Source organism: Diadema setosum, chromosome 3 (genome assembly GCF_964275005.1).
Source record: "Diadema setosum chromosome 3, eeDiaSeto1, whole genome shotgun sequence".
Lineage (NCBI taxonomy): Eukaryota > Metazoa > Echinodermata > Echinoidea > Diadematoida > Diadematidae > Diadema > Diadema setosum.
In genome coordinates, this window is record NC_092687.1 from 9299664 (window position 1) to 9368884 (window position 69221).

Consider the following 69221-nt stretch of genomic DNA (forward strand, 5'->3'; position numbering starts at 1 on the left):
AAAGAATAACATTTGATAACATTTGTCAGAAGTCAATTACAAGGTGAGGCGTATTTCATACAAACATATTTATATATTTTGCGAAAAAAGTGGAGGTACGCACTCAAAAGACTGTGCTTATGTGGGCACCTCACAGGGAGAAAAGAAAAAAAAAAGGTGAAAACTTATCACTACAAGTGTGCGGGAAATGAGAAAATAAGGGGAAAGGTGGAGAGGGAGGAAACAGAAATAGAAGGAAAGAGACGAGACAACTAAAAATAACAGTGCATAATGCAATTTCACACTGTACACTGAGCTGTCCATGCATGCAATAATGGACAAACAAGAGGTATATTGTGGGATTCCATGATATGTTTGGCTTCAATTAGTCAAGCACTGTGTGTGCGAGGGGGGGGGGGGGTAAAAATTATATCGTGGGAGTTTTTGTCTATGGGAGAAGAGAACGGGGTATATTCTCACAAGGGCCTGCTGCTCTTTTTTGTGAGCTAAATGAACATTTTCTCAAAATGAGAAAGCAAAAGTCGTCGCGTATTGCAAAATGAGAAAGCAAGAGTCGTCGCGTATTCGATGGTAATCTGAGCAAAATTATAGAAAGAATAGAGTATATGAATATAAGAACGACCCAAGTCCATGGAAGACCATTTCGAGTAAACTAAAACTAAACTAAAAAAAAAAAAAAAAAAAAATCTTTTTTATATGTCCAATAAAATTCTATTTAACTGTGATGGGAAGGCAACATTATATATACAAATTAGAATATTACTATGACAATTAACATTTACATTAATTGTGGAGAGGCCATTTTGTGTGGTGGACTCTGGTCGTTCTTTGATTCATATGGACTTGGGTCGTTCTTTGATTCATATACATGATATTCTGCTACAGAGATGAGAGAAGGATGAGAGAAGGCGCTATTATATGAATGTAAGAATGACCCAAGTCCTTCATTCTTATATTAATATAAGATTTATCTTATTCATTTCAGGCACTTCTGGGGGTAAATAGGATTTATCATTTATACACAAGATGAGTCCATGCATAAGCTAAAATTTCCCATGTCAAACTGAATTTGGCCAAAAATTGGACTTGGGTCGTTCTTATATTCAGGTCTTCATTATAGCTTAAAAAAAAATAATTGAATGTATTCTTTTCGTATGAAATTATCGGATATCTTTACTTCTTCAGACTTTTCAAATTATATCAAAGAGACAAAATTGGTTGATAATAAACTTAATTGTAGGGAGTTTTGCAAAATTATATGGAACTGCCCTCGCATGTTATATACTTTCAATCGGCACGATCTCTGCGAGTATGCGTGTTTGTTCGTTTGTATATCTGTGCGTTTGTCGGATATGGATTAAAATGGGTGTGTCTCGGACCCGTTCCACTCTGCAGGTCAATCGGTATATCGATGAAAGTGGAGAGGCGGATTTCAGCCCCATGCGTCCTACCTGATTGAAATGGATATGGACAACTTAACCTCGGTCAGATTTAAGGACTTTCCTCAGTTAAAGTGAAGTCCATGTCATTTTCTTCAAACTTTCCATACTGTAACTGTGACCCATGGGAAGCCCAAATATGTAAATAAAACCACAAATTCATGTGCTTGTTTTTCTTCTACCGGACTTTGAAGAATATGACAATCTGCCCTCCAGTACCAATATAAAAGCGTTACATGATCAAGGCCATGATTGGCAACAAAATCTGCAATGACAAACTTAAATCCCAATCCCAGGAAAAGTTTTTAAAGTTAGGGTTTAAACCCTCATTCTTGAGCAAGGAGCGCCTCCATGCGGCAGAAAACACCGAAATCTCTCAAATCCTTGTCAGGGACGTTTTCTGTCAGGGGTGAGCTAAAGGACAAGGTTCATAAAACTTATCCTGTACATTCAAAATCTACTCTTAAAAAAAAAATCGAGTGAAAATATTCACTCTTAAAAGAGTGAATTTAGAGTGAAATTGGATTGAATTCTGAGTGGAATTGTTCATTTTCACTCATTTTGGAGTGACCTCAAGGATCACTCGAAGATTTTGGAGTGATCCTTGACCTTGACCCCGTTTACAGTGCGGGGCCGGGCTCGGCCGCGGCTAGGACCCCGTTTACAGTGCGAGGCTCGGCCGCGGCTCGGCCGCGGCCGAGTCCAGCCCCGCTTCAGTGTAAACGCGCAAAAGGCCAAATGCGAGGCCAAAATTGGCCTCGCATTTAACCTCGCTCTGGAGGTGGCCTCGGCCTTTTCTTGGTGTAAACGCAAACTGGGCCAAATGCGCGGCCAAATGCGCGGCCAGTTTTAGTCTGGCTTCCAAACCCTCTGCCGAGCCCAGCAGCGTAAACGGACAAAATTGCGAGGCTCGGCCGCGCAATTGAGGCCGGGCTCGGCCGCGGCCGAGCCGCGGCCGAGCCCCGCAATTTTGTCCGTTTACACTGCTGGGCTCGGCCGCGCTTTTGATTCAAACCTTTCAATATTTGGTCGTAGTGGCGCTCTGCTTGTAAACAAATGCAATTTGGTATTGTCTGGTTTTCAGACCCTTCGCCAAATGAATTCCGTGGCGACGAAGTCGCCGTTCGGGCAAAGGCCTATGCCGAAGGAAAGAATCCTTTGCAGGACAAAACCACCTTAAACTATACTAGTTTTCGACGTTGAGGGGGTTAATATCCTGAATAGCGAAAAATACAGGCAGAGGGTTTGGAAGCCAGACTAAAATTGGCCGCGCAATTGGCCACGCATTTGGCCCAGTTTGCGTTTACACCAAGAAAAGGCCGGGCTCGGCCGCGGCCGAGCCGCGGCCGAGACCACCGAGACCAATTTTGGCCTCGCATTTGGCCTTTTGCGCGTTTACACTGAAGCGAGGCTGGGCACGGCCGCGGCCGAGCCGCGGCCGAGCCTCGCACTGTAAACGGGGTCCTTGACATTACTTTGATATAACAACTGAATTAGGAAAACGGTTGATATGGGACTAAAACAACAAGCATTAAACTTCTTTCTCAACTTACCAACAGATACTGTTTGATAACCCCATTCAAATGTTTATTACTTATAATTTACAAAATATCCAAAAGGGAACACTGCTTGATATTCAAACATAACAGAGTGAAGCCACCTGGGAAAGGAACAGAATAGCGAATGATGTTTCCATTGTAATGTAACATTTAGCAATTTTATCGATTGGTTTGGGTGGGGTTGTGTAATTGAGTAAAACATGCGAACTTGGCACCCGGGACGTTTGAACATGACACATGTATAAGGAATTAAGTGTTCTGTCCGGACCAGGAACAACAGCTGATGCTATAGACGAGGTTACATGACAAAGTTATCAAAATGTTTTTTTTTTTTTTTTTCAATCAATAAACTTTTGCCACCACAAATACATGTTACCACAGGAAAGTAGAGTATCAAGAAATTGTAAGCATATTAAAACATCTACAGCAAATATACCTAATTGTAAATTCACAAGAACCGGAGAGTAGTATGAACATACCAAAATCACTAGTTCATAATGCTATATTGTGTGTCATACTAGTTCGATAATAATTCATCGAAACATTTCCAAAAATGTACACCAGTATAAATTAGTTTGAAGCCATCTAGTACTAGGTACATTTTTTAAAGGTATGTATTCCCAGTGATTGCAGGGATGAAGTTAGTGTACTACACTCCTACCAAGCCGAACATTATCAAGCAGGTTATACGATCGACATTAATCAAACATATTTCTCATTCTCTGCAGTGCTATGAATAAGCATACCAAGGCAATCGGGTTACTTCAATATACTCTTAATCTTCATATCTTGATATACATTTACGTTTTGTTTTTCTTTAGTCCTTTTCGGTAGGCCTATGTCACAATAACTGAGATGCAACATTTCAAAACTCCTCTGTTTCAAAGAATTGACATCAGTGGTTTGATGCACGTCACTGTTTCAACCCAAATTTACAAAAGAGATATAAGCAATTCACAGACAACAAAAAGTTAAACAGATTATACAAAATAAAATGTGGATAAAACAGAGAATGACGAGAGAGAGAGAGAGAGGGAGAGTGAGAGAGAGAGAAAAAGAGAGAGAGAGAGCGACTGATAGAGTTTGGGAGAAATAAAAAGGGAAAAGGAAAGGTTAGTCACGAATCGATTTTGTTTGGTTGATATTCTGTTTGACATGTTTTATTCAAAATCCTGGAAGACCGTCAAGTTCCCCAAGTAGTGGTGTTTTTTTTTCTTTAATCTTATTTTGTGCAAAGCAATAAGTTTAATATGTCCCTACTCATAACAAGATCATCTGTGTTTTCAAATGGAGAATTGTTATGACCTCTGTTCCCTGTCTGATCACCTGGCTGCGTGTTTCCACACACATGGACCAGTGTACGGATACATTATGAATTAGTATCTCATTACTGAGGAAAACTACTGTATTACTGTTCACTCTCATGTTTTATTCCTTTGGGATGTGAATTCTGGGTTCATGAATGCCAATAGTTAAAGTCTGTTATACTTGCATTAATATTGTGATGACGTGTTGAGCAGTAAGCTGGAAGAATAAATTGGCTAATTTACCACAACAATACTACACAGTAATAGATATGCATTTTGCTTGACTCCGACTTATGGTCTTCACTATCATTTTTGGGCTTTTTTCGGTTTTCGGTTTTATAGTCGCACGGTCCATTGAACCTGAAATCAATTGTTAAAGTTTACTTTTCTGTGTGTCATCATATTTTATTTTATGTATTTATTCTTCAGTTCAGTTCAGTTCAGTTTTTATTTCTGCATTTCAAAATCAATACAAATCAACAAGTCAACAAAATACTTATATGGTCATTTACACAGCTAATATTCGTAACGTTTGGATCTTACATACATTTTCTTTCTTTCTTCAAGAACGAATATCATATATGAAAGGAAGGAATAGGAAATGATAAAAATGAAATGCAGGGGACCATCATCATAAGCTAAGCTTGACGAGGAAGATGGCCCCAGGTAAAGAGATACATAAAGAAAATCTTGCCACTCACTGAGTGGGGGATAATTGTGCAAAGGGCACAATAAGAGATACACAAAGAAAATCTTGCCACTCACAGAGTGGGAAGTAATTGTGCGAAGGACGTGCGGTGCAGTGCGGTCTGCATTGTGTTGGGATGAATCTTGGTTTGCACGTTGAGTGTTATTTTGTGTATCAGTGTGATGAGGTGAATGTTACTTCAGTTATGGCCGTGAACTCATTGTTTAGGGTGTTTGTTGACCAGGTGGTATGAATATTTATGTGTCAGAAGTATACTGGATTATGAGGGTGTTTTTAGTTCTCGTTTGAAAATGTTCAACGACGTACATTGTTTTAAATGAGGGGGTAAAGAATTCCAATTATCTGGTCCACTATGTTTTAATGATTTTTGAGCTAAAATGATTCTGGGGTTTTCGAGATGGTAATCGGACGACTGACGTGTTGGATATGAATGAACGGTGAAATTTGGAGTGAAGAAGCCATCAAAAATTTTTGGAAGACAATCAAATGTATATTTATACATAAAAACAGCAGTTTGAAAGGTGTGAAGATCCTCAATTTTCAATGTTTTTAGTTGACGAAATAGGGGATTGGATGGGGATAAGTAACGGGAATTGGTAATCAAACGTACAGCACGTTTTTGGAGGGTAAAAATTGGATTAATTTTAGTTGAGCCACAGTTTCCCCAAACGATATTGCGGTATGTGATATGTGGAAAGATCAATGCATTGTATAGAATAGTCAGGGAATTTTGAGAAATGAAGTTTTTCAGTCGATATAAAATTCCTAAAATTCTTGTTTATTCATTCTTATTATTTTTTTTGTTTATTCATTCTTATTATTTGTTTATTCATTTCTTTATTCATTCTTATTTGTTTATTCATTCTTATTATTTTTTTTTTGGGGGGGGGGTGCTGGGGGATAAAAAGTACGTTAACATTCCAAGGGTTACATTTTTGGTTCACTTATAAAATTAAAGTTCATGTACCAAGTAATCAAACGCATTTTTTTTTCTCACTGCAGAAGTGAAGTGTACAGGTACAAAACTGGCCGAGTAGTGGACGCTCCAAGATGATGTATAGCAAATAGCCCGGTAGCCGTCTCGTCAATGGATCTCTGATGTTCGATGTACGTCTCATGTATCACCTATTTGTTCCTCGCTCGTTTTGTCCTGTGGGCAAGCAGTTCATATTCGTTTTTCATTCGTTTGCGCACGTTTCACCTTCCTGTACACAATCGCCCCAGGTGCGTTTCTTTGTTTGGTTCGACCCTTATACCGTGCACGTACGCTCTTCTAAAACAGAAACTTTGTACTTCGTCCACCGGATTGACGATTTGAACAACGGATGAGCAAAATATCGTATTTTTTGTGCTGTTGACCTATCCGGCGAGGTGTGACCGGGGCTTTACGAGAGGAGCAGTCAAATTTACGAGAGGAGCACGCATTTCAGCAATGAGTATTCAAATTCATGTGTAGCTGGCGACGGAATCTCGTCGGTCATTCAAATTCATGAATAGGCAACCGTATTCAAAATAAGTGCCTTCAATTTAAAAGAAGGCATGAATTTAGTGAGTTTTGGGGCCGCGTATGTGTGTCTGTTTTTTTTTTTTTTCATTCAGCTTTGAATACATTGGGATTAATGATGAATATGATTTATTTTGCAGCAGAGTTCCAAGTGGTCAATAAAAAAAAAAAATTGAAATCGGGCTTCACGAAAAGGAAAATACAGGCACATGTTCCTCAGAGAGGAAATAAAATTGAGGTCCTTGTGTGAGACAGTCACAACTCACGAACGTAAAAGATCCCACTTCATTTATTCATCGCAGAGAGCAGGGTGTTTAACCCGGGGAAATGGTCCTACCTCATACATCCCAGTGGTCTCCACGGAAGACCAGCTATTCAAACTGAATATAGGCTATTCAGCCTTATTCTTAGATGGAAAATGATACAAACAAATATACAAACATAAGGGAACTAAATAGGCCTATAGACGAGCATAATACGGAAGGTTGGTTGACACCTTCGGGGGAAACAGAAACAATTTCGACTACATTGAAACTGATAACATGAACATTGTATACGTCTTGATTGTTGTTTACTGCTATCTTATTGGTTTACTTCTGCGTGACTATCCGAGGTCATTGTGTGTCAATTTGTCCTTAAATTGATGCATTGTCATTATGTGGTTAGTGTTTGGGCGTTGTCAGCAGGCATGGTATCATCAAAATGTATGATTAGATTGTAGTTGTGCTGTTTGGATGCACTGCTGACCTCTTGATTTATTTATTTTTTAGTTGCAAAACAAAGAATACATGAACTGAGAGAACAATGTAGAACCTTTATACAAGCATAATTACACTATATGGAATCCTTCATTGTTTGTGTATGCCATTTGTCCTTTCTTTAAAAAGTCTACTCCATTTTCCTAGGTTAAATAGATTGGACAAAGTTCGAACGTGATCGCCTGAAAATGAAAGTGAACGCTCAAAACAAAATGATCGGGACTATCACATGTCTATGGCGTGAATTTGAATGCAGTAGTAGGAAATGCAATGATCGCAATCTGAAATTGAACGCCCAAGCGTGAATTTGATTTGACGAAAACGAAATAGATCGCCCTTAAATGAACTTGATCGCTCGGATTCTGAATATGAATGCGCGAATATTTTCGCGCGCGAGAGCCGTGTGAATTTGAATGCACATTAAATGAATTTGAATGACAAAAGTATGAAATTGACCAGGAAAACCTATAATAGCGATCATGCATTAGTTGTAAATTACGCGTTACGTACAATATTTAGAAACACACGAGCGTGAAAATTGTTTCTTATGCTTACCAAGTATTCTGCTTTTCCTGGTTCAATACTGCTGATTTAGGTATGTCTCCAGACCGAAGTACAGTCAAGTGTAGACTGAGTGTGGTCTATGACTTTAATGACCCAATCAAAATAAAATCAGGAAAAGTTTGTTGTTTTCGACAGAGAGACGTATTGCGCAGTACTGACAAAATAGCGGCCTAGCTTCCAAAGGAATGTTTGCATTCTTCGTGACCTTTTCGCTTTGACCAATTATATTCATATAAAATGGGTTTTCCCACATCTCACAGACACTATTGTGACTACAAGGAACAAAAATTCAGATTCAATTCAAAGGTTTTATTTTCACTTCTTTCAACAGAATGCACAAAAAAGTATAAATTCGACATGTATTTGAAGAAATGGCAAAGAATAACATTTGTCAGAAGTCAATTACGAGGTGAGGCGTATTTCATACAAACATATTTATATATTTTGCGAAAAAAGTGGAGGTACCCACTCAAAAGACTGTGCTTATGTGGGCACCTCACAGGGAGAAAAGAAAAAAAAAAGGTGAAAACTTATCACTACAAGTGTGCGGGAAATGAGAAAATAAGGGGAAAGGTGGAGAGGGAGGAAACAGAAATAGAAGGAAAGAGACGAGACAACTAAAAATAACAGTGCATAATGCAATTTCACACTGTACACTGAGCTGTTCATGCATGCAATGATGGACAAACAAGAGGTATATTGTGGGATTCCATGATATGTTTGGCCTCAATAAATATTAGTCAAGCACTGTGTGTGCGTGGGGGGGGGGGTAAATCATATTGTGGGAGTATTTGTCTATGGGAGAAGACAACGGGGTATATTTTCACAAGGGCCTACTGCTCTTTTTTGTGAGCTAAATGAACATTTTCTCAAAATGAGAAAGCAAAAGTCGTCGCGTATTCGATGGTAATCTGAGTAAAATTAGAGAGAATAGTTAAGAAATCATTTAATGTATTCTTTTCGTATAACATTATCGGATATCTTTACTTCCTAAGACTTTTCAAATTATATCAAAGAGACAAAATTGGTTGATAATAAACTTTATTGTAGTGAGTTTTGCAAAATCAAATGGAACTGCCCTCGCATGTTATAAACTTTCAATCGGCACGATCTCTGCGTGTATGCGTGTTTGTTCGTTTGTATATCTGTGTGTTTGTCGGATATGGATTAAGATGGTGTATCTCAGACCCCTTCCACTCTGCAGGTCAATCGTTATAGTGATAAAAGTGGAGAGGCGGATTTCAGCCCCATGCGTCCTACCTGATTGAAATGGATATGGACAACTTAACTTCGGTCAGATTTAAGGACGTTCCTCGGTTAAAGTGAAGTCCATGTCATTTTCTTCAAACTTTCCATACTGTAACTTTGACCCATCGGAAGCCCAACATAATATATAAATAAAACCACAAATCCATGTGCTTGTTTTTCTTCTACTGGACTTTGAAGAATATGACAATCTGCCCCCCAGTACCAAAATAAAAGCGTTACAGGATCAAGACCATGATTGGCAACAAAATCTGCAATGACAAACTTAAATCCCGATCCCAGGAAAAGGTTTTGAAGTTAGGGTTTAAACTCTCATTCTTGAGCAAGCAGCGCCCTCATGCGGCAGAAAACACCGAAATCTCTCAAATCCTTGTCAGGGACGTTTTCTGTCAGGGGTGAGCTAAAGGACAAGGTTCATAAAACTTATGCTGTGTCATTTTCACGAAATTTGATCAAATATATTGTAGAAGAAAGCTTACTAATTCCAGAAAAAAAAAAATAAAAAAGTGAGTGTTCATGTGCTCGTTTTCGTGTTAGAAGCACCCCATGCGACATATATTATCATAACCCCCCCCCAATCTGGTCAGGAACTTATACATTACTGTATGCAGGGATGCTCTGACAGGGTGGGTTCATGAATCTCACGCTGTACATTCAAAACCCATGTCATTTTTTCGAAACTTTACCAAATTGTAGTAGAATGATTACTTAATGCAGATCAATTGTAAAAATGGGGGGGGGGGGGTGGGTGGGTTCGTGCGCTCGCTTTTGTGCTAGCAGCGCCTCCTTGCGACAGAAATCATCGTATAAAACCCCCAAATCTGGTCAGGAACCAATGCAGGGATATCCTGATAGGATGCATGAATCTCATGCGGGTCACTACAAAACCACATGTTTTAAAACAACAACAACAAACAAACAAACAAACAAACAAAAACAAAACAAAACAAAACCCTGTCACAATATTATTGTAGTGATAGTGTTGATAAATATCCAGAAAGGAAGGTCCATGTGCGTTTTTATTATAATTTCCCTTGTACAGCCATAATAATATTATGTGGACGCAAGCGTGGAAAACTCCACATTGATATCCTTGTTTGTTTGTTTTCCCACTTGCTGCAACCATGTGCAGAAAGTGATACTGGAGGAAGAAGTAAATATAAGAAAATATTTTTTAGTCTGACTGTCCTCGACAGGAAAAACAAATCTTAATATAATGACGTTTGTTGTGCATTGTTTGTTTGTTTGTTTGATTTATTTTTCTTCTAACACAATTTCATACATAAATCATTGCATTTGTTGGGTAATTGTTTTGGTGGTTGGTAAAGTGCGTGTTTTAAACTATGGAGATGTATATTGAGTAAAAAATTGAGTTTAAAAAATCGTTGATACTCAATCTTTTTTTTTTTTTTTTTTTTTACTCTAGAATTGGTAATCAAAAATTAATATCTTATGATGAAAGTAGTAAATACATGTTTGGTGATACTTTCGTGACCTTGTATTTTGCAACCAAAAATTACAAATATATATATATATATATATATATATATATTGTGTTAGTAATGACAAGTTTAGATCTAACTTAGATTTTAACACGGATACTCAGATTCTTTAAGTTGTAAAACTTAAAGATGAACTGTGTGTCATAGTACGTTTCCTGCCGTTGTTGTTGTTGTTGTTGTTTTTAACACCTATTCTAGTAAACTAGTAGTCCCCGATTAGGGTCTATAGGCCCTAGGTACCATAGCACTCGACCTGACCTTGTTGATGAACAGATGACCTGCACGTCAAAAAACAGATTTATGGATTGAAAATGGAAACAGCTCATTTCTACTTCCAAGCTTCCCGATTCCGTGGATCAGTGTTGTGCTACCATGACCATGCGGCTCGGACAGCTGAACCTTCCGTATTACGAACAAAATTGTAATGGGTACAGTCTGCACGCGAGCCGAATGACGCCGGCCAGCGCGGCCGCGGTGGGGAGCAGCTGTCCCAATCGGAGAACTCAAGTTCGAATCCAGCCCAGTTCTTGGACGTTCTAGGACAAGATGTTCACCCAAAATATCCCTCTTGGATTCCTCTCACAGTAACAGGATACTGTGGGTAAAGAAGACATCATTATTGCTATTAGTATTTATTATTATTATTATTAGTCGTCGTCGTAGTATAGTAGTATAAGAGTAGTGTACAAAAAGTTACAAAAAAAAAAGCATTTCCCACTTTTGATCCTTAAAGTATGGTGAACGAGTAAAAAGAAAGATATTCATAAACAAGGTGATTTCTATATTTCTGGAAAGCTAAGTCTTTAGGGATATGATTAATTAACCTTCAGAAGGTAAAAGCTTTTCCAGAACGACGGAGAGATTGTGTTTTGAGATCGTTTTTAGACCACCTGAACCCGATCGACAGCGAAATTTTGGTGACCAGAATTATGACGTAATGAGATGTGCGCTGTGTTGCCCACTTCATTCACACAGTGGGCTTCATCTACGGAGGGCCGTTGCGGACGTGGTTCCTTTGGGGCATACGTATGAAGAGGCAGTTGCTTACGTATGCCCGTTTCCGTGTATGCCCCAACCGAGTATTGTCCGCAGCGGCCTTCTATATCCGTCGCTTCTCCCTCGCTTCTTCTACCACCCCGACTTTGCAACTGTCACTATCAGTGTCATTGACATAATTTGTCATCACCCAATTCATTCTCGATTTCAGACTCAAAGTCTTTCCGTACAATATAAGGTAAAAAATTGACGTTTTAATGTCTCAGACGAGAAAGCAGAGGCGACTACAGACAGGCCAGATATTCCATTCGCTCACCAAGAAATACGTGCTTTATGAATAGCGGACTCGATGTCCCGCTTCACTCGTAAAGGGTTTTGTTCATTTCGTGACGTCATATCTTAGGGCTCGAAAAAGACGGCTGTTACGGAGCGAATATCAGTGATGCAAGTCAGTCAGTTTTAACTCGCTATTTCTCAGTGGTGCGTGTATCTTTTATTAAGTCACATTAAATATCTGTTTTAGTAGACATTTCCCTCTGCTTTAACACCTTCTTTTATATGATTTTCTTGATTTTAATGTCTCGTTCACCATACTTTGATACTAAGTAGTTCGAAAATTGTAAACCAGATAACACTGTCATCGACATGAGTAATAGCTGAATAGTGTACAATTTAGTTGGAGGTGATTTGAATATGACAGCATAAATCAGTGTCATTAAATCCACGATTAGTTTTAAAGTTAAGTTCTAGATTTTGGTCAAATTTTAACCTCTTGTATAGAAAATTGAACTTTACACAGAAACCAATGCAGTGTATGTGAGCGTGTGCTTACAATGACCCTGAACAATAGACATGATTACGACATTGTCAGAGCTTTGTTGACAAGCTTCTGGACTCTCGCTTTAAGGCACATGAATGGTTTATTAATGATCCATGATAGATTCAATAGGCGCTGCTAGTCTGACTTCACGATAAAGGGTAAACTGTATGCAGATGAAAAAACAAAACAAAAAACAAACTAAGCCCATGTTTTCATGTGCTTGCGTACACTACATTTCAGAGTGAATAAAGACTAGCTTTGATAGCGGAATTTGTCATTAAGTGTGTAACAGAAACTTCAAACCCTGACTTTTGTTCAGGACCATAGTGTGGGTGTTAACTATACACTCCCATACACACCAATTGACCTCTGTCACTGCCGGTGCAAAATTAAAGTTTTGGACAGAGGGTTGAAAATAGAACGAAATCTGAAAACTAACTTCAATATAAATCTTGAATCGAAGGAAACTGATTTCTACATTTATTATTAAATTACTTTCAGCAAGATTATACACTATATTCAGTTATTGTTCATGTAAATAATATCATTGTTATCTGATGTATAGTTCTCTGACTATTGAGAATCAAAAGCGGGAACTATTTTTTTTTTTTGTGGTAACACCTACTTGTAGTAGTAGTCGTAATAATATCAGTAGTTTTAACTGTCCTGATACACAGTAGAAGTAGTAGTAGTAGTAGTAGTAGAAGTAGTAGTAGTAGCAGCAGTAGTAGTAGTAGTAGTAATCGTAGTAGTAGTCGTAGAAGTAGTAGTAGTAGTAGTAGTAGTGGTCGAAGTAGTAGTAATAGCAGTAGTTTTAACTGCCCTGATACAAAATTGATCCCCACTGGCGTCTTAGTGGACAGTAATTTTGGTTCATGTTTGTGACGTCTTCTTTCTCGTCTTAATGCACTCACAATTTCACCCCTTTATTCTTATGATTCGCGACACGTCTAAAGTGATTTGCCGAAACAAAATTACAGTAAAAATGAGCCGCGTCGATCGTCAACAACTTCTTACTTATCATTATTTATAAAATAAACTTGATCTCATCATAAACATTCTCTTCTTCAGATAAATTAAAAGATTTGAAAAGAGGACCTATACTTCCAGCTAGTCGGGCGTGAAAAAAAAAATCTACCATGTTTTGATTCATGCTGAAACAATACCCTTTTGCAACCAGCACGGAGGAGTATCTTATATACTTTGATATAAATTCATCATAATGTATTATCTTCATGAGTTTGCATGAAAAAAAAAATCGCATTCACTGATTGGAGGACATACATTTTTTAAGCATTCTGCATAAAACAAACCATAGTACATGTATAGGATAGGGAGGAGAGAAAGGGAAACAATCACACATACATACACACACACACACGCACACGCACACACACACACAACACAAATTTAACTTGGGCTAAGATTTATTTTCACCAGAACCTTTCTACACCGTGCAAGTCGGCCTTCGACACTAACAGTCACTTTCACCAACTCAACATGGAGACTCCACTATTCAGATTTACAATTACGCAAACAACACATCTATCTTCAAAGAAAAAAAAAGAAAATCAAAGAAAAAAAAACCCTGTAGAACTGTAATGACATGGAAAAGCGTAAGGGAACATCTTAATGTCTGACATAAAGTTCTAATCTGTAAAACAGAGCATTTTTTTTTCATTTTCATTTATCATCTCATATTCATATAAGGATATAATAATGTCAATTCAAATCACGTCGTCGTCTTCAGGGCCCTGTTTTAAAGATACAGATTATCCCTGAAAAGACAACGCTGCAAAGGCAGTCTCTGAAAAAGAAATAATAAACATGATCAACAGCTTATTCCCATGCAAATATTATGGAATTAGCTAGTGCATTGTAGCTAGACATTTTGTACTTGATTTCTTTGGTTATACATTACACATAGTTCTTGATAAAAACAAACAACGACAACAGTAACAAAAAGAATAAAGCTTTTAAACAGTTTATGTAGTTTGGATTGGCAATGATGATTTTAAATCATTCTGTACAGTGGCACAACAGTTGCAGCTATAGACCACTTTCCATGACAAAGTTCTCAAAAGATATTGTTGCCTAAAGCTAATGAACCTTTACCGCCAGAAATAAAAGCAAACACAAGGGGGTAGACAATTGAAAAATATCAAGTGATTGCAAGTATACAACAACAGCAACAAGAAACATACGAATTCTATAAAATGCAGAAGAAACAAATAGTAAATTATGAACACATAATTAAGTAATACGGGCATATATGCTTACAAAATATGATTAAATATACATCAGGTAAATTTACGCTGAAACCTCACTTCTTTCTGTTCTTGCAGAGAGGGAGAGAGAGAGAGAGAGAGAGCGAGAGAAATAGAGAGGGCAAATAAAAAAAGACTGCAAGTAATGACAACATGTAACGTGGTGGATAGATAATCCCATTTATAAATGTTACAATACGTGGGGAATGATTATAACGGAACATTACAATTAGAAACGTTTAGGCACAAACAGACAATACGCTAGAATGCAAATGTACTGTAAATATCAATCATTTTATCATTGGTTTTTCATCGAGTAACAGCTATAGGGCTATACAGAAGTTTTCGTTTGTCTTGATTACAGCTGGGCTCAACACGAAACCTGTTTCTTTGGTGACCCTCACTGGCAACTAAAATCTTTACACTTGAAATTTTAATGACCCAAAAGAGATATGTATAAGCCCTATTGGCCCGAAATAGAAGCAACATGCATGTTTATCCATTTTCAACCTTCGATACCTAATCAGGGCATCATAGGACAACCTTATCGGAAATTAATTCGGTGGACTGACAAAAGTTTACAGCACCAGATCACCGCTAATGTCGTGCCTACTATTATAATGTAAAGTGCGTTGTGCATTACTGTACTATAGGATATCAATTATGAATATGAATGAACAAAGTGAGAGCATTTTAAAGCCAGAACTACGTAACTTACTGTAAATGACAAAATAATTACATATTGTGCGTCATAATAATTTGATAACATTACCAAAACATACGCAAAGACATACATTAATACGTTTGAAGCAAGTTACATCATTACAATAGTAATATTTTTCTTTCGCTGTGGCAACTCCTTGATTGTATGGGTAAAGTTGGTTTTACAGTTTCACCAAGCCGACCATATTATACGATGAATAATACAATGCTTAACAAAAACATATAACTATAATTACCAAATCGAACATCTAGGTAAATTCATTATACCCCTAATAGTTTCATATACAGCTTCTCGCTTACCGTATTTCTAGATATACCAGAGATGCATTTCAAAACTCCGTTTCAACATTTGACTTCACTGGTTTGATATATGGCACAGTTTCACTCCAAAAATACAAAAGAGAAATGACGTAATACAGACATCAGAAAGTAAAGAACATTCCCAAATCAAAATGTGGATACAACAGAAAATTACGAGAGAGAGAGAGAGAGAGAGAGAGAGGCTAATAGAGGTTAGGAGAAATGAAAAGGAAAAAGGAAAAGTGAGTCACGAATCGATTTTTTTTTTTTGCGTGATATCCTGTTTGACATTTTTTATCCAAAATCTGGAAGATCTTCAAGTTCACCCACGCAGTGGCTTTTCTTCCCTTATTTTGTACAAAGTGATAACTGCATTTCACATCTCCCTAACTCAAAAAACAAAACAGCATGTGTGTTTTAAAATTAAGAATTATTATTGTCTATGTTCCCTAGCTGATCACTGTGCTGCGTGTTTCTACACACTTGGTCGAGTGGTAGCACGGATACATTATGCATTTGTATCTCAGTACTGAAGCATTATACTGTATTACTTTTCGTTCCCATATTATTTTATCCCTATATGGGATACCAATTTCTGGGTTCATGAATGCCGATAACAATAAGTCTATCAAACTTGAATTAGTATTGTGATAACGTGTTGAGCAGTAAGCTGGAACAATAAATTGGCTAATATACCACAGCAATGATAGATATGACCAGATCCATTACTGTGGTCTCTCATTATCATTTTTTTTCCAGTTGTGGTATAAATTGTCACAGCGCCCCTTGAACCTGAAAACGATCGGTCAAATATAATGTTCTGTATGTCATCACATTTTTTTTTGAGGGGGGAGGGGAGGGCTCACAAGTGTATTAACGTTTTAAGCGTTTTGGTTCACATATGAAATTGAGGTTTACCTACCAAATCATCAAACCATTTTCTTTTTCTCACTGCACTGCTTTTCAGTGATGTCATAACTATTATGCATGATTGGAATATGAGTGGAATATGCTTTGGGCCATTAGTGACAAACCCTTTGCATTATTACATGTAAACACAATGAAACAACTGACTTCATTCGGAAGCATGAAAATAATTATTCTTTACCTTCGTAAGTACCATTTTTCTCCATGATGCAACTCGTCACTGCAATATAGTGTATATAAAATATGTTATAAACAACAACAAGAACAACAGCAATAGCAAAACACAGAAATATCACAACCAAAATACATAATGTAAGACCGAAAACAACGACACAATACTCTATACATGTACAAATTGTATCACAACTAAAGGTGAGTTTCACCTACGTGTACGTACACTTGTATACGTGTACACTAAAAGTAGGCTTTTGGATACTTATTCATAATATTGTAGGCCTACGCTGAATGGGGTAGAGATACAAAACACCCGAATAATGGAATCTTCACAAATCTTTTTCTCATACCTTAGAGCTAAGTGAGTAGATCGATGACTCTTATATGTTCAAGTTTGTTTATCAAAATAATTTTCTTAAACTTTGCTGGTGTTATTACGAAAGTGTACAAGGACATAGTATATTCATTCAAATAGATACGATTCCATCTCACAGTAAATGGTCGAGACGGGCACATAGCCTTAGGAAGTAGAGATAGTGGGACGGGGCATCTGGGAGAGATGAATAATAACGGAATCTTTACAATTCATTTTAGCTAGGACCAGAGGTTATAGCTTAGGCTATATTGCTATGAATAAGTAGATTGGTGACTGCAGTTTTGAATTAATTCATGGCTGTGGCATCAGTAGGGGGGGGGGGGGCTTGACTGGGTCTAATTTTACATTTGAAGAGATTGTTCGCAAAAACCGTTAAGTCCATATTTGCCAAATGGAGATATTTGCGATTAAAGGTCAAGAAAAATAAAGAGAACAATAAGAACATTTTTGCTTCTTTTGACCATAACTTCAGAAATGTACCTTTATCAATGTAGTGACCAATATATCATTTAAAAGATATTATTTTGTACTTTAAGACAGAAACCGTACTTCAAAATCTTCAAAAATGGACTTATCGGTTTTTGCGAACAAACTCTTCATTTCATCGTCTTAGAAGCACTTAAACTTTGTCACCAACCTTGACAGACATTATCACCAGGGTTACTGAAGTGATTTACAAAAATTGCTCGTCACTATGCCTTCGTACAATGAGGACCCGAAAGGAACACCAGAACCCCTAAATTAGATAATCGGAATAAAACAAAAAACAAAACAAAAAAACCACCTCCAAATCAAGAGATGTAATTTGAATGTACTTCCAAGCTTATAGCAGACTCAGTGGAGGCCTCATGGTTCCAAGAGCAACTTGGTAGCTATAATTCTTAGATTTGATCTCATGTTTTGAAAGTGTACACTAAGAATTTTCTAAAAGTAAATATTAATGAATATAGGAAAGGACGCGAGGAGCCCTGAAGTCTCCTGATCACCTTCTTTTTTTTTCATAGGTTAAAAGAATGCTTGAAAGGTGACCTGGCCCCTACTCAGCTGAGCGCGAGATGCAACATCATGTCTCTTGTTGCTGACTTCGTATGTAGAATATTCCCAAAAAGCCTAATATTCTATCATTACATTTTAGAGCACTAATATATCAAATCTAATGTTGTAACTGACCCTGTTTATTTTCTAGGAACGGTCAATCATCCACAGAAAACCCTAACGTTAGGACACGGTTTAGGCGTTCCTATCCTGCATATTGGGCATGTTATAATTTTCTTGTCAGACTGCGTTTGAGATATCAGTTGAAGACAGTCTTTGCAGAACGTGTGAGAGCATGTCAGTGACTTAGGTTGCTTTAAAAGAGTCAGACAGATAGGACACTCCAGATTTTGGCTGATGATCTGACGAAACGTTGCCATGGTGTCTGTTTGTCTAATAGCAAAAGAAACATACAGTCGTAAACACATCAACAAATACCAGGAGAAAACTGAAATTAGCATTTGTGAAATAGAAGAGGCGAAAACATGATGTCTGAATGTAGGCATTCTCAATTAAGCAATTTACCAGACATGTGTGAATGTTTGTTAAACCATAATTAGTGAGGATGAATCATTTCCGGTCTCAATGAAGCTGACTTAATATGTGACCTTGCATCACAAAACCAACAATATGTCGCCAGACATGGATTTTTAGATAAGGGCAGATTCTGAAAGAGCAGACTGAACCCTTTAAATTGATGTATAACTCAATTAAGATGGACTCCCTTAACTTACCTATATACTGGAAAGAAAGCACACACTCTGGAAAAGTGTGATCTGAGAGAAGAGGCTCTGAAATACAGGGTTTATACAAGCGCTTAATCTTTACCAAGCCATGTTAGCTGTGCGCAGAAAGGACAAAACACAGGATGTAAATCACTGGAGCAACAACAATGAAGGGATTATCAGAGTAAGCAAGAATTTAGTATGTTCTATTACCACAATATGACCATGATTAATGCCAACTTTCAAAGCAGTAGCATTATTCTTTCAAAAGTTGTTAGATTTTAAAGTGAAGAGTGTGCTAGAGGTTTCCAGAAATGAAAAGGGGCTTCTAAAACATACATGATCATTATACTCTTCCCCCCCCCCATAAAAAAAAAAAAAGGTTGTAGGAAACTGGTGCAAACACAATTTCTCTTTCATATCATGGTCCCAAATTAAAGCATAATGTAGAAGAAGGATAGCTCTTTCAGAAAATATGAACAACTCAAGATTGACTCTGTTGACCCATTTCACTTTTTTTTTTGAAGCCCTAACGTAAGATGAAGGGGTGCGACATTTTGGTTTGTTTTGTGGTGCACATAATCATTATGGTAGTTCATTAGAGTGGAGGAAATCTCCATGACTAGTTGAGTGTGCCAGGTAAGATATGCCGCGACTGATTAGAATGAAGTCAGATGTTACTTACTGATACTCTAAAGAAGTATTCGAAAATAATACAATTTTGTATTACGATTAGCACTCATCAAACTATTTCATTTCGAAGATTTGAGCAGCTAATGGGGGTATGACTATCTTAATGTTGGCCCTGTATGTATTTCCAAAATTTTGTCGCTCAACGCACATGTTGAAAAAGTCCCTTGTTACAGGCACAATACTCAATCAAATAAAAATTGCCAAGGTGGTTCCAAAAATAAAGGGGGGGGGGGGAGGGTATTTATGATATCTTTTGACTGCTATTTTCAAAATTCTTACGCATTTGATATACTCTCGTATCATCAAGTTCTCAAATGAATGTGGATTTCTTTTGTGATGCTCAATCTTAATCTGGGAATTCGAAAAAAAAAAGAATATCAACAACTCATGCTCTGTTACCTTTTTTGACAAAGTACAGGGTGTCTAAAAAAACAAAAAAATATATACACTTTGAAATGGCTGCCGAATAAGAAATATATGATTCGGGGGGGGGGGGGAGGGGGGAGGATTATACGTATGGATAGTTTATGGACTCAACTTTCATATGACACCAAAAAGTCTACAAATTAGTCAGGCTTGAATGAACACTGCTCACTCTGTAAAGGGTATGAAAAATAGGCTGTGCAGGAATTAGCCTTTTAAATTTGCGACAGGCAAGTCCGTTGGAGCTTACAAAACTGAAGTTGATATGATAAATGTATGATCAATTACGATTGCTTTGGGTTTGCTGAGTGAATTTAATGGCTTATCAAACCAAACTTGTATGTATGAGTATACCGCAGTTGGATTTATTTTATTGTAGCATTGCAAATTTCCCTGGTAGACTGAGTGGTGTGTTCATGTGAGTCAGGATGAGGTCATGGTATATGTTGCAATTTCCATGTTACATAGTAACCCTGATAGCAGAGACACGTCAGAATGACGTCTATTTCACGACTCGTCAGCGCTGTCGTCAGAAAGACGTCGAAAACTGTCGACAAGAATACGTCATATTGCTCAAATGGAAGACGTAAAAAAGACGTCATATTTTTACGTCAGAAAGGCGTCTTTGTACGACCACCTAGACGTCAGACAGACGTCACAAATGTGACGTCTTTTTTACGTCTTCCATTTGAGCAAAATGACGTATTTTAGTTGACAGTTTACGACGTCTTCCTGACGACAGGGCTGACGTGACGTGACAATTTGACGTCAGTCTAAGACGTTTAAATGACCTCCATTATCTTTGTTTATTTACGCCATTAAGAATAAAGTCATAAACATCGTTTACACGTCAATTTATGACCATTTTTACGTGTATTGGTACAGAAAAAAGACGTCTTAAAGACGTCACTTTGACAAAAATAAACAAAGAAAAAAGACGTCATTTTGAAGTATTTTTAAGCCGAGATACATGAATTAACTATGCTAATTACAAGATCTAACAAAGGTGTCGGCATCTTCAAGTACCATCCTACGAATCTCACCGTATACCCCTAAAGCCTTAAATCCTATTCCTGTACCTATATGCCTACCACCTATTTCCTATAGTTACTCGACTGTTGTATCACGTTTCTTTATAAACGGGCAAAAGGTTTAAATGTTTCATGACATGGGTACTAAACTAGGCCACAATTTTGAGAGAATCCCAATTGAATATGAATATATGTCTCCATAGCACAAGACTGGATTAGTTCGAAAAAGATAAGCATAAAATGTACGATTTCTGACACAGTTTAAAGATTAAACCAACCACAAATAATGTAATTATCTATGTTTCATCTTATTTTCACTGGTTTTGCATATCAGATTCAATCTCATAAGTATTCATGACCGATACAGCCACAAATTGTATGACGTCATTGTGACCTCGTCACGACGTCGTTACGACCAGTCATAAGCATTGAGACTGGTAAAAATCATGTCATAACAATGTAATTATGAAAATTGATCTAACAACTGTAACATATTCAATTTTAACTTTATTTCTATGTCTTTTTTCTATATCGAATATTTTTCAAATTATAGATTCTCTTATATGTTGCTTCAAAATAATGTATTTCAATTCCTTAATTCATATTTGATTACAAATTGAAGACCTGAATATAAAAACAACCCAAGTCCAATTTTTGGCCATATTCAGTTTGACATGGGAAATTGTAGCTTATGCATGGACTCATCTTGTGTATAAATGATAAATCCTAATTATCCCCGGAAGTGCCTGAAATGAATGAGTTAAATCGTATATGAATATAAAAATGAAGGACTTGGGTCATTCTTACATTCATATTATAGCACCCTCTCTCGTCCTTCTCTCATCTCTATAGCAGAATATCATGTATATGAATCAAAGAACGACCAAAGTCCATCACACAAAATGGCCTCTCCACAATCAATGTTAATGTTAATTGTCATAATAATATATGTTCTAATTTGAATATACAATGTTGCCTTCCCATCACAGTTAAACAGAATATCATTGGACAAATAAAAAGATATGAAGGTTTTTTTAAGGTTACTCGAAATTGTCTTCCATGGACTTGGATCGTTCTTATATTCAGATACTCAATTGAGTATGTCGTTATTGTTTTCTAGCTGCGTGATATTTCAAACATCTTAAAAGATACACCTAGTACAAAATAGATATTGGGACTATCATTGTGTCTAATTCCTATACATTAAGATACACTCCAAAAATATTATACACGATAATTGCATGCATATACTCGTGCGTTTTTTTCTGAAAATTTATGATCAATATAGAAACCAACAGATGACATGTTCCAACGTTTACTGGCGTCAGATTTCCACTTAGGCTAATGAGTTTAAATCTGTACAGACTTATTGTCGACTGACACAGGAAGTGATGCATGATTTCTTGTTTCGATGTCATGCAGTATCGTACTTAAACACACACACAAATAGTGTATACACATAGAAAGTCATGATATTATGGGGCTATGATAGCCCTTCACCAGAATAAACTTTTTTACATCAGCAGAACCATGTCTACAGTGTGAAAGAAAAAGAAATGCAACCCACAGCTACGATTCGAGAGTAATATATACCTTTGTTGAAGCGATGTGAAAAAAAAAAATCTTTTTATTATGTGTTGTCATTTGGCAAAAGACAATTTCATTTTTTAATGTTAAATAACAAAATGTTAAAGAAAGCTACTTTACCCGATATTAACCAAATTCAAGATCTTTTCATTAAGTTGAAGCATCAAGCATCGAACATCAGAATAAAAAAAACCTACTGACAAGTTTCATAATATGCATTCATAGGAAACTTACATACACTACAGGTTTGAATGATGTATTTTAGCCAAAGTGTTCTAGCTTCTTTCAAAGCCTGGACAAAAGCACGGAATCTACATTGTTACATGAGCAATTTTGCAGCTTTTTTTTTTTGTATTTTCTTTGTACCGTATACTCGACGGGCGCCTGACAACGCAATGATTGGACCATGCATGCTATGCACGTGGTGTGTGTGTGTGTGTGTCTATGTGAGTGTGTGTGGGTGTGTGTGTGTGTGTGTGTGTGTTTATTCATGTGGGTGTTGTGTGTTTGTGTGTTTATGTGCGTATGTGTTTTGGGTGTGGTAGGTGTGCAGTATATCGTTACTTGCAAAAGTCTTGCACAACACCCAACATAATCAAGATTTAATCTGAAAGAAAATGAAAGCAAGGTCAAAGCTGGTCATAGTTCAGGTCGGAAAAAGGAAACATTCTGGTCATAATCATAAACTTGTCAGACATTGTACACTCTATTGTTATGTTAGTCAAACTTTCAACTTGTGTTATGAACACATATTTTATATTCCCGTAGAGCCTATACATTGTGACCTAGTTTGGTAACTATAGTACTATGTCATAGAGCATTACAACTTTTTGTCCGTATACAAAAAAAGTGATACAACAGTATTGCAACTAATAGGAATAGGTTGTAGACGTATAGGATTTAGAAAATTAGGAGTACGGTAGGATAGATTCATATCATGGTTGTACCTTGAGTTACTCACCACTGTATTAGATCTTGTCATAAAATACTATTTAGCCTAGTAGTCACAACTTAAAAATGACATCAAGATAACATCCATTTTCCTTATTTTCACAAAAAGGCGTCTTTAATACATATATCTCATTTTATTTACCAATTACGTAATATACGTTGAAAAGGCATGAATTGACGTGAATGAATTGAGAAGGTAATTTACAAGTCATTTAGAAGTCTTTATAATTACGACCACAGAATATGACGTCGTGTGGACAACTTCTATTTGAGCAAAAATACATTTTGACAGCAGTTAGAGACATATGACGTCCACTTTGTTTATTTTCGTCGTGAAGACGTTTATTCCAGCCATATTCTGTAGCTAACCCTATTATTACTTTAACAGTCTGTTGAGTACACTGTTGTGCAGTGATACTGTTGTGTGGAATGCTTTCTTCCAACATCTCTTCTTCTTAATCTTTCTGAAGTAGATACCAAATTTTCATTGCTACTCCCAATAGTATAATCTCAGTAATTGATTCTTGTGTCCCAAGAGCATTATACAATGGTCAAATTGGCTGCATGATATAACCTTTCTCTGAGTAATTTTGGGTGCGTTTATCAACTCCTTTTCCTTTTCAGAAACAGGTTATCCAAACAGCTTTCATGGAATTTTTACGAGTTGATAAACGCAAAGCTGTTTTGAAAGCCCTTTAGGAAAGCCTTTTCGAAAGCCCCAAATTTGTGGCTATCCAAACAGGTTTATGAAATCCAAACAGGTTTCCTAAACAGGTTTTCAGAAACCTGTTTGTAAAAGCCTTTTGGAAGTTGATAAACGCAAAGCCGTTTTAAAACGGCTTTGTAGTCTTGTACTTCAGGCACGCCTTATGACCTCTTCTCTTCGGGTCGAATTGCACAATGCAGCTGTGCAGTGACAGGCCAGTTAAAAAATCGTGTTCGGGAAGCGAGTTGATAAACGCAACTATTTTGAAAGCCGTTTGTAAAGGGCTTTGGAAAGGGCTATCGATAGCCGTTAAAACAGGGGAAAGTTGATAAACGCAGCCAAAGTCTCATGCCGCCACTCAGAAATATTTAAAGTATGTGCTAAACCGGAGCTACCTCACAGATAGGAAGACAATTGATTCATGTGGCATTGCATCATGACTCGTCACTCTCAAAGGAAGATATGTCTTTATGATGGCAATTGCTTTTCGCCGTCCCTTAGAAAACAAGCGGCACTTTAATAGTACAGGCAGTCAGGGCCTTGGAAAGGGCTCTCGAAAGGGCTATGGAAAGGGCTTTCGAAAAGGCTATCGAAAGCCGTTTAAACAGGGGAAAGTTGATAAACGCAGCCTTTGTCCGTCATCTGTCGACAATCTGATCGAGTATCGAATATCATAAAAAAAAAAAATGTGAAAAGCCACACCTTTCTTTCATTTGGGATGCTAAAGAAATAAAAAGAAAGTGATTAAGCAGAACACAGTTAAATCATTAAAGTGTATCTTTGGCCAAAAAATTATATTGGATATGTGAAAGAGACACATTTCAGTAGTCCATTGCACCAACTTTCAGAGAAAAGGGGTCATCAATTGGTGAAATAATGCATCTGAAAGTTTCTAAACACAATGGGTCTGGGAGGCAAGACTACAACAAACCCCATTGTTTGCAGTGGGTTACGAAACCACAGCGGTTCCTGAATCTCCCAGATACACTGTGTTTGGAAACTTTGAGATGCATTATTTCACTAATTAATGACCCATTTTCTCTGAAAGATGGTGCAATGGATTACTGAAATGTGTCTCTTTCACATAGCCAGTATATTTTTTTTTTTTTTTGGCCGAAGATACACTTTAAGGAGAAATTATTAAGTCCTAAAGAAGTCTGACATGTGTTGTGTCAATTTTTATACGCTTGTCTCGAAATGCCCTTACTTTCCATCTCTTTGCACAAATTTGTGATACAATTGTTAGACACTGATTTATTTCAAGCGGAGACAACGATTACTATCCTTTTTTATTGTCATATTATATTGTCATATAACATTCTGATTGATCTGTCCGTTTTTCTGTTTTGCATATAGTGTCAACTCTATTACAAATATGAACACGGTATACGTTATTTGACTAATCATGTCTACCTAGAATCAGCAAAATCTTAACAGAAAAAAGCACATATATACCAGACAAACAAAAGACACTCAATTATCTTGTGATTATGCATCTACTTTTTGTAAAACTCTACGTGTGATCCCAGCCACAATCTTTGGGTAGATACGAGTATGGATTGTATGCTTACCAAATATGCCGCACTTCCGTGTAGAATACTGCTGATTTAGGTCTGACTCCGAAGTACCATGCACGAGCTTACGATCTGATGTCTAATCAGCCTGTTGGAATATCCTCACACATATGAAATTGACTGTGGTCTTACTTTTAGACCCAATTGAAATATACTCGTGAAGAGTTTATTATTTTCGACAGAGGGAGGGATTACACAGCGCTCACAAAATGACCGAGCAGTTTTCAGAGGGATGTCTGTATTCTTCGTGACCTTTCACTCTCACCCATTATATTTATAGAAACTGGTTGTCCCCATGCACATATCAAACAATCTAGTGTGTATATGCCTATTAATTAAAATCACAGCGAAATCATGAACGTTCAACTTGCACATTGAGCCGTTCGTACATGATTTTGATATTCTGTCTTTCAGTGAACTGAGGGGATACTTTTAGCGTATCACCATCCGACTTGCAATGGACTTGCAATCTGTGGTTCGACGGAAAATGGCGCTGATCACCAAGTCTCATAAGTAGTCAATCCTAAATGTAAACTGCCTCCACCTCGTAAATATTACACATTGACCCACTAGGCAGGGTGATACCTCATGTCAGTTGAAATAGAGATGACGAAATACATGTAGGACCTTTTCAGCTCTTAGACTTTTGATGTGAACTAGTGCTGCCGTATAGAATTTATAAGCCTTGCTTTGGTAAATTCACACCAGAACATTTCGCATCACACATCAATGCATATTACTATGTGCAAAAGACTTTGATAAAATTATAGGAGGGGAAGCTTATCCATGTTTGGACAACTATGCCGGAAAACGTTCATATTCTTGAGCTGCAAGACATATGATTTTGTTTTATTTCTTTCGATTAACAATTCCCTTTCAGTTGTGACAATCTGGCAAGTATATGTTTGAAAATTGTTTTCAACCGATCCCCTCTAGCAACAAGAATAGATGGGGATCGTTTTTATTTATATTTTGGTGCATCAGTTTTGTGTTACTTATATATTTCAAGTAAACAATCGCACGTACTAATGGGAAGATATATCATATAAATAATTATCTATATTGTATACCTTATATTGTGCGAAAAACAATATGTTATAATAAAGGAAAGGGAAAAGGGGAGGGGTTTCAAGTCGATCACACAAACATACATACACAACGACACACATGCACACACTCATACACACACATAACAGCTTCACCATAAACGTTTGACATCGTGCAAACAAGCCTCTCAACAGTAGCAGTTTCTATCAACTTGTTAACAAGGAGTTCCCGTTATTGACATATCATACACTGCTACTAACAGCCACGCAGACAACACGCAAATTCACAATGTACTTGAACGTAACGAGTGAACGAGCAATAGGTTTACTCCTGTAAGAAGTTCACTTTAATTTCATGCATGCACTTACATCTATAAAAACAAAAAAAAAAGGCAATGAAATATATAAAAAGCCAATTAAAACACCATAAAGCTTGCAAAATATAGACATATAATCTGAATCATGTGTACAGTGGAGGTATACCCACTCAACGAACTGTGTAAAAAGACAACAATATAAAAAAAACAGAACAAATGGAAAACAACTGCAATGAAACAACTTGATGTTTATACGTTAAAGAAAACATAGGGAGAATTCAACATGCTTTCATTTTTTCTAGCATAATATAAGAGCACTTTACTAGCCACTTGAAGGAACCAGGGGATAAATTACTACCCTTAGCACAGTATCAAGTTGATAGAATGTGTAATTTTCATGAAATATGAAGTTTTGTTGAATTATTTTAATGTTTCCTTTATATTGCTGTCCACACACGACGTCATGAACTCCGGTATATATATACTCATCTCATCCACCGGTTCTAACACAAAAACTTTAAAAAAAAATCATAACTTTTGCATCGATGATCCAAGTTTTCTCAAGCTTTCACCGATGCCTTCTACTATTGTTGCTGCTTTCACTCAATCCACATTTCTCTTCGGGTTTTGATTTCCTTTAAAGAGACTGTACAGTTCTGGTTGAGGTGAGGATTTAGCTTTTAACGTTGTCCGAGATATTCAGAAACCATTCTATGAAATGTCAGAGAGCATGTAATTCTAAGGGGAGTCAAAATTGTATTTGATGAAAATCGGTTTTCAAATTGCTGAGATAACAAAAAAACAAACAAAAAAACAAGGTCAACCAAGAAGATCCCAATAAAAGGCATGGCCTGACGCATTTTATTATTTCCACTTTTGTTGATGTCTCAGCCATTTTCATCACAAAAAGAAAGATATTTAATCCTTTTTAAAATTACAAGCTCTTTCATATTTCATAAGAGGTTTCTCATTATCTCACTTAGGAATGTTATAACCTTGAATCTTCACCTCAACCAGTACTGTACAGTCCCTTTAAAATTGCACAGAAATGGATATTTATTTTTTCTTTATTTTATTAACTCATATTCAAATACATGGTGTCCAGTTCAAATACGTGATCTTCCACGGGGCCCTGTGTTTTACAACATAGAATATTCGAACCTTCATATCTATCAGACAAGTCATAGACATAGAATAAAAGAACAACAAAGACATAAAGGTGATTATTGTTGTCATCTATATATGTGACACTGCACCTCAAAACAAACAAAAAGTCGCCAGACATAAATTTTTAGTTAAGACCATGTTCTGAAAAAGCAGACTTTAAGCTTTAAAATGATGTATAGCTCAAATCAAATGGACTCTCCTAACCTATCTAAATATTGGAAAGAAAGCACAAACTCAGGAAAAGTGTGAACTGAGAAAAGAGGCTCTGAAGTACAGTGTCTATTCAAGCGCTTAATCTTTACCAAACTGTGTCGGCTGTGCGATGAATGGGACAAAAACAGGAAGTAAACCACCAGAGTAACAACAATGAAGGGATTATCAGATTAAACTGAAATTTAGCAGGCCTCATCAACACATTCTGTCCATAATTAATGCCAACTTTTAAAGCAGTAGCACCATCCTTTCAAAAGTTATTAGAGTTGAAAGTGAAGAGTGTGTACAAGGTTTTTCAGAAATGAAAAAGGGATTCTAAAGACACACCTAATCACACTATTCTACCAAAAATGTTTGAGATAAACTGCTAAAAAACACACTTTCCTGCCCGTTTTATGATACCAAATTTTACCATAATGTAAAAGAAGACCCGCTCTTTCAGATAATATGAAAAAGTCAAGTTCGGCTAGGTTGACCCATTTCACTTATTTTCAGTCCTCACGCAAACCAGTGTGTGCGACTTTATGTTCGTTTTGAGGTGCACAGTCACATATACATAGGGTAGAAAATGAATATGTAAGAAAAGAAGAATTATGGAATGGAAAAGGGATTGCGAGTGTGATGATATAGGAGTAGGGTGTGGTAAAGATTATCCCGTGATAGCCCGACGCTGCAAAGTCAATCTCTAAAAAAGATACACGATGTTAAAGAGTTTACTCCCGTGCAAATATTGTGGAATTAAGTTAGAGCATTGGAACTAGATACTTTGTACTTGATATTTTGGATACTTTGTACTTGATATTTTGGATAATCAGATTGCTTAATGTTACAATGACCGGCGATTGATAATAACGAAACACTAATATTGTTTTTTTGTTTTTTTTATGCAAAAAGAAACAATATTCTAGAATGCCAATGCATTGTAAATGTCCACCATTTTACAATTAATTTCTAATTGAATAAAATTCAATTCAATTCAATTCAATTCAATTCAATAGTTCATGTATTTCCTTAATCAAAAAAAGAAAATAAGAACATGATTCAAAGCGGTACAAGTTGTCAACCTGTCTTTCATCCCTCTGATAAGGACAGTTTTCATTCAAATACAATATAAAATATATGAACGAATGATGTCATAAAAAAGAAAAAATGCACTTTGTCATGGCAACAAAGAAAAAGTAAGTAAACCTAACGATGGAAAACAGTGTTCCACTAAAAAGATCAGCTTGTAAGAAACACTGGAATTATAACAACAACAACACCAATATTTGTATGTCAATGAAATGTTATTCATTTTAAATTTTCATAAGATACAGATAATGTACATAACCTCATTGATACATGATGCCGATACTATAAACAATACTTTCGTATTATTAGTTACTTATAGTGTTTCTCTTAGGCTCGAACCAGCAAGTGTGAGGGCTACTAATGAAGCAGTGATGGCTCCGACAGATGGCGCTGGAGAAGCACCTAGCGAGTCTTGTGATGACAGCAAGGCTGGTGGTAAGAAGCGAGGCATGTATGGCGTCTATTCGACGGTATTGATGGCCAAGATTGGACAATCCTATTTACACAAATGAACAACATACTTCCATCCCCGTGGGGACCAACAATGGACCCTAGCAGAACCCCGAAATTAAAGAATGTTTAAAACAAAGTGAAAAAAACTTCTTTAATACAAAACAAAAACTTCTTCAAAACATCAGATACTATGGGTGACTACAATTATCTAATTGACTTCTATGAATAAGGTACATTCAGGGGTGGTTCCATCGGGGCCAGCAACGAAAAAAGGAGGGATTTTTTTAAAAATAGAATTGATGTCCTTTTTGAGAAAACACGCTCAAATTCTCCAAAAGGAATACAAATAATATAGAATGTATTGATCACCATGCCCCCTGGAGCCCTCAAATCTGCCCCACTCCGCATGTTTTCTATGTTCATGGGTAATGTTATGCAAAAATGCCTGGAAGGTGGTCTTGGAATAATCAGGTATAAGCCCGAGACCCCCAGGTCTCTTGTTGCTGGTTTCACCCGAAGAACATCCCCTAAGCTTACCGTTGTATCATTTAGAGCATAAATGTCGCAAACAAAAGGTTGTAACTGATATTTCTCTATTTTTGGAATGTTTAACAATCCACATAAAATCTTCGACATGATTAAAGTCCTTATAAGTATATGATTGTTCATGTGAGAAGGCATGACACATGTACAGGACAATTATTACATGTAAACTTCATTCAAAGTATATTCTAGTCACGTAGAATATCACACCAAAGATTCTTCTTCTTCATCTTCTTCTTTTGGATATGCTACTGCAGTACAAAAATGTCGTCTATGACAGTCCACGTTAAATCGCATTTAATATGTAAAGTCTGTTTGGAGTGCAGAGAGCTATCTCCCCACTCTCAAACTCTTGTAGATAGTACCAACTCAATATTTCCCTTCCTATACTAAAATCAATAATGAGATTGTGCATGTGCTTCAAATCACTCGTGTATCGATCGATACTGAAGAGGCCCTTGTCGTGCTTCACCCAGGCTACAATGACCGAATCATCTCTACAAACAGCTGGGTAGGCAGACATACCCTCCTTCTTCAAGACTTTCTCCTTCTTCCCTTTACCATCAAGGCACACAACAGTCGAGTCTTGTAGAATCAGTTTTCTCATGTTGTTAAAGGAAAATAATTGCCATGGTCTACGTCCATCACACATCATACTCCTGACAGCCTTGCCACCCTGTGAGGTAAATACCATGATCTTCATGAGTTTCCTGTAACTCACGTAGATGTTATCATCTCTATCCACAGTGAGCCCACCAGACCCTCCTTCATCGATACTTATCGTCTCGAACGTGACGTCAAGCTTCTCCCACTGAGGAGTGTAGAGTAAAACCTTGTTATTTATATCGCGTACTACACTTCGACCATCAGACAGGAATCCAATTCTCCAGACGCTGACATTCTTCAGCACGGTCTGCTGTAACTTGCCATAAGGGGAGTAGAGATGGATTCCACCATTATACGATCCCAACGCCATCTTACCGCCTGGTGAACGAGAGATACAGGCCATGCAAGTTCTGCTAGGGAGGTTTACGTTTGCTTTGACATCCCAGGGAGGTGAGACGTCACCTCCCTGGACATCCCACGTATAACCTTCCAACTTTCCTAGACAAAGTTCATTAACCTTCTCGTATCTACGCAATGAAATATTCTGAGCTCGTTCTGTCACACCTCTAGGTGGTTTGTCATCAGGATCATCTCGTCCCAGAAAGCTTTTCAAGTTTTCGCACAGCGTGTCGTGTGCTATCAATGAGTTTTTCTCTAGTGGTACCTTCATACCGTTAGTTACCAGCTCTTCCATAGCGTTCATGTGACTGACTGTTCGCCGACTCTCTTCCTCCATGACTTGTAATTCCTTCTCAAATTTCTCAGACCATTGTTTCACTCGACTTTTGAGCTCTTCTCTACTGTCTGACAATAGCTGCATGTATTCCTCATACGTTGTGTCGATGTCCTCATTGAGCTTTCTAAACATAGTTGTTATTTCATTGCGTTGTGACTCTATGAACTCGATATGATTTTCAATGGTCGTTTTCTTTGATTTCACTCCCCTTTTCAACTCTTTGATATTTTCAATCAATTTTTCCTCATAGATAGCTGCCTCTTCGATATCATGTCCTGCTTTTGAGTGTTTCAACATCCCACACTTAGAGCAGACGTATTCCCGACATCCAGTGCAGAAACACTCCTCATCATCATTAGGATGTTTCTTACATTTCCGTCGCCTGTTAAGCTGAACTTTTCCCGAGAGCACCTCGCTCACGGACACCACTTCGTGGTTGAAGAACGGTTTCCAGGTAGAGTGGCTTTTCTCACAGGCTTTACACATATATTTCCCGCAGTCCTGACAGTAGCACACAGCTGGAGACTTGTCGTCCATCTCACAAACTGTGCATGTTGGACACGTGATTTTCACTTCGTCCATGAGAGAACTTAGCAGTACGTTTGTTTGTAACTTATCCACATCTCCCCTGGGTAGGGGCGTTCCTTTACTGCATATAGGGCATTTTATAGTTTCCTTGTCGGACTGAGTTTGAGACATTCGGTGAAGACAGTTTTTTTTTTTTTTGCAGAACGTGTGAGAGCATGAAAGGGATTTAAGTTGGTTGAAAAGAGTCAGACAGATAGGACACTCCAGATTCTGGCTGCTGATTTGATGAAACGTTGCCATGGTGTCTTATTGTCTAATAGCAAAAGAAATAATCAATGGAAAACTCATCTACAAACCAGCAGAAAACTTAAAATTAGCATTTACCAAATAGATGAGGCGAAAGTACGTACAAAACATGATGATAGAATGTATACATTCTTAAAACGGAACGATATGGAGAAGCACAATCTAACAGACCAATGTCAATTGTTTTTTTATTACATTTGGTGAGGAAGCTTTATTTCCGGGTTCAAATAAATTTGATTATTTTATGGTTCATTTGCGTGGAGGAGATCACATTAAAGTATTGACTGGGCCTGTCCTACAATGACATAGAAAGAAGTTAGATGTTACTCGTTGATACTCTTAAAGAAGAATTCGTAAAACAATAATGAGCTGTATTGTATTGCAATACACTCATCAAAATATATTAGGTTATTTGATTCGAGTAGGTTACGGAGGGATGACTCTTTTAATCGTGATCCTGTATATTTATATACAGAGATGACATCACCCGATGATGTTGTTTGCAAAAGTTGTCAAGTGGAAAAAGATCATAAAACTGTGAGAGAAATGAGAGATTATATAATCATATGTCAATCAATGTAGATTTCTCTGTTTGCAGTAGGCCTATTAAATGTGATAAGGTGCCCTTCAACCCATACAAAGCTAGTAACTTTATCCTGAAGAGATAGTATTATAGAAAATGTCCTTTTTATTGCATCATGAAGATACTCTTTTCCTTCGTCTTGGTAGACACGGAAGGCCGCAAGTATTTTTTCTTTTACCTCATATGTCGGGAACTGAGTTAAGCACAGAGAGAATATTTGTTTTCGAATATTCCGGTGTCAAACCGGTGCAAGAAAGAAGTGAATGACAGGAAATATATAAGTATGAATAACAGGGCCTTTCAGCCCCTGTGCGACTGAAAGCAGTCAGGTCTACAGTCACCTTTTATTCGATGTTCTTTCGTCTGAGTTTTTTGTATACATGGAGAAAGACAAACGCTCTTTCAGACAATGAGACAGATTTGACGGCCACTATTGGCTTCCTGTATACCTTTCCAACAATATAATCCTGTAACCAACCCAATCTTTATTTGAACGCTTAAAGTTATCTTGTGAGGCTTTCGATGAGATGCTTTCATTATTTGGGTGGAATCATTTTTTTTTTTTTTTTGTGTGTGTGTGTGGTTAGAATGCACCAACCTCAATTCTGGATGACTGTCTCGAAGAGGTCTGACCTTTGCCAAGTTTATTATTTCTCCAGTAATGATCCACTTAAGTGATATCTGTTAGCACAAATGTGTGATTACATTCTTAGACTTTAATTTATTTCATATTCTTATCTTTATTCTACATCATATTGTAACATGCTGATTGATATGTCAGTTTTTCTGTTTGCCTAACTTTCGATTGCATTACGAATATAAAAAGAGGTGTTGGGTGGGACTTAACATGCTCACGAAATCACAATCACGACAGAAAACTATTCACCAAACAAACAAGGGCATACAACTTTGAGCATATGCAGTGGTCATGCGTTATTTGTAAAACTACGTGTCAAGCACAATATCTATTAACACACAATGACAGACTAGGGGCACGATAGTGTATATATCGTTTCGTGATATAATGCTTACCGAGTTATCCTGTACTTCCGGATTCAATACTGCTGATTTACATATGTCTCGTTCCGAATTAAATGTAGACATAAACTTGCAATCTGTTTTTTAACCACATTCTAAATGAAAGTGCAAACACATATTAGACTGAATGTGGTCTTAATTATAACACCCACACAAAATAGATTAACTCACGAAGAGTTTGTTTTCCGACAGAGAAATGTATTACACAGCACTAACAAAAGTGGTCGGGAAAACTTCCAAAGGAAAGTCTCTATTCTTTGTGACCTGTTCGCTCTGACCCTTGATGTAAGCGGGTTTTCCCCGCATCCAAACCACTCTATGAGTGTCTACCTGAAATCACAGTGCATAATGAAAGTTCCTAGTGGACAGCGAGAATTTCGTATGACATTTAAGGAACGGTATAGTTTTGGTTGAGAATAGGATTAAGGTTTTAACTTGTTGGGTGATAATTTGAAACCAGTGGTATGAAATATAATACAGAGCATATAAACTTCTAAGAAGAATCCAAACTTTATCGATGAAAATCAGTTTGAAATGGCTGAGATATCCTAAAACTAAAAAGGTTGTAATAAAATGTAGGACCCACCTTTAATTAGCATCTCTTCTTCTTTTTTTCGATATCTTGGCCATTCCAAAACTGATTTCCATCAAATAAACCTTTTTTTTTTTCAGAAGATAAAGAAGAGTGGCCCTTATAATTTTTTATGCATTTTCATATTTCATTCGTGGTTTTGAATCAATATTTCCCAAAGTTAAAATCTGAATCCCCATGTCAACCAATAGGATAGGTCTACAGTAATTATTCCTTTCTAGTAATACTGGCCTCCTCGTAGTCTCCCCCCAACAAACATAAAAAAACAACAACAACAACAACAAACTTGTTATGGGGTGACAGGTCTTTTGTTCACACAGGATCCTCTTTCTGGAACAAGCTTCCTTTACACATTCGTTTTATCTCGATAACTTGCAATTTTCATCGTGAGAGCAACTTTCCGAAATGGTTAGCACGTTTAATAATCACGTTGTGTAATGAAAATATCTTATATCATCCATCTTATTTCTTAAAATTCTTACATTTAAGTGTCTAACCTTCAGCCCATTCTTGGGCAAGATTGTCATCCAAAAATGTCCCTCTCGACTCAGGTGTATATTAAATGGGTAGTTGTCAATGCTAGGGTAATGATAATGGTAGGGTCCTCTTGTAGAGCAGTGGCACCACGGAAAAGGCAACCCTGGTAAAGAAGGCATTATTACTTAAATCATGAATACCTAAATACTACTACTACTTCTACTAATGATAATGACGACAATAATAACATTATTATCCGTGTATGGTGGATACTACATGCAGTTCGATCATGTTTGTATCGCCTCTTCACACCGATGATTCACTGTCTAAACCTAACACTGACTTTGTCACTGATTTGATATACTCCAACCTTCAACACTATTAAGGCATATCAGGCACAGAAATAAAAAGAGCAGAACATAATTCATGTTTGTTTGCTTTTTGTGAATCTCCTGCCGGACTTACTGTGATTTTGTTTTTGTTTTTGTTTTCCTTTGTTTCAGTCGAACATCTATATAGAGACAACCTCAGCTATAAATCGTAAGCTTTTTGCTCGTCTTTCTTGTCTAAATGCAATTACAATCTCACCGTTTTTTATTCTTATGATTCGCAACATTTCTAGACGGATTCGACGCAACAAAACTTCAGAAAAAATGAACCGAGTCGATCGTCAACAGATTGGTCTCATAGAGAATAGCTCGGCCTATGTAGAGGAAACATTCACTGTTCCTTCTCAATAACAGGTAAACTTGGAAAACGTGCAATTTGTCATTGTTGTCTTTAAAGTTGATGTACTCAGTCATGCATGACATTTGTCAACACAATTAGGTATCAACGGAAATACGAAGAGTTCCCCTTTTATTATCATTTTTTTTTGATACGCACTGTACAATAAAGGAAATGGAACTGAAGAGGGAAGTGGTTACAGGCGATGACAAACACAGACACACAAACACTCGTACATGCACGCGCATAATTATTAGTCGAATAACTTGAGTTAAGATTAATTTCACCATAGATTTTATATATCGTTGGAAAAAGTCTTTTATTAGTAAAAGTCACTGTCAACATGTTCACAAAGCGGTTCCGTTGCTTGACAAGCAACGGATACATGACTGATACATGACAACCAAACAGACAACATGCAAATACACAATGTACTTCGTCAAACGGTGAACGAGCAGTAATATTAAGGAATATACTTCACAATTTGTAGCAAGATCACGCTAATTTCATTATGCACCGAAATCCAGTAAAACAAAAACAACATATTAACAGTCAATAAAAACACCAGGAATCATGCAAAATACTGGCGTTAAAAAAAAGAAGTTGTGCATACACGGGAGGTATAATACATACGCAACGAGACAATTTTAAAACAAAAACAGACCTAAAACCAACAAACTATAGAATTACAGTGGCATGCAGAACCGCTATGGAACATCTTAATGTTTGACGTAAAAGTCGTACAGAAATATATCATTTTTTTTTCTATTTTTATTCATTTTCACATATTCATAACATGGTGGCCCGTTCAAATAGGCGATCTTTCACATGACCCTGTGTTGTGGAATACAGAATATTTCAAACCTTAAAATATATCAAACAAATCAAAGTTTAGACATAAAGGTGATTATTGTAGTCATCTGATTATAGACAACTGAAAAAAGGTTCGTGGCAAATGCGTGGGAAAAATGAATATGTAGAAAAAGAAACAAATAGATGAATTATCATCGAATGGTAAAGGGATTGCGTGTGTGAAAAGAGTACCACTTGGTGTGATTATCCCTGAATACCCCAACACTGAATCCCCAACACTGCAAAGTCAGTTTAAAAAAGAATAAACAGACAAACAAACAGACAAACAAACAAACAAAAACAATGTACGATAAAAGCTGAATCCCGTGCAAATATTGTGGAATTCATTTTATTGCATTAAAGCTACACATTTTGTGCTTGATATTTTAGATAATTTGAAGTTATGCTGCGAGGGGCCTCAAAGAAAACAGAAGATTTTTGGTATTATCAACAACAACAACAATTTGAAGGGGTTTCCACACCTAGTTAGGATTGGCAATAATGATTTTAAATCGTTCTCTCCAGTCGCACAACATACTGGTGCAAGAAACATACATATTGTAAATGCAGAAGAACCAAAGATTAGCATGAACACATCATAACTACAAGTTACACAGGCAAATATGCTTATGTGATTGAAGATACATCGGGCGAATTTACGCTAAACCCTCAGCTGCTTCAGTATTTGCGGAGAGATATGAGAGAGAGAGAGAGAGAGATGGCTAAGATTTCAAGTAGTTGTATGTAACGAGGTTGCTAAATGATCAGATTTGTCAGTGTTACAGTGAGAGGGGAATGATTATACGAAACACTGAAACTGCAGTAATACAAAATAAAAAGAATACACATACTATAATGCAATTGAGTATATGAATATAAGAACGACCCAATTCTATGGAAGACCATTTCGAGTAAACTAAAAAAACCTTCATATCTTTTTTATTTGTCCAATGATATTCTATTTAACTGTGATGGGAAGGCAACATTGTATATACAAATTAGAACATATATCATTATGACAATTAACATTTATATTAATTGTGGAGAGGCCATTTTGTGTGGTGGACTTGGGTCGTTCTTTGATTCATATGCATGATATTCTGCTATAGAGATGAGAGAAGGATATGAGAGGGCGCTATTATATGAATGTAAGAATGACCCAAGTCCTTCATTCTTACATTAATATAAGATTTAACTCATTCATTTCAGGCACTTCCGGGGGTAATTAGGATTTATCATTTATACACAAGATGAGTCTATGCATAAGCTACAATTTCCCATGTCAAACTGAATTTGGCCAAAAATTGAACTTGGGTCGTTTTTATATTCAGGTCTTCAATTACTTTGTAAATATAAATATTTCATCATTAATTTCTAATTGAATTGCAAAAATACACAAGTTCTCGTTTGTCTTGATTAATATTTATTACAATAATCTTTTCACAAGGGCTCGACACTAACCTGTTTCTATGGTGACCCATTAGGGCCACTAAAATCTTTAAACCTGAAATTCTGGTGGCCGGAAAGAGATATGTAATGACCCAAGATAAAAACAACCATAAAAATCCTTTTTGTATTTTCTTTACCCGATCGGGCCATCAAAGGATAACCTTTATATGCCACCGATATTATATAAAATGTCGAGCCATATATAGTAGCTGTTTCTCATCATTCGAAGTGTGTTGTACAGGAATATACTACAGGATATAAATGAAATGAATATGAATGAAAAGTAAACGCTTTTTACCACCAACACTACGCATCTTCTCTAAATGTCAGAATAATAATAGACAGTGTGTAATGATACTTTGATAACATCATCAAAGCATTCCAAAAGATGTCCATCAATAAGTTTGAAGCCAGCGAAATATTCTATTTTTTTATCAGCTATGAAAACTCAGTGATTGCTTTGGTGAAGTATAGTCGCACCAAGCAGGTCAGGTTATACGATAAAATGATACGACATTAACAAACCTATTTCTAATGCTTTGCTATGAATAAACACACCAAGGCAATCAGGTTACTTCGATATACTCTGAGTCTTTTTCATACACATGTACACGTTCTTGTTCACCCTATTTGGTATATCCCAATAACAGAGATGCGGCACTTCAAATCTCCTCTGTTTCAACAAAGTGACGTCAGTGGTTTGATACACGACACTGTTTCACTCCAAAATTTACCAAAAAGAAATATAATAAGCTATTACAGACATCAGATAGTACAAAACATAATCACATACAAATTTGAATAAAACCGAAAATGACGAGAGAGAGAGAGAGAGAGAGAGAGCATGAGAGGGAGAGAGAGAGGGAGGGAGAGAGTGAGGAAAAGGCTGATAAAGGTTTTGAGAAATGAAAAGGGAAAAAGAAAAGGTGCATGAGTCACAAATCAAAGTTTGTTAGGTGATATCCTGTTTGACAAATTTCATCCAAAATCTACAGGTTCACCCACGCAGTATTAATTTTAAGTCTTGTTTTGTGCAAAGTAATACATGTATTTCATATTTTCCTACTCATAACAACAGCATATGTGTTTTAAAATGGAGAATTGATATGGCCTCTGTTCCCTGGCTGATCACAGGGCTACGTGTTTCCACACACTTTGTGGAGTGTCCGGATACATTATGAATTAGTAGGCCCTATGTCAATACTGAGACATAATACTGTATTACTGTTTATTCTCTTGTTTTATACAGATGAGATGTCAATTTCTGGGTTCATGAATGCCGATATACTTACACTAAGTCTATCAAACATGGATTAATATTGTGATAAAGTGTTGAGCAGTCAGCTGAAAGAATAACTTGACTTGTTTACCACAACAATGATAAATATGCATTAGGCCAGATTCATTACTATGGTCTGTCATTTCTTTTTTTCTTCGGTTTCGATTTTTTTCATACTGTCCCTTGAACCTGGAAATCAATCGTTAAAGTATAATTTTCTGTATGTCATCACATTTTTTTTTTTTTTTTTTAATGGGGGAGGGGGGGGGGGAGCTTCAAGGTATATTAACAATTATTGAAATGTTGCATTTTTGGTCCACGTATAAAATTGAAGTTTATGTACCAAGTCATCAAACGTACTTTTTTTTCTTTATCTCTCTCTCACTACACTGCTTTTACTGTATTGCTTTCCAGTCACGTTATTATTTCATGATTTTAATATATGTGACCTTGCACCACAAAACAAACAAAAAGTCGCCAGGCATCAAATTTCAGTCAAGAGCATATTCCGAAAGAGCAGATTTTAAGCTTTAAAATAATGTATATCTCAAATCAAATGTAAATCTAAATCAAATCTAAATCAAATCTAAATATTGGAAAGAAAGCATACACTCAGGAAAAGTGTGAACTGAGAAAGGAGGCTCTGAAGTACAGTGTCTATTCAAGCGCTTAATCTTTTTACCAAGCCGTGCTGGCTGTGCGATGAATGGGGCAAAAAATAGGATGTAAACGATTACTGGAGTAACAAGAATGAAGGGATGATCAGATCAAATTGAAATTGAGCATGCCTTATTAACACACTCTGTCCTTAACTAATGCCGAATTTAAAAGCAGTAGCATTATCTTTTGAAAAGTTTTAGGAGTTCAAAGTGAAGAGTTTGTACATCAAGGTTTTTAAGAAATGAAAAGAGGACTCTAAAGGGCACACTAAATCACACTATTCTGCCAAAAATGTTCGAGAGAAACTGTTAGAAAACATACTTGCCTGCCCATTTTATGATCCTAAATTTTATCATAATGTGCAAAAAACTTACTCTTCCAGAAAGGATGGAAAAGTCAAGATGGGCTCGGTTGACCCATTTCACGTATTTTTAGTCCTCACACAAAATCAGTGTGTGCGACTTTTTGTTCGGTTTGTGGTGCACGGTCACATAAAAAGTGGAAAATGCCCTGGACCTTTTCATTTCACTCCTGGACCTTCAGTGACAGTTTCTCAGCGTTATTAAATGTAATAACGTAAACACAATGAAACAATTCTTTTCATTTGGAAGCAGGAAAATATCTGTCACCGCCGTCAATACCATTTCACTCCATGATATAACGCATCACTGCATTGTAATGCATATAAAATATATCATCAACAGAAAACTAAAAAGTACATCTCCAACAATGCTTACTGTAAGAACCTAAAATAACGACACAATCAACTATTCATGGATCACAAGTATTCAATAGGCATTGCCACTTCAAAAGATGTTTTTTACCTATATAAACTTACATACATACCTTCAACGTATAGCATTGGATATATAGGCCCTACCTATTCCTGATAGTCACCGTAGACCCACGCTGCAGGGGGTGGAGAGACAAAATCCCCAAATAACGAAATCTTCACAAATCTTCTCTCAAACCTTAGAGCCACGAGTGAGTAGACTTGTGACTGTAGTAAGAGGGTGATATGTTATGTTAACGGCAAATCTGGGGGTGGGCGTCAAAGTATAGCCAAAACTTCGCAGGTGCTATCGCTTTATATTGTACAAGGATAATAATATTCAGGCAAAAGGTCATCATTCCACGTGCACTTGGGGGCAGAGAGGGGCACAATGTCCAGGGAGTGGGGGTAGTGGGGGGATGGGAAGAGGAAGCTCCAAAAATTACTTTTCTCTAGAACCAGAAGTTATAAGCTGAGTTAGTACTATGAATAAGTAGGTTGGTGACTGCAGTTTAAAGCTAGTTCATAGCAGAGGGATGGAGGGGGGGGGGGGTGGACAAATTCTTCCTTAGGCCTTTATTTCATTTTCATCTTCTCCTTGGATACACATGTCAACTTTGTCAACAAACTTTACAGGCATTGTCACTTATTTTATTGGGTTACAGAAGATGCATTTGTACAAAATAGAATGATGAGCACCATGCTCTTACCCCAATGGGGACTTCTAGGGGACCCCAGTACTCCCAAATTAGAGAATCTAGAAAAAAAAGCTTCCTTAAAATCTGAGATGCTGTGAATAATACATTAGTGACTGCACTTTATACTAGGTTTTAGTGGATTCAGGGGGGGGGGGGCAACGGGTCAGAGAACACATTTGTGGCTAGTGTTTTGAGTAATTGAGTCTGTATTGAAAATGCACGGTCATTCTATTTTGTAAAGAAAATATGAATGACTATACAAATGCACACTCTACCGTGTAACCCCCTGGAGCCCTCAAAGCTGCCCCCCCCCCCAAGTTTCCATAATTATGTTCTTTGGAAATATTCTGCAAGAATGTCTGGAAGGTGAACTTCCAATACTCAGACTAGCGCTAGACCCCCAGGTCTCTTGTTGGTAATTAAAGTGTTTATTCCCCCAAAGCTTAGTGTTGTGTCATTTACAGCGCTAATATCGCAACTAAAAGAAGACCAAAAAAAAAACAAAAACAAAAAACAAAAACAAAAAACAAAAAACAAACAAACCGTCGTGACTGGCCTTTTTATTTTTGGAGTGGTCAATCCTCCACAGGAAACCTTAACTTTACGACATGATTATTAAGGTCTTTTTAAAGAGTAAGAACATTCACTTGAGTAAGCGTGGCACATGTTCAGCCCATTTCTACGAGTTAACTTCAGTCAAAGCGTATGGTATTCACTTAGCATATTGCACTGAATATCCCGTCTGTTTTCTGACATGCTACTGCCGAGCAAATGTGGTCTATAACAGCTAACTTTAAATGAATATATAAAGTCTTTGTGGAGTACAGAGAGCTATCTCACCACTCTCAAACTCTTGTAGGTTGTACCAAAATCTTCCTGATGTTTTTATTTGGAAATCACTAATGAGGCTGTGCACGTGCTCCAAATTTCTCGTGTATCGATCGATACTGACAAGACCCTCCTCGTGTTTCACCCAGGCTACAATGACCGAATCATCTCGACAAACAGCTGGGTAGGCATAAATATCCTTCTCCATCAAGACATTCTGCTTCTCCCCCTTACCATCAAGGCTGACGACAGCTAATCCATGTGTCAGTATCAGATTCCCTGTGTTGTGAAAGCAGAATAATTGCAGGGGTGTGTATCCATAACACATCATACTTCTTACAGCCTTACCACCCTGTGGCGTAAATACCTGGATCTTCTTGAGTTCCCTATAACCCACGTAGATATCATCATCTTTATCAACAGTGAGACCACCAGACCCTCCTACAAGGCTACTCATCGTCTCGAACGTGACGTCAAGCCTCTCCCATTGTGGAGTGTAGAGTGACACCTTGTTATTCATATCGCGTGCTACACTTCGGCCATCAGACAGGAATCCAATTCTCATGACTCCGACATCCTTCAGCACGGTCTGCTGTAACGTGCCATCAGGGGAGAAGAGATGGATTCCACCATTATACGATCCCACCGCCATCTTTCCGCCTGGTGCACGAGCGATACATTCCATGCGACATTTGCTAGGGAGCTCTACATCTGCTTTGACTCCCCAGGTGTAACCTTTCAACTGTCCAAGACAAAGTTCATTAAACGTCTCGTGTCTACGGAATGAAATCTGAGCTCGTTCCGTCACACCTCTCGGTGATCGGTCGTCAGGATCATCTTGTCCCAGAAAGCTCTTCAAGTTTTCGCAAAGCGTGTCGTGTGCAAACAAGGCGTCTTTTTCCAGCGGAACCTTCATACCGTTAGATACCAGCTCTTCCATAGCGTTCATTTGCCGTAATGCTCGTCGACTCTCTTCCTCCATGACTTGTAATTCCTTCCCGAATTTTTCAGACCAATGTTTCACTTGACTTTTTAGGGCTTTTCTTCTGTCTGACAATAGCTGCATGTATTCCTCGTACGTCTTGTCGATGTCTTCATTGAGCTTTCTCAACATGATTGTTATTTTATTGCGTTGTGTGTCTATGAACTTGATATGATTTTGAATAGTTGTTTTCTTTGATTGTGTTTTTCTATTCAACTCCTTGATATTTTGCATTACCTTTTCCTCATGGATAGCTGCCTCTTCGATATCATGTCCTGCTTTTGAGTGTCTCAACATCCCACACTTACAGCAGACGTACTCGCGACATCCAGTACAGAAACACTCCTCATCATCATAAGGATGTTTCTTACATTTCCTTCGCCTCTTAAGCGGAACTTTTCCCGAGAGCACCTCGCTAATGGGCACCACCTCGTGGTTTGAGACCGGTTTCCAGAGAGAGTGGCCGTTCTCACACGATTTACACATATATTTCCCACAGTCGGGACAGTAGCACACAGCTGGCGACTTGTCGTCCATCTCACAAACTGTGCATGTTGGACTCTGGATTTTCACTTCGTCCACGAGAGAACTCAGCGGTATGTTGGTTTGCAACTTATCCACATCTCCACTGGGCAGGGACGTTCCTTTCCTGCATATAGGGCATGTTATAGTTTTCTTGTCGGACTGAGTTTGGGATATTAGTGGAAGACAGTCTTTGCAGAACGTGTGAGAGCATGTCAGTGATTTAGGTTGGTTGAAAAGAGTCAGACAGATAGAACACTCCAGATTCTGGCTGATGATCTGATGAAACGTTGCCATGGTGTCTATCTGCCAATAGCAAAACAAAAACACAAAGTGGTAAAAACATCGATAAGTACCATAAAAAATGAGTTTAGCGTTTACCACATAGAAGAGGCGAAAGTTCGTGCGAAACATGTTGTTAGAATGTACGCATTCTTAAAACCGAACGTAATAATGAGGCACGATCTAACAGACCAATATGAATGCTTTGTTTTTTATTAGTATTTTTGACGAGGATGCTTTTTTTTCGGTTTCAAAGAAACTTCATTATTTAGGATGGTTCATTTGAGTGGAGGAGATCACATTAACGTATTGAGTGGTCCCGTTCTACGATGACATACAGGTGATGTAGAATGAATAATTTTGTCCGTCATCTCTCGACACTCTCATCGAGTTTCGAATATCATAAAAATATGAATAGCCACCCCTCTCTTTCATTTCGGTTGCTAAAGAAATAAAGAGAAATTGATTAAGTAGGACACAGTAAAATCATTACAAAGAAGAGTCCTAAAGAGGTCAGACATTATTATTTCAAATTTCATTTCATTTCATTTCATTTATTTCCACTTTCGTAATTTGTTTACAAAGTTATATACGCATGTCATGAAATCCCCTAACTTACCATCTCTTTGCACAAATAGTTGGACATTGATTTATTTGAAGTGGAGAAAACGATTACTATTTAGTTTTATTGTCATGCAGCATATTTGTTACATTCTTATTGATATGTCGGTTTTTCTGTTTTGCATAGTGTCAACTCTATTACAAATATAGATACAGTATATTTCGTTTGACTAATCATGTTTACCTCAAATCACCGAAATCATAACAGAAAAAAAAAGAATATCTGCCAGACAAACAAAAAGACTGAATTATCCAGTTATCATACATTATCTGTAAAACTCTACTTGTGAGGCACAATCTTTAGGTAGATATACGAGTATGAATTGTATGCTTACCAAACATGCCTCACTCCCGAGTTCAATACTGCTGATTTAGTTCTGCCTCCGAAGTACCATACACGAGCTTACGATCTGATGTCTAATCTGTGCCTTTTGGAAGATCCTCTCACATATGAGATTGAATGTGGTCTTACTTTTAGACCCAACTTAAATATACTCGTGAACAGTTTGTTATTTTCGACAGAGGGAGGGATTACACAGCGCTCACAAAATGGCCGAGCAGTTTCAGAGGGATGTCTGTATTTTTCGTGACCTTTTACTCTCACCATTATATTTATAGAAACTGGTTTTCCCCATGCACATGTCAAACACTCTAGTGTGTACAATACTATGCCTAATTGAAATCACAGCGAAATCATGAACGTTCAACTTGCACATTGAGCCGTTCGTACATGATTTTGATATTCTGTCTTTCAGTGAACTGAGGGTATACTTTTAGCGTATCACCATCAGACTTGTAATGGATTTCAATCTATGCTTCGACGGAAAATGACGCTGATCACCGAGTCTCATGAGTAGTCAACCCTAAATGTAAACTGCCTCCGCCTCGTAAATATTACACATTGACCCACTAGGCAGGGTGATACCTCATGTCAGTTGAAATAGAAATGACGAAATAGTGCCTATTAAAGTCTTAGACTTCTGATGTGAACTGGTACTGGCTTAGAGCATTTCCATCGCCTTTTTTTTGCGTGTAAATGACACATGCATGCATGTCACTGTGTGTGCAAAGACTTTGATAAATATTGTCTATAGGGGTTTCATGCTTGGACAACCATACCTGAAACATTCATATTTTTATACGATTTTATTATTTTATTTTCTTCGACTAACAATGCCCTTTTAGTTTTGACAATCTGGCGAGAATATGCGTAAAAATAGCGCTGAAAAGATGTCCTCTAACAATTAGGATAGACGGGGATCGTTTTGATTAATATTTTGATACATCAATGTATTATTTATTTATTTGCATTAAACATCTCCATTTACTAATGGAAAGATCATTATTTTGTGCGAAAAACAATTTATTATAATAAAGAAAAGGGAAGAGTCGAGGGCTTACAGTCGATCACACACACATAAATACACACATACATACACACATACATCCATACATGACAGCTTCACCATAAACGGCTGACATCGTGCAAACAAGTCTCTCATCAGTAAGAGTTACTATCCACACATTAACAAGGAGTTTCCATTACTTGACATATCGTACACTGATAGCAACAGCCTCCAGACAGCACGCATATACACAATGAAGGCCTATTTCGTCGAACGGTGAACGAGCAATGGTTTCCTGCTGTAAGAAGCTGACTTTAATTCCATACATGCACTTACACCAATCAACACGAAAACGGCAATCAAATAGAAAAACAAGTCAATTAAGACACCACGAAGCTTGCAAAGTACAGGCGTAGAACAAGAATCATGACATTGTGTACACTGGAAGTATACATACCCAACGAACTGTGCAAAGAAACAATATGTCCGGAAAAAAAACAAACAAACAGAAACTATAGAATTGTAACGGCATGCACGACTGGAATGGAAGGTCTTAACCTGAAAATGGCGTTAAAGTTGCACAGAAATGTATGTTCATTTTATATATATATATATATATATATATATATATATATATATATATTCAACAGATTATTTGAAAACATGGTGGCCCGTTCAATTACGTGGTCTTCTATGGGGCCCTGTGTTGTAAAATATAAAATATTTCGAACCTTCAAATCTTTGAAAAGATACACGATATCACTGTATTATCAGAGATTGCTCCCGTGCAAATATTATGGAATTCAGTTGTACTTAAGCTAGATATTTTGTACATGATATTTCCGTTAAATTTAAGCTATGCTGCGATGGGCGTCATAGAAGACACAACATTATTGTTATAAACCAACAACAACAAAACAACAACAGCAGCAGGAGCAGCAACACCACCACCACCACCACCACCACCACCACAACAACAACAGCAACAACAACAACAACAGCAGCAGCAACGGGTTAACGTGTAGTTAGGATTGACAATTATGAGTTTAAAGCGTTCTGTCCAGTGACACAACAGTTGCTGCTATAAACGAGATTTAGTGACAAAGTTTTCCAGATATATTGTTGACTGAGTGAACTTGCTACCACAAACAAAACAAAATCACAGGGAAGTAGCAATTGTAAAATAGCACGTGATTGCTAACATACAACAACAACAACAACAACAACAACAAACATTCAAATTGTAAATGCAGCAGAACCAAAATTAGAGTAACATGAACACACAATAATTACAAGTTATACAGGAAAATATGCTTCATGTAATTAAAGATACATCGGGTGAATTTGCGCTGAACCCTTAACTGATTCTGTACTTGCAGAGAGAGAGGAGGAGGAGGAGGAGGAGAGAGAGAAAGAGAGAGAGAGGGAGGGAGAGAGAGAAATGGAGAGAGGGCAAATGAAAAAAAAAGGCATGTAATGATCTACATGTAACGGGGTGGATGAATAATCAGATTTCTAAATGTTTATACAATGAATGTGATTGATTACAACAGAACATTGCAATTGGAGTCGGTTGCGCACAGACAATACACTAGAATGCAAATGTACTGTAAATATCAATAATCTTATCATTAATTTTCAATCGAATAGCAGGTATACTGAAGTTCTCGTTTGTCTTGATTAATCACAATAATCTTTTCACAAGGGCTCGACGCAAAACGTTTTTCTTTGGTAACCCGCTCGGGTCACTAAAATCTTTACATCTGAAATTTGGGTGGCGCGAAAGAGATATGCATTGGCCAGAAATAAAAGCAAATATTCATTTCATTTACGACGAAAGTATGCAATTTCATATATACCAAGTAAAGTACAATGTAGCTTTTGTAAATTCAAATGAGATTTAAATGAAAAAGTCAAGTCTATTACGATACTGTTCAACCCACACAACTCGATGAGTGTATCGACTGTGTAAATAATACATAGGTGTTACAAAAACATTTCACACTTTTGATCCGTAAAGGGGAAATCCCGTCCAAAGACATGAGTTTGTCTGATAAGAAAATATAAGATATTACGAGTTCAACGGTATAAGTTTGATCGAAATTGGATGAAATATAAGGAAGTTATGACACTTTGAAGTTTAGCTTCTTTTTTTTTTTTGGGGGGGGGGGGGCGTTAAATTCCCTCGCAACTTACCACATAGTTTGTACGTAAAATTTTGTAATTCCCTGTTTTCATTCAAACGTAACAAGGCCCGAGGATCAACTCCTCATATATCTAACTGATCACTATTTTGAAGTTATTCAGGCAGGAATATCACCATTTTTCAGACTTCAAAGACAGAAAATTTTTCTTCATTTTTTATACACAATCAACGCAAAATTGTGAGGGTATAACATGGTAGGCTCAATCCTTTGCATATTCATACCAACTGTGCAAGAACTGTTTTTGAGAAATTATCAAACTGTCATAACTTCCTCATTTTTCACCGGATTTAAGTCAAATTTTTAGTGTTGAACTCGCATGATTTAACTCCTTTTAATCAGACTAACTTATATTTGGACTGGATTTCTTCTTGAATAGTTCGAAAACTGTACATCAGATAATATTTTCATTGATATGAGTAAATAGCTTAATAGAGTGCAATTTAGTTTGAGGCAATTGAGTATATGAATATAAGAACGACCCAAGTCCATGGAAGACCATTTCGAGTAAACTGAAAAAAAAAACTTTATATCTTTTTTATTTGTCCAATAATATTCTATTTAACTGTGATGGGAAGACAACATTGTATATACAAATTAAAACATATATTATTATGACAATTAACATTTACATCAATTGTGGAGAGGCCATTTTGTGTGGTGGACTTGGGTCGTTCTTTGATTCATATGGACTTGGGTCGTTCTTTGATTCATATACATGATATTCCGCTATAGAGATGAGAGAAGGATGAGAGAGGGCGCTATTATATGAATGTAAGAATGACCCAAGTCCTTCATTCTTACATTAACTTAAGATTTAAGTCATTCATTTCAGGCACTTCCGGGGGTATAGGATTTATCATTTATACACAAGATGAGTCCTTGCATAAGCTACAATTTCCCATGTTAAACTGAATTTGGCCAAAAATTGGACTTGGGTCGTTCTTATATTCAGGTTATCAATTTTAGTATGAAACGCACATATAAATTACAAAAAATCATAATTGATTCTAAAGTTAAGTTCCAGATTTGGGTCAAATTTTGACCCTCTGAAGTTCCTACAAAACTGAATCTTACACAAGGATCGAGCAATGACGTGTATTTCAGTGTGTGCTTATTATGACTTTGAACAATAGACGAAATACGATGAATACCACTTTTTTTCAGAACTCTTTCGACTAGACCTATGGACTCTTGCTCCAAGGCATATAAATGCTTTAGTAATAATTCATGATGGATTGCCCTGAGCACTGCTAGTCTGAATTCATGGTAAGGGTGAAATGCATGCACATGATAAAATAGGCACATGTTTGCATGTGTTTGCAGACACTTCATCTAGGATGAAAAAGAATAGCTGTGATAGTGGGATTTCTCATGAATATGTAACAGAGCATTCAAACCTTTGCCATTGTTCAAGACCATTGTCTACAACAATAGGTGTTAACCACATACCCCCGTACACACCAATTGACCCCTGTGCAAAATTAAAGTTTTTTTTACAGATGGTTGAAAGCAGAGCAAAATCTGAGCCTTAACCTTGAAAATTATTTTTGAATGTAATGATACTGATTTAATTATTATTTCTAATTTTTCTAATTTATAATACCTCCAACTCAACAAAATTTTACCCTATTCAGCTATTGCTCATGTCAATGCCAGTGTTATCTGCTATATAGGTAACACTTAGTACTAGTAGGTGAGTACACACAGACTAATACGCGCTGTGCAGAAGTCGCCGTGCTTCGAACTGGTCTTGCTAATACACAGGGAGAGTTCGTAGGATTTGTGTGGCGTAGCGCTGGTCACGTTACGCCTGGGAGAAGATTCACCTTGCGAGCGTTTTAACAGACACCATCACGGTGTAGCCTCCGATGGTTCGCCCAAGGGTACTCCGAGGCTACCCTGCGGCTACCCCGAGGCCGTCCATTGTGTTGCGTCTTAACAGACACAGGGGAGGATTGTTCACCCGAGGCTACCCAGAGGCTACCCTGCATTTTTAAAGACTTTGCCAGAGGCTACCCCGCGGCTATCTCGAGCCTGTCCACTGTGTTGCGTCTTAGCAGACATTATCTTCGCAGGGGAAGATTCTTTACCCGAGGCTACCCTGCGTTTTGTGGCCTGTTATGACGGGGTAAAAGTAGCTACCTTTTAGATTTGATGTCATTAATGCACGCCCAAATTTTCCTAAAGAAATGTACACCAAACCCCATGGAGCCCTCAAAACTGCCCCACCCTATTTGTTATTGTGTGTGTGTGTGTGTGTGTGTGTGTGTGTGTGTGTGAAGAATGCCTGGAATATGAACTGGCAATCCTCAGGTGAGCGCTAGATGCCAAGGTCTCTTGTTTCGGATGTCATCAGAAGATCATCTGCCAAACTTATGCTGATGAATGATTTTATAGAACACTAATTTCGCAACAAAAAAGAAGTTGTAACTGGTATTGTTGGAATAGTCACTCATCCAAAGAAAACCTTAACTTTTCGACATGACTATTTAAGGTCCTTAAAGCTAAGTGTACGAAAATTCCCGTGAGTATGCAGGGAGTAGCACATGACTATGTAGCCCATTCCTACGACCCTCGTGTAAACTTCATTCAAATGTATGATCCAGTTCTGAGTTCCACTCATTGCGCATGAGCGCATGGGCAGAAAAAAAAGGCCATTCGTACCAACAGGTATGTTGGGTTTAAAATTAACTGGAATAAGCAATGATGATGTAATGATTATTAGTGTAATCCTCCTCCTGCATACTACTGCTGCTCCTACTGATGATAATGATGATGATGATGATAATGATGATGATAATAATAATAATAATAATAATAATAGTAATAACAATAACAATAATAAGAAGTAACACTTATATAGCGGTTGATACAGACTTTCTAAGCGCATTGATAAGGAAAACATATTTAATTATCAAAATAAAGCAATGCTAGTGCATATACTGCAAAAAAAAAAAATAGGATCAAGTAGATAGATAAGTTTTCAGACATAATTTAAATTTATCCACACTTCGTATATGGCGTTTGTTGTCATTCTTATAAATGCATTTATAAAGATTACATGAATATGCTGCTTGCCAACACATCAACCTGACAGCAAAAGATATATTTGACAATATAGCAATAGAAAAATATTGTTAATACATTTAAAGCACAATGATGAAATGGATGTTTTCCCGAGTGTTAACATAGGGATCATTCTAGTGAGTTGATCTACGCAAGCTCATTTCTTGTTCGAACCGTATTGACAGACCCCAAATTGTTACGTAAACCTTATGCATCATATCGCTCTGAAAAAGAGTGAAGTGCCCCTAACCGAGCAAGGAAGTGAGTAACTACGGAACTGGCTTATTGTATTCGCTTTAAGCATCACATCAAAGAATCCACTGTTGTTGTATTTTTCCTGACATGTTTTCTATTGAAGAAATGTCGTCTAAATTTAATCAAATATGTAAAGCCTATCTAGGGTGCAGAAAGCTATCTCACCCCTGTCAAACTCTTGTAGATAGTACCAATTTCTTACTGGTTTTTGTATTTGGAAATCAGTGATGAGGCTGTGCGTGTGCTCTAAATCTCTCGTGTATCGATCGATACTGACAAGACACTCCTCGTGTTTCACCCAGGCTACAATAACTGAATCATCTCGACAAACAGCTGGGTAGGCAGACATACACTCTTTCTTCAAGACTTTTTGCTTCTTCTCCCTACCATCAAGACACACCACAACTGAGTCACATAGTATCAGTTGTCTAGTGGTGTGAAAGGAGAATAATTGCAGGGGTGTATATCCATCACACTTCTTGTATTTGGCGGCCTTACCACCCTGTGGGGTAAATACCAGGATCTTTTTAAGATTCCTATAACCCACGAGGATATTTTCATCTCTATCAATAGCCAGACCACCAGATCCCCCTTCATCATGACTCATCGTCTCGAACGTGACGTCAAGCTTCTCCCATTGTGGAGTGTAGAGTGACACCTTGCCAGTTGTATCGCGTACTACACTTCGGCCATTAGACATGAATCCAGTTTTACTGACATTGACGTGCTTTAGCACCGTCTGCTGTAATTCGCCATGAGGAGAGTAGAGATGGATTCCGCCTTTAGAAGATCCCACGGCCATCTTACCGTCTGGGGCACGAGCAATACCGGCCATGCTATTTTGACGAGGGAGCCCTACGTCTGCTTTGACATCCCAGCACATATAACTCTCCAGCTCTCCAAGACAAAGTTCATTACCCTCTTCGTATCTACGGAATACATATTTCTGAGCTCGTTCTGTCACACCTCTTGGTAACTGGTCATCAGGTTCATCTTGTCCCAGAAAGCTCTTCAAGTTCTCACAAAGCGTTTCGTGTGCAAACAAAGCCTCTTTCTCCAGAGGTACCTTCATGCCGTTAGTTACCAGCTCTTCCATAGCATTCATGTGACTGTTTGTTTGCCGACTCTCTTCCTCCATGACTTGTAATTCCTTCTCGAATTTCTCAGACCAATGTTTCACTTGACTTTTCAGCTCTTCTCTTCTGGCTGACAATAGCTGCATGTATTCCTCGTACGTCTTGTCGATGTCATCATTGAGTTTTCTTATCATAATTGCTATTTCATTGCGCTGTGTCTCTATGAACTGGATATGATTTTCAATAGATGTCTTCTTCGATTTTACTTTTTTATTCAACTCCTTGATATTTTCCATTATTTTTTCCTCATGGATAGCTGCCTCTTCAATCTGATGTCCTGCCTGTAAGTGTCTTGACATCCCGCATCTTAGGCAGACATATTCTTGACAATCTTTACAAAAATACTCTTCATCATCGTTGGGATGTTCCTTACATTTCCGTCGCCTCTTAAGCGGAACTTTTTCCGAGAGCACCTCGCTCACGGGAACCACTTTGTGGTTGGAGAACGGTTTCCAGCTAGAGTGGCCGTTTTCACACGATTTACACATATATTTCCCACAGTCCTGACAGTAGGACAAAGCTGGCAGCTTTTCGTCTATCTCACAAACTGTGCATGTTAGGCTCTTATTTTTCACTTCGTCCACAAGAGAACTCAGCGGTATGTTTGTTTGTAAGTTCTCTACATCTCCACTGGGAAGAGACATTCCTTTCCTGCATACCGGGCATTTTAGAGTTTGTTGGTGGGGCTGAGTTTGCAAGACACGTTGAAGGCATTTTTTGCAGAACGTGTGAGAGCATGTCAGTGATTTAGGTTGGTTGAAAAAAGTCAGACAAATAGGGCACTCTAGATTCTGGCTGCTGATTTGATGAAACGTTGCCATTGTGAATGTCTGTTGAATAGCAAAAAACAAAAACAAAAACAAAAACGTAAAAACACATTGTTAAACTCAAAAATAATTAAGGTAAAACTAAACCGAAATATGATATTGCCTTTGCCAAATAAAAACGCGAGGTCAATGCAGAGCATGATGTTAGATTGCGTGTTAGTATGCATTGTTCAAACCGATAAACGAAGCACAATTGAACATTAACATTTCACATTTAATTTAGGTGTGAAAATCCTTTATCATGTTTACTGAAGATTTTTTATTCCTGGGCTCTGGAAATCTGATTTATAGTGTTTCATTCCAGTGGAGCACATCATACTGACATTTAAAGTGAGCTTGTTATAGAATGGGGCTACAAAGAATAAAATGAGATGTTACTTACTAACACTCCAAATTAGTATTCGTAAGACAATCATGATATGGAATGATATGATCTCTACGCTCATCAAAATATACTGGGGTATTGAGATTCGAACAGAAAATTGAGGGATGACTCTATCAATCTAGAGTCTGTACATTTCCAGTAGCAATAATCTTCCTTCAGCGATATCGTATACGAACTTGCCATGTATAAAGAAACTATCAACGAAAATTTTATAGAAATGATAGAATGAGATTTGTATGTCCTTTGTGTTTTTGTATGTGATAACAAGATGTCCTTCAATCCATGGAAATTACCCATACCAGTGAGAGACAGTTATAGATCATTTTTCGTCTGTTTTATTGTATGGAGATGTGACTTCATTAATCCTGAGAGACACGAGATCACTCTATTCATTAACATCATACCTGTCATAAACAGATTTAGGCACAACGAAAATATTTGCTAAAGAGAGACTTTAATGCCGTGATTGCCTTCCTGTGTCTCTTTCTATTTCTTGTAAATAATGCCACATTTATTTGGACATTCAGAGCACTCCTGTGAGAAGCTTGACGGGACACTATCATTTTTTTCACGTTCAGCGTAGCATTCTTTCATTATTGAATAAAATACTTAAATTTCAATCTTGGATGACACTTTCCACCCTACCCCAACAAGGAACAAACAAATATACAAAAACAAACAATAAAAACATAAAAAACAGGAGTTTTCTTCCAACATTCCTCTTTGCTAAGCTTTCTAAAACAGATGCCAAAATTATGTTTGCACATCAATGCAATCGCCATAATTGACTTATTTGAGGGGTTAAACATTTAGAATTTAATGATAGGAGGAAATGTTCTTAAGACTCAAATAACAATGAAGAAAAGGACAAGGAAGAGGAGAGGGACGTTGTCATAAAATTTTACTGGTATGGTCATTCTCAGGTGTCGATCAAACGGGTCTCCTACTGGTGTTCTGCGTGGACCTCTGCGGGAAATCCCCGCGACTCTCTCTGAAAAAAAAAAAGAAAAAAAAGTTGGGGTCACGTTCAAGACTTTGCTGTGGGTAAATCGGACTAGCGTGCGCACCTCCGGCAAATACAGGCCAGATGCTAGGTACTGACAGGTACAATAAAGGAAAGGGAAAAGGGGAGGGGTTACAAGTCAATCACTCAAACATACATACACATTCAACGACACACTTGCACACACTCTCATACATACACATAACAGCTTCACCATAAACGTTTGACATCGTGCACACAAGCCTCTCAACAGTAGGAGTTTCTGACAACATGTTAACAAGGAGTTTCCGTTATTGACAGACATACACTGCAGCTACTAACAGCCACGCAGACAACACGCAAATACACAGTGTACTTTAACGAGTGAACGAGCAATGGATGTACTCAACCTGTAAGAAGTTCACTTTAATTTCATGCATGCACTTACATGATACTGTTGCTTACATCCATCAACCCCCCCCCCAAAAAAAAAAAAAAAAACAGGCGGCAAGGAAATATATAAAAAGCCAATTAAAACACCACAAAACTTGCAAAATACAGACGTAGAATATGAATCATGTATACAGTGGAGGTATACACACGCAACGAACTGTGCAAAAAGACAACAATAGAAAAAACAAACAGACAAACAAAAGGAAAACAAAGGGAAAAATAGAATTATACTGGAATGCACAACTGCAATGGAACAACGTAATGTTTGGCGTTAAAGAAAACATAAAGAGAATTCAACATACTTTCACTTTGCTAGCAAAGAGCACTTTATGTAGGGGTTTCTTGATTGTAAACGCGTGTGTGGTGACATGGTGATGGTGGTATGAACGTGTGATGAAGTAGGCTACGTAACTGTGGAGAAGGAGTACATAATACATGTCAATTCTACTACAAATCTACGGCATAATAAATGGTTCATAAGCATTGCCACTGGCATATAACTCGCCTTGCATATGATTAGCTAGTTATTAATGAGCATTAAATCGTTACACAGATATACAGTGATAAGTCTACACAAACATCACACATGAACTTAATGATATTTACAATGTATTCCGACAAAGTTGTATCACTTCATCATTCTTAAGAGTTTAAATCTACTGACTAAGAAATAGTATGTAAATGTAAATCATCTGTCTAGGTAATTGAAACAGAGTTTATAATCCCACCATTGTATACAATCATACTAATGCATAGAATTACAGCTGAATTATATGTAAATGAATCTCATTCACTTAATTGAGATTTTGAAATACGTTGCTGTAAAGCTTTACTACTAAGTCTGTACAACTGTACATACCTTTACGTATATCACCTCATGATAGCAACAGACATTTCTATGACAATTGAGTTATAACAATCATTGATGTGTGGCTGAAATAACAAGTATCAAACTTCTATCCCAATTTACCAACTGCTTACGAACCCTCGTCAAATGTTTTATTACTTATGATTTTTAATGAAAATTCCAAAAGGGAACACCGCTTGATATTCAAACACAACACTACGACAATTGAGCTACCTGTGAGAGGAACAGAATCGCGAATGAAGTTTTCATTGTACTTATGTGACATCTGGCGATTTATCGATTGGTTCGGGATGGAATTATGCGATGTTGGTACCCCGGGCGTGCGAACAGGGCACATTAAGAACAAGAGTGTTCTGTCCAATGGCACAAAAGCTCCTGTTATAGACGAGGTTACAATATGAAAAAGGTCTCAAAATATATTGTTGATTTATTGAACTTTTGGCATCATAAAAAGGAAAACACACACACACACACACACACACACAATCACACACACAGGAAGTCGAATATTGCAATCATGCAGTAATAATAATAATAATAATAACAACCAGAAACATACAAATTCGAAATGAAGAAGCAAAGAGTAGTATGAAAAGATCATAATTACAAGTTATACTGTTTCTCTGGTGACCCGTTTGGACAACTAACATCTCTAAATCTGAAATTCCGGTAGCCGGAAAGACATATTGGCCCAAAATAAAAACGACCATAATAATCCAGTTTGATTCTTCGTTGCCCGATCGGGCCATCAAAGGAATTTTTTTTTTTTTTTTGGAAATTTCGTGGTCCCACATCAATTTTCAGCGAACCACCACGCGCCAAAGTTAATGTCGAATTCTGCTTATCTCCACGCGTAGTGTGTTGCACAGGACATTACAGGATATCAATAAAATGAATATGAATGAACAGAGTGAATGCTTTCTACCACCAATACTACGCAAATTTGTGTAAATGTTGTGTGTTATGATAATTTCATAACATCAACAAAACATTTCCAAAGATGTACATCGGTACGTTTGAAGCCAGCTAGTAGCAACTACAAAGACTCTCTCTCTCCCTCTCTCCTTCTCTCTCTCTCTCTTTCTCTCTCGTTAGCTATGAAAACTCAGTGATTGCATGAGTGAAGTTGGATGTATACAGTCCTACGAAGCTTGTCAGGTTATACGGTAAGCTTTGCCATTAATAACTATACAAAGGCAAATCACGTTACTTCAATATATACCGTCTATCTTATTCATATACATGTACACCACGTCCTTCCTGTCACCCTATTTGGTATCCTATATCATAATAACAGAGACTTCAAAACTCCTACGTTTTAACGAAGTGACGTTAGTGATTTGATATACATCACTTTTTCACTCGAAATTTACCAAAAGAGAAATAAGCTATTGCAGACATCAGTAAAAGTAAAGAACATTATCAAATCAGAATGTGGATGAAACAGATAATGAAGAGAGAGGGAGAGAGAGAGAGAGAGAGGGAGAGAAAGGCTAATTTAGCAATGAAAATGGAAAAGGAAAGGTGAGTCACAAATCGAATTTGTTTGGGTGATATCCTGTTTGACATTTTTTATCCAAAATCTGGAAGTTCACCCAAACATTGTTTCTTCTTTTTAATCTTATTTTGTGCAAAGTAATAACTGCATTTCATATCTCCCTATTCATAACAGCATCATCTGTATTTTAAAATGGAGAATTATTATGACCTCTGTTCTCTGGCTGATCACCGGGCTGCGTGTTTCCAAACACATGGGTTAGTGTCCGGCTACATTATCTTTTGTATCCAGACTTCTTCCACTTTGTTATCTTTTGTATCTACGATGATTCGATTCCATCAATGTTCTTTTCCAGAGGGGCCCACACACTACAAGCTCTGTCTTTTTAGTGGGTCCCTCCATTTTTCGCACGGTATACATGTACTTCATTTCGATCACTTCTGTTTCTTTTTTACTATACAATGTATGATTACTATAGGTCCTCAATTATTGTACAGTCTTTTCATTTCACTATGTTCTATTTACCTTGTTCTCTGTTATCAAAAGAAGTGAAACATATGTTATGTCGAAAAATGAAATAAACTTTGAATTGAATTGAATTGAATTATGAATTAGTATCTCAATACTGAAGCATAACACTGTCTTACTGTTCACTCTCATATCTAATTCCCATGATATGTGAATTTCTGGGTTTATGAACGGCGATACACTCAGTCTACCAAACTTTAATTAATATCGTGATAACTAGTCGAGCTGTAAGTTGGAAGAAAAAAAAAAGAGCTAATTTACCTCAACACTAAAAAATATGCATTTGGCCAGATTCCTTGCAGATTCGAGAATGAACGGGGGGGGGGGGGGGAGGGCAACCAAATCATGTGCCTAATTTTCAAATTTCATCTTTTTGGAAGCACATTGTGAACTTTGTGTCAAACCATGGCAGGCATTATCACTAGGGTTACAGAAAATGATGTATAAAAATTGCTCGTCACTATGTCTTCATCCAACGGGGACCCAAAGGGAACACCAGAACCCCCACATAAGAGAATCTAGAAAAAGAAAAATCCAAAACCAAAGATACTGTTTGTGAATACGTTGGTAAATCAATACCTCGAGGTCTGTAATAGATTCTGGGCAGACCCCATGGGTCCGCGAACGACTTGGTAGCTACTTTTTAGATTTGATCGCATGTTTTGAAAGTGCACGATCAAACATTCTAAATGAGAAAAGAAATGAATATACAAACGGACACCCAGGAGCCCTCAAACCTGCCCATGTCCATTTCTTTTTTAATGTTCATAGGTAATAGTCTGCAAGAATGCTTGCAAGGTGAACATGCCCCAACTCAGCTGAGCGCGAGATACCATGTCTCTTGTTGGTCATTTCAATTATCATAAGAGCATTCCCCAAAGCCTGATGTTGTATAATTTAGAGCCCTAATATCTCAAAACATGTTGTAACTGACAATGTTTATTTTGAGGAAATCATCATCCGCAATCATCCGTAGAAAACCATAACTTTAAGAAATGATTAAGATGATTATATGTGTATAAATATTCAGGTGACCAGGCGTGACATATGCGCAGCCCATTCCTAGGATTATCGCTTAAACTTCATTCAAATTGTTAAAATATTCTATATAGAATATTACACCAAAGAATTGTGTTTGTTTGTTTCGTGTGTGTGTGTGTGTGTGTGCGTGTTTTACACTGGACAACCATTGACTGCCGAACAAGTGTCTGCTATGACTATTCAGGTTAAATCGCATCAAATATGTAGAGTCTATATGAAGTACAGAAAGCTATCTCACCACTCTCAAACTCTTGTAGATAGTACCACAACCATGAGCGTTGTATTTTAAAATTAGTAATAACATTGTGCACATGTTTCAAATCACTAGTGTATCGATCGATACTGACGAGACCCTCATTATGCCTCACCCAGGCTACAATGACCGAATCATCTCGACAAACAGCTGGGTAGGCATCCATACCCTCCTTCTTCAAGACATTCTCCTTCTTCCCCTTACCGCCAAGGCATACGACATTTGATGCAGCTTTCAGTATCAGTTTCCCTGTGTTGTGAAAGGAGAATATTTGCTTAGGTGTATACCCATCACACATCATACTCCTGACAGCCTTACCACCATGTGGGATAAATACCAGGAGCCTTTCTATACGCAAATAACTCACATAGATATTATCATCTCCATCCACAGTGAGACCACCCAACCCAGCATCATCAAAACTTGTCGTCTCGAACGTGACGTCAAGCTTCTCCCACTGTGGAGTGTAGAGAGACATATTATTGTTCTGTGCATCACGTACAACACTTCGGCCATCAGACAGGTATCCAATTCCAAAGACATTGACATCCTTAAGGACCGTCTGCTGTAACTCGCCATCCCGGGAGTATAGATGGATTCCACCTTCCAAAGTTTGAGGCACGAGCGATCCAGGTCATGCTACTTTGGCTAGGGAGCTCTACGTCTGCTTTGACATCCAGAGCGTAACCTTTCAGCTCTCCAAGACAAAGTTCAGACTTCACGTATCTACGGAATGATATCGTCTTAGCGCGTTCTGCCACAGCTCTCGGTGATTGATCGTCAGGATCATTCCGCGCCAAAATGCTTTTCAAGTTCTCGACCAGCGTGTTGTGTGCTATCAATGCGTTTTTTTCGAGCGGAACCTTCATACCGTTAGTTACCAGCTCTTCCATGGCGTCCATGTGACTGATTGCTTGCCGACTCTCTTCCTCCATGACTTGTAATTTCTTCTTGAATTTTTCAGACCAATGTTTCACTTGACTTTTCAGGGCTTCTCTACTGGCTGACAATAGCTGCATGTATTCATCATACGTCTTATCGATGTCATCACTGAGCTTTCTAAACCCAGTTGTTATTTCATTGCGTTGTGTCTCTATGAGCTCGATATGATTTTCAATGGTCGTTTTCTTTGATTTTACTCCTTTTTTCAAATCCTTGATATTTTCCATTACTTTTTCCTCGTGGATAGTTGCCTCTTCGATATTATGTCCTGCTTGTGAGTGTCTCAACATCCCACACTTACAGCAGACGTACTCGCGACATCCAGTGCAGAAACACTCCTCGTCATCATTAGGATGTTTCTTACATTTCCGTCGTCTCTTCAGCGGAACTTTTCCTGAGAGCACCTCACTCATGGGCACCACTTCGTGGGTGGAGAACAGTTTCCAGGTAGAGTGGCCGACTTCACACGATTTACACATATATTTCCCACAGTCCTGGCAGTAGGACACACCTGGCGACTTTTCGTCCATCGCACAAACTGTGCATGGTGGATTCTTGGTTTTCACTTCGTCCACGAGAGAACTCAGCGGTACGTTTGTTTGTAACTTATCTACATCTGCACTGGGCAGGGGCGTTTCTTTCCAGCATATAGGGCATTTTATAGTTTCCTTGTCGGACTGAGTTTGAGATATCCGATGAAGACATTTTTTGCAGAACGTGTGAGAACATGTTAGTGATTTAGGTTGGCTGAAAAGAGTCAGACAGATAGGGCATTCCAGATTCTGGCTGATGATTTGATGAAACGTTGCCATGGCGTCTATTTGTCTAAAAGCAAAAGAAACACAAAGTGGTGAAAACATCGAGAAATACCATAAAAAAACTGAGTTTAGCGTTCACCAGATAGAAGAGGCGAAAGTTCGTGCAAAACATGTTGTTAGAAAGTATACATTCTTAAAACCGAACGAAATAATGAAGCACAATCTAACAGACCAGTGTGAATGGTTTTTTTTTTCAAATTATATTTGCTGAGGATAAATTTCCGGGTTCAAAGAAGCTTCATTATTTAGGATGGTTCTTTTGAGTGGAGGAGATCACATTGAGGTATTGAGTGGGCCGTCCTACGATGATATAGAATGATATTAGATGGTACTCGTTGATACTCTTAAAGAAGTATTCGGAAAACAATAATGAGTTGTACTGTGTTACGATACACTCACCAAAATATATTAGGTTATTAGATTCGAGCAGATAACGGAGGAATGGCTCTTTTAATCGTGATCCTGTATATTTATATTAGCGATAACATTATTCAGCGATGTTGTTTGCAGAAGTTGACATGTGAAAAGAAAACAAAATCAATGAAAATGTGAACGAAATGAAAGATTAGACCATAGAATCGTGTGTCCATCAATGTAAATCTGCCTGTTTGTAGCTAGGCCTATTAATGTAACAAGGTGTCCTTCAATCTATAGGGATGCGTACAAAGTAACTATATCCTGGAGAGATAATATTTTAGATAGTTTCCTTTTGTATTGCATGAAGATGCTGGTTTCCTTATTCTTGGCAGACCAGCAAGGCCGCAAGAACTTTTATTCATTTACCTCATAATGTGAAGAACTGAGTTACACACAGAGAAAATATTTGTTTTCAAATATGATGACGTCGAAATGGTTAAAAAAAGGAGTTAATAAAGTAAATGAGTACAGATAAAGGTGCATTTAAGCCCCTTGGTGACTGTAGGCAGTCAGGTCTACTGTAGCTTTGGATTCGATGTCCTTTCGTCTGATTTGTATGTATACATGGAGAAAGAAAAACGCTCTTGCAGATAATGGAAAAATTTGACAGCCTGAATTGGCTTCCTGTATCTCTTTCCAATGATATAATCTTGTAAATAACCCCATCTCTAGTTCAACGCTTAGAATTATTGTGAGAACTTCAAATGAGATGATTCCATTATTTAGGGCATAGCATCATTACATTGATGATTACAACGCCTCAATCTCAGTTCTGGATGACAGTCCCGAAAAGGTCTGACCTTTATCAAATTTGTGTATTATTCCAATTATGATCCTACTTCTTATCTCTTGGCTGAAATTGTTAGATGTTGATTAATTTCCAGCGGAGACAATGATTAATATCTCTATTCTTTTATTCTACAGCATATTGTAACATTCTGATAGGCAAATGTATGTGAGTTTTTCTGTTTGCAAAACTGTCAATTGCATTATTAATATCAAGACAGGTGGAGGGGGTGGCGACTAAACATTCTCACAAAATCACCAAAAACATGACAGAAAACTATTTACCAAACAAACAACGGCATTCAATTTTGAGCTTATTCAGTGGTCACGCGTTATGTATAAAACTACGTGTCAAGCACAATATCTATAGGTTTTCCCATTCATTTTCGATTTTTTTTTCATTCAATTTCACAAATTTCTACTTCAATTTCGTCGCAGGATGTCGGGAATAGGCCTACCTTACTTTCAAATTCGTCTTTCGTCGTTCATTTTCAAATAGAGTCTATTCAATTTAGTCATTTGGCATACATTTTCGTCATTTACAGTTCAAATTCGTCAGTATCACTCGCAGCACTCAAAACAGCAGGATCGATTTCGTCTTTTGTCAATCATTTCCGTTAAATTTTCATTTATATTCGTCTCATATCTCTTTTTACATTCAGGAGTTAACATACATACAAGTGCCCCCCCCCACACACACACACACACAGAACCACAGATACAGACACGCACACAAGTAATCCGAGTACACACTGATACAAACAGACGTGTCTCGCAAACCAAAACACTGATAAACGATTTGTAGGCAAACATGATTTAAAGACAAAGTGTAGAATTGTCGCATGCTTAATGTTAAAGAATGGATAACATAATTATGTTTGCTGATTTCCACGATACAAAATTTAAAGTTTGCTTCATGCATTATGATGCCAAAACCTGAACATTACAAGATTACGAGTAAAAGTTCAAAATGTGACACTGACATAATTATTGTCCTGGGATATGACTTTCGACTGTCGTTTATCCATCAATCAATTTTGGTTGCCAGTCATGTTTTTCGTGTGTATTGTCTAAGAAAATGGTTAGGGAATAATGTGTAACAATACAATTTACGAGAGAAAGTAGAAATATGTCGGCTTAAAGTTGGTTCACCATCAAAATAAAGAATCGACAATATCTGACTAATTTGAATGAAAAATTCATGAAATTGTGTGAACAAAGACGAATTTGATCTTCACATTCTGCGATCCGTCAGCGGGAGGGACGAATTTGAATGATAATCGACGATTCTGAATGCTATGTCTTCGAAAATGTTTGACGAAAAACGAATTACAATGACAATTGACGGAATTGCAGTTAGGATTTGCGTTCCACGTGCTGCTCGGGACGAAATTGAATAATACATTTTTGAAATTGAATGACAAAAGTGCGAAAATGGATGGGAAAACCTATATTAACACACAATGGCAGAGGGGCACGATGGTGGATATTCTTTCGTATAATAGAATACTTACCAAGTTATGCTGTACTTCCGGGTTCAGTATGGCTGATTCATATAAATGTCTCGTTCCGAATTAAATGTAGACATAAACTTGCAATTTACTGTCTAACCACCCTGTAGGAAAGTGCAAACACATATCAGACGGAATGTGGTCTTAATTTTAACACCCAGGCAAAATAGATTTATTGACGAAGAGTCTGTTTTCCGACAGAGAAATGTATTACACAGCACTAACGAAAATGGCCGGGCAACTTTCAGAGGAAAGTCTATATTCTTTGTGACGTTTTCGCTCACCTCTGACCCCTGATCGAAGCGGGTTTTCCCCCACATCTCAAACACTCTGTAGCATCTACCTGAAATCACGGCGCACAATGAAAGTTCCCAGTGCACAGCAAGCCGTTCGTATAAAATCAGAGGAACGATATAGCTTTGTTTGATAGGGATTCAGGTTTTAAAGTGTTGGGAGATAATTTGAAACCATTGGTATGAAATACTAAAGAGCATTCAAACTTCTAAGAGGAATCCAATTTTTATTGATGAAAATCGGTTTTGAAATGGCTGAGATATCCTAAAAAACAACAACAACTTGCAATTAAATGTGGGATCCACCTTTATTAGGATCTCTTTGTTTTGCTTTTTTTAATATCTCAGCCATTTCAAAACTGATTGTCATTAAATGAACTTTTTTAAAGAAGTGATAAGAGAAGTTCTCCTCATTTAATATTTCGAAAAAAAGGTCAAATCTAAAATCCACATGTTAACTAAAACAATAGGCCTGGAATTAATCTTTTAAGCCACGATGAAAAATTTCTTTAAAGACATGAAAGAGAAAGATATGACAAATCTCAATTTCAATTTTAACTTTCAATTTCGATTTATTTCATATTTCTCGTATAAATGATTATATCAATATTACATCAAAATAATAGCACAAGTTCTTGTACCTTGTCAGTGATGTACAAAACAAACAAAAACAGTCTACAATGTACATACATGGTATGCACAGTAATTCTAATGATAACTGGTTCGGGTTGTACACAGAGAAGACTGACGGGGCCTACATGAAGTAAGCTTGTTTGGCTGTAAGCCCCGGGTATTCGATGTTTGTGAAAGGGAAACGGAGAACGGATAAACTGAAGACCAGGCAGCGACCAGGTAATTTAATTATACCATATAAGGGAAGCGGGAAATTCTCCTCAGTGGATTCGTTAAAAACATAATTTACCATTTGCAGATACAACAAAGACCCAGCTCTAGTGCTCCGAAATAGTTCGAAAAAGTGAGTTAAGGATAGGAAAAACCAAAAAAAAAAATCAATCAGTATAATCAGTGTTAAGTATTGTTGAATATTCAAGATGAAAACAATAATTTTATCAAAAAAAAAATGTCCAGTCTAAACCGTCTACAGTTATGGTTTATTGATAAAAATAGTGATATCTCCTTATAGCTCAGACTTTATTGCGAAAACTTTATACAGGAAATTATGGTACGATGTTTGGTGATACATTACAACTGACATACAGAAATGCCTCAGATGTGAAATCTTGAACATTTTTAAATCACTGCTCCCAAATGTACGTTTTGTATACAGGACCTATAAAGACAGCGCTGAAAACATTCTTATTTCATTTAGCATATGACTAGTCATTGTATTTCTGAATTCTTTCTTTCTTTTCGCCGTTCCTTTCTCACTTTTATGATGTGTGTGAAATTTTGCATGCCCTTTCATGCCCATCACTCATACTGAATGATAAAAGGCATTTGATGTATAATACTCCCTATTATTATTATTATTATTATTATTATTATTATTATTATTAGTATCATTATTATCATTATCATTATTATTATTTGTTATTATTAACTGGGCCTGTGCTTGTGCGTGTTCGTGTGTGCGTGTGTGTGCGGGCGGCACCAGCAATGCAATCTTGATGCTAATACAAGTTGAAAGGTAGATCAGACCCAATTGTGGGAAATAATTGAAATAAAAATGAGTGATATACCTAATTTGATGTAGACCTAGATTCAATGATATATTTCGCCTTCTTTATTTTACAATAATGACAACATTAACAAAAACATGTTGTTGTTTTTATTATTATTAATGCAATAATAACGACGATGATGATAAAGATGATAACGATGATAATAATAATAATAATAATAATAATAATAATAATAATAATACAGGTTCTTATGTCTATATTCCACATGACTAATGTGTTCAAGGCGCAGTAGGAAAAGTGAATTAGGAAATGAAAAAAAAAATAATTACACACACATCAAACTTAAGATCTGTTTTGTAATATGAAATTCCCTGCTGATTTTTCAAAGAACCAGGGGCACTGGCATAGTAGATAAGACTCCCGACTCCCAATCGGAGGACCCGAGTCCGAATACAGCCCAGTGCTTACATTCTTGGACAAGATTTTCACGCACAATTTCTCTCTCGACCCAGGTGTATAAACGGGTAGCTGGCAATGTTAGTGTAAAAATAATGGAAAGACCCTCTGGTAGAGCAGTGCACCACCAAAAAAGCTTCCCTAGTAAAGACTAAGACTTGGATACTACTACCATTACTACTACTACTTCTAATAATAATGATAAAGGTGATGACAATAATAATAATAATTATTATTATTATTATTATTATTATTATTTTCATTATTATTATGATCATTACTGTTATTATTATTATAATTATTATAATCATAATAATAATAATAATTATTATTATTATTATTATTATTATTATTATTATTATTATTGTTATTATTATTATTAGTATTAGTATTATTATTATTGTCATTATTATCATTACTATTATTAGCTCTGTATGGTGGATACTACATGCAGTTCGATCATGTTTGTGTCATCTCCTTCACACCGATGATTCACTGTCTGTGTGACAAACCCAACATGGCGTTGTCGTTGACATAACTCTCACCACCATTAAGGCATATAAGCACAGAAATGAAAGAACGAAATTCATGTTTCCTCTTTATGAATCTTTCCGGGTGTAATTGTGAGACTTTTTAAGTCGAACATCTGTAGAGACGGCCACAGCTATATATCGTAAGCTTTTTTCTCGTCTTTCATGTTTAAATGTAATTAGACATTGTCATTAGAAATTGTCATTTCTTGAATGAATTGAAAAAATAAAATTGCAGTAAAAATGGACCGAGTCGACCGCCGACAGTTGTTCTCATAAAGAGAATAGTTATGTCTATATAGAGGAAATGTCTTTATCTTATACATCAGAATATTCCCCTCCCTACAGTCAGACTGAATATCATAAAGATTTGAAAAGAAGACTTTCCTCCAGTCGATTGGGTTGCTAACCTGTGTTCCATCACTTATTTCATGTATTGTCTGTGGTTTAAAGACAAAGGATGGTCAAAAGTGTTCACTATTACCCAACCACAGAAGCCCTTAGAATTTCATAACTTACCTTTAGAAAATGTCTGACTCTCTTTCAGTGAACTACATAAGGGTAATACTTTAAGCGTTTCACCATCTCATTTATATATCCATAGTCTTTTTATCATGTTTATGGAAAAGTAGCGCTGACTTGTCGTCGACGCTGAATGTAAGTTGTCGCCACCTTCTTTGAGATTCTGCATAAGTTCACATTGGGAAGGGGCCTATTAAGATCTTAGACTTTTGATGTGAATCGGTGCTGGCTTAGCATTGAATTGAGGAAATTCGAACATTACATTTCGTATGAGACATTATGCATTCATGCCACCGCCTGCAAAAGACTTCAATAAAGTTATTGTAGGAGTGGTAGTATTATGTTTGGACAACCGTATCAGAATCATCAGTGTTCATTGAGCTATAAAACATACGATTTTTTTTTTCTTTCGATTAACAATTGTGGATTCAAGCAAACAAGTTGTCTCTTAATGTAAACAAAACTGTTTATATGTTATTTAGTAATTCTGCTATCCATTTGCCTGGCGATATAAAAATGAACAATGATTGTTTGATTCAAGTTGAATCGTTTAAATTTTTAGGTCTTTATATTGGCCATGAATTAACGTGGAAATATCATATAGATCATTTATCTAAGATGCTTTCGAGAAATACTGGGATTTTAAATAAGCTAAAACATTTTTTGCCCCAAGTATATTTTGAAAAAAATTATATTTAACGCTTATCTTACCCTATCTCTGTTACGGAATACTTGCCTGGGGAAACTGTGCCAAATTGTATATTGATAAAATTTTCAAATTACAAAAACGGGCTATCCGTTCAGTTAATCTAGCCCACTATTATTGTCACACGAATTATTTCTTCTTTGAAAACAGATTCCTTAAGGCTGCTGATTTCTTTTATACAACTTAGGAACACTTGACTATATGAATATAAGAACGACCCAAGTCCGTGGAAGACCATTTTGAGTAATCTATAAAAAACTTCATATCTTTTTTATTTGTCCAATAATATTCTATCTAACTGTGATGGGAAGGCAACATTGTATATACAATTTAAAGCATATATCATTATGACAATTAAAATTTACATTAATTGTGGAGAGGCCATTTTGTGTGGTGGACTTGGGTTGTTCTTTGATTCATATGGACTTGGGTCGTTCTTTGATTCATATACATGATATTCTGCAATAGAGATGAGAGAAGGATGAGAGA

At 37.1% G+C, this 69221-nt stretch overlaps 3 protein-coding genes and 1 pseudogene across 3 annotated transcripts; all 4 read right to left on the reverse strand.

The window, feature by feature from the left end:
• Window positions 1-31012: 31012 nt before the first annotated feature.
• LOC140247014 (uncharacterized) lies at window positions 31013-32896 on the reverse strand. Its single transcript, XM_072326320.1, has one exon. The coding sequence runs from the start codon at window positions 32894-32896 to the stop codon at window positions 31013-31015; it is 1884 nt and encodes a 627-aa protein (XP_072182421.1).
• A 9925-nt stretch (window positions 32897-42821) lies between these two features.
• LOC140246525 (uncharacterized) lies at window positions 42822-44657 on the reverse strand. The gene has a single exon (XM_072325869.1). It carries the CDS (start codon window positions 44655-44657, stop codon window positions 42822-42824), a length of 1836 nt encoding a protein of 611 aa, XP_072181970.1.
• A 7598-nt stretch (window positions 44658-52255) lies between these two features.
• LOC140246526 (uncharacterized) lies at window positions 52256-54094 on the reverse strand. Its single transcript, XM_072325870.1, has one exon. The coding sequence runs from the start codon at window positions 54092-54094 to the stop codon at window positions 52256-52258; it is 1839 nt and encodes a 612-aa protein (XP_072181971.1).
• A 5946-nt stretch (window positions 54095-60040) lies between these two features.
• Window positions 60041-61862, reverse strand: LOC140247015 (uncharacterized; annotated as a pseudogene).
• Between the last annotated feature and the right edge of the window lie 7359 nt (window positions 61863-69221).

Bases quoted from the DNA above. Each gene is read 5' to 3' on its own strand.
- LOC140246526 (XM_072325870.1), bottom strand. From the start codon at position 54,094: ATGGCAACGTTTCATCAAATCAGCAGCCAGAATCTAGAGTGCCCTATT.
- LOC140247014 (XM_072326320.1), bottom strand. From the start codon at position 32,896: ATGGCAACGTTTCATCAAATCAGCAGCCAGAATCTGGAGTGTCCTATC.
- LOC140246525 (XM_072325869.1), bottom strand. From the start codon at position 44,657: ATGGCAACGTTTCATCAGATCATCAGCCAGAATCTGGAGTGTTCTATC.